This window comes from Papaver somniferum, chromosome 8, assembly GCF_003573695.1.
Source record: "Papaver somniferum cultivar HN1 chromosome 8, ASM357369v1, whole genome shotgun sequence".
Classification (NCBI taxonomy): Eukaryota; Viridiplantae; Streptophyta; class Magnoliopsida; order Ranunculales; family Papaveraceae; genus Papaver; species Papaver somniferum.
The window spans coordinates 54,484,418-54,556,506 of NC_039365.1; the positions used below are offsets into that span (position 1 = coordinate 54,484,418).

A 72,089-nucleotide genomic window follows, 5' to 3' on the forward strand; every position below is an offset into this window, starting at 1 on the left:
GCAACTAACTCCATTCCATTGGCATATGTGAGTTGTATCATTCCAATTGTTTAGATAGTTTTCAGGATCAAAAATTACACCTTTCTTAAATGCTAGCAGTCCTTGTCGGTCTGCTTCAGGTACTGGCTTTTCATGTAGAGGGAAAACAGAATTTGGGAAGCTGAGAAAGATAAGAAACAAGGTTATGACTATGTCCGAAGAATCCATTTAGAGCTCCGTCTGAGTTTTGCGAGGTTTCAAATTATACAGTGGTGTGGAATGGGATAGTAATTTAAGCTACACTGTCAGACTAAGAGTTTCCTATATATCGATAAGAAGGCTAGGAAGAAGCAAAATCTGCAAGAAGAGATATTTCTTGATTTTGATTCATCAAACATTTGCAAAGTGAGTAAGTGGAATATAAAGATGATGTGTAGGTCATGTCCCGCTGCACTGGAGTTCGGTGCAAATTCACATGTTAAAAGAACGTTCGCCTTAAACCTGCCCATCTGCTTCAACAGAAATACTATGAAATATTATCCATGCTACTGTGGAAAAGAATAAATACTATCATTGAACTTTAGACTTTTAATTTCATCAAATTATTTATTTTTTCAAGGCCTGTTAACATTTGCCTGACCCAATTTCTTCTTTTGTGTATTTTTTTCCTCTGATTTTGTGTGGTTGTGAGGATGGATTAATCTGGTTAAATCATTTATTCTAGTCATATATATTTGTCTGAGTCGACAGAATCAATAGCTTCTCCTTATTAACCAAGAAGCTAGCCCGAACAAGTCACAAGACAGGTCCTTAATTTGTTTGTTCCCCAGCTGCAAAAGATCATGGGTTCACTTCCGATTGATAGTTAGTTAGCAATAGATCTTGATTTTCTCGGTCAGGTCAGAAGAAAGCGCATTAACTACATGTACGGTATTAATGCGCCCACTCGGCTAACACCACTGCTTAGTCCATTTATCACAATGGCCAGGTAGGAATGGAAATACAGATTTTTTTTCTATTTGTCTCAACAAAAAAGCTTATTTATCTCCATCGCATCAAATCCATATATATAAGATTGTTTATTGATTGTTTCTGGTCCACAAGATCTAATTAGGTTCAAAAGCTCAATACCTGCAGCCTTTTAATGCAGGTCACTGTCATGAAGCAGAAGCACCAACGGGATGGTGTATACTTGTATTTTCCACTTACAATCTTTAACATAGAAGTGATGATTTGAACTCTTCAAAAGTCCAAGTAGTGGCAACACTGTATACTGTTAACAATCATACAAGTTTGAAAGATTGTTCGAGTCATTCTTACCTCCACAAATATCTTTGCTAAACCCTAACGGGTGTTTTAAGGTCAATATGAAAGTCCATTTATCGAGTGGCCAGGTGCAACTCCATCAAATGCTACGCTCAACAAGGTTTTTTTTTTTTTTTATAGGTAGAACAATGATCCCTAGACTACATCCAAACTCCTTATATGGGAGTTTATTTTGCAATTACAAGGATGGAGAATCAAAGAGCACCCTGACTCCTTATGTGGAAAAATCTTAAAAGCAAAATACTATCATAACTCAGATGTTATGCACTTAGACTCAAAACCAAAACAATCTGATAGCTGGATATGGAAGGGGATCAAAAGTGGAATTAGCCAAATACAAAACAACTGCTTCTGGGAGATAGGAAAAGGTGATAAAATAAATGTGTGGACTGATTTTTGGATCCCAGGAAAACCGCCACCTATACATAAACCGAGTATTGGAGTGAACCTAATAAATATTGTAAAAGATTTGATTAAACCAGACAATACGTGGAACATACAAAAATTACACATGCGTTTCGATACCACAACAGTAAGCATAATTCAATCTTTAAATATCCCTAATGATCATAGGGAAGATAAGGCAACCTGGAATCTGACCAAAGATGGTATTTTCCGCGTAAAATCCTTATACAAAAATCTAAATAACCATGAACCTGCTGATAAAAAATGAGACAACGTCTGGAATATGAGAGTTTCTCCATCAATGAAAATGTTTATGTGTAAACTAGATCATGCCATATTACCTAACAGTATGAGAATGACTTCTATTTTACCAAACATAAGAACTACTTGTCAAGTTTGTAATGAACATGATGAAACTTTAACACATATGTTTATGGAATGCAACTTTGCCTCACAAGTCTGGAATCACCTGAACTTCAGCATGAATTATGTTAGAGGAACTGCCACTGATTTCCATGAATGGATAACTAGCTGGTATATAACTACCGAGAAAAATGGTTTGGAAATGAGTTGGGCTGAATTGTGTAGTACCATAGCCTGGCATATATGGAAAGCCAGATGTAACAAAACCTTAGGCAAGAAAGACATAAATAGCTTGAATACAACCAATAAAATAGTTAAGTACATCAACTCAACTTTAAATGTTTACAAAAAAAAATTATAGCCACATACAGAACCTCTACTACAACCCGATGCATGATGATACCCTACATATCTCCAAACCTAGTTTCTGGAAACCCCCTGGGTTTATGAGTTATAGGATAAACATTGCACTATCCATGTTTTCTGATATCTCTGATTCTGCTGTTGCACTAACTTTGATGGATGATGTAGGAAACTATAATGAAGCCAGAGGAGAATCTTCAGGCTGGAACCACAGAGATTTTCTAGAATAAGATGGTGCAGAGGCGGCTTTCCAGTGGGCAACGGAACTTAATGGACACAATATTTGAATTCATGTGCGATACAAAGCCGGTCCTGCTGCTCCTAATTGGAATGTATGCCAAAGCTAAAACAGAAAGATTCAAGAATAGCACTTCCTTTGGATCTTCAAATACAAAACTTCTAAATTTCAAAGCTGTGTCTTTTACTTTAGTGAGCAGACTTCAAAATGCCACAACCGCTAATTTTTCAGTCTTCTGTAATAAATCTATAACTCTATCTAGTTAGAGAAATGAACAATTACAACAATTGATTTATCATCTCAACAGAAGTGAAGATACAATCACTGAACTGTATAAGCATCACTCCTCTGGTTAAAAAGGGCTGGTACTTCTTCTTTATTTATAAAAAAAAAAACCATATTGAGTTTACATTTGTTGGTTGGCTGCTGGATGTACCCGGGGCGAAGCTAGAAGATATCTTATGAGAATTTTTTTTAAATGCAAATAAAATGATGGAATATGACTCAGGGATAGGTAAAAACAAGCTTGGGAACCATCCTGACAATGTAGGCAACTGTCTACCGTCCCTATGGGCTGGCTCCGACCCTGGAGTGAGAAGCTATGGATCAAATGCAGACTCCATGAAAAAGACAGTGAAAGTTCCTTGGTTTGGTATATGCATTAGCTAATGTGTTAGGGCCGGATTTGTTTCGACCAAGCCAATAGGATTAATCCCACGTAGAAAAAGCGGAATTCTAGGCGAAGACTAAAAAGTTGTAGAGCCTTTTGAGATTAATTCCATAGACCAAAGGTGGTTTAAAGTGGGGACGATATCCATAATTAGGAAATACAAGAAATACTAGTAGGTCATATCCTAGTGGGCTGGATTAATGGATGGTCCTTTCCTCAAGTCTTTAACCGGAGGTCCAAAATAAGCTTTTTGGACCAATTTTTTTTCTTTAGAGTCCATACACGTGCAACCTTAATGAAACGAATTTTAATTATTTCAGAAATATCCCTCCTCCAAATCTGGTATATATATTACAGATTCAAAACATTTCTAAAATAATCTGGAGAGTAGATTTCAAACGAGAGATTTCATATCTCATCTTCCTTTTTTTTTGATTGATTCTCCAGATTCAGGACCTGTTGTTTTAGGGTTGGATTCTCAATATCGTTACGTAGGTTAGTTGATTTCATCTTTTATATTTTTTATTTTTCATCTATAATCTTTTGTTGTTGTTCGATATTTTTGATTTTTTCATCTGCTACTGTTTAGTAAGCTGATTCGTCGTGATATGTTGAAGATTTTAGGTTTAATTTTCAATAATGTTCTTCTCGTTAGTTGATTATCATTAATCTGTAATCTTGTGTTTTCTTTTCGATTATTTTGATTTTCTTCTATCTTGATACCGGTTAATCAGTTGATTCATCTTTCAAGAGTTTTTACTGATTGTACGTTTTGTTGATGATTTGGTTTTAAAATTCATCTTTTCTAATTGTTGTTTATCTGACTTTTTTTTTACATATATAATATGATTCACTGAACATAATATATTTTTTTGTTTGCAGGTTTTATTCTTTGATTTCACTTGACGAGATTATCATATTTCCAGGTTATTGTTGTTTTCATTCATTTTTGCATATGATCTGATAGTGCATCTAGCCTATATTGTTCAACATCAGTTTTAACTAGTGTATTTTTTTGTTTTGTTTTCATTATTTTGGTTATAAATTGATAGTGCATATTAGGTATACTCTTTAATTGAAGTTCGCTAGTGTTTTTTTTTTCCAGTTTCGTATATAATCTAACAGTCCATATAAGCTATACTCTTGTGAATATTTTCATTTATTTATTTTTGTTCCTTTTTTGTCTATGATCTGATGGTGCACATAAGTTATACTCTTTGATAGAAGTTCAGTTATGTAAATATATTTTCCTCATTTGTGTTGTTCATCTTTTTTTCTATGATGCTACAATGCATGTAGCCTATACTCTTGAATATAAAATGATTCCAATGATGCTACAATGCATGTACATTATAATCTTGAATATAAAATGATTCAAATGATGGTACAATGAATATACACGATACTAGACTGCACAATGCATGTAGACTCAACGGTGTATGTTCAATGTACTCTTTTATTTAGCACTGTGACTAAGTTTACGTCATTACTATATTTTGATTTATGGAGGTTATATTTTTTCACAGGTTTAATATATCTACTTCTGGTGATATTCCAAATATTATGTATTATGCATATGCCTACTACAAGCACCATCACATTCCTTATCTTGTTACATTCGCTTCTACTATTGAAGATTTGAAGTTTTGCATCTACAATGAGTGGAGGATGTTGACTCCTTCAAATATTGTTATCAATTACATTGATAATCGTGTGAAAGTCCCTGTTCTGGTTGATGTAAATCTTCGTGGGCTTGCTGCATTGCACCATTCCAAGAAATCGTCTTTCTTTGAGTTGCATGTTGATGCTCTTTCTAGCGATGCATCAAGTTCTTCCAATTTTGTTCATGTGGACAAGCAATCAAAACTGATTTTAAGTGCCAGAGACAATTATGAAACACTACACCATATTCTGTAAATAGTAACTAAAATTCGTAACCAACATGTTGCCGTTACGAATTCGTAACCGGGATTGTCAGTTACGAAGTTTTAGTAAGAGTTTTCACTCGGTTACGAAATAAGATAAGTTTAGTGATGACCCAGCCCGGGTTACGGTTAGTAACTGCTAGAAAAAAATCGTGTGAAAATAGCATGTGCAGGGTAACACTAAGTAATACACTTCTGTCTCTCGTGTGAAAAGAGCGTGTAAAAGCCTAGATATCCCAAACTCCCTTGGCGGCATTTTCCCCCCTCTTCCCACACCACAGAAACCTTATCTTCTTTTCCCTCTTCGCTCCCAAACTCCATCTCCATTTACTTCTCTCTTCTTCAGTTTCTTAACTCCATCTCAACTACTCACTGTTGTGACATTATTTGCTGTCATTAATCTCCATCTAGATCTTCCAGTAATTATTTGGTAAGATTGATAATTAGGTTATGTTTCTTTTAGGGTTTTGATAATTAGGTTTTGATTTTAATTAGGTTTTGATATCTCTGCACGATTGATAATTAGGTCATCTTTCTTTTAGGGTTTTGATACCTCTGCAAGATAATTAGGTCATCTTTCTTTTAGGGTTTTGATTATTAGGTTTTGATTTTAATGATTTTCATTTATTTAACTGCAGCTAGAAGCACTAATCTGGGATGTATTTTATTGCAGCTGTTTGCGAAACAATAACAAGGTATTATCCCTTTTCATGCCCTTGTTTTATTCGTTGGGTTTAATTTTTAGGCCAGTTGGTTGTAACTGAGATTTGGGTTTTCAATTATTTTCGATTTTGACTTGTTTTCAGTGAGTGTCAAAGTTCAATTATTTCTATGCTAGATGTATAATCTCAAGATAAGTCAGGTGTTCTATAAAATGATTTGTTGCCTTTATCCATTAAAATGATAGTTTTACCCTTAGTCGACCGTTTAAGTGTTATGTGTTGAATATATAAATGGTGCAGAGCAATTCATGTAGTCTTGAACACTCTTTGTTGATGAAATCTTTACACGAAACTAGATTTTCGTTGAATCATATGCTAAGGGAAACTTGCAAATACATATGTGCAAGTCCCCCGTGTAACCACGTCCTGATCATGGGAACTTTTTTTTGACCTGAGCTTGAACTTGAATAACATATCTTTTGTGATTGTGTTTTGGTAATAAGTCGTCCTCTCGTTAAGTTAGTAGTTATTGAGATTTTGAGGATATTGCTTTAATAGTATGGTTAAAATGGTTATTACTTTTCCTGAATGTTAACATAGATAGCATCATTTTTAGTTATTACAGTTGTAGGGTATTAAGCATGTCATTAATGGTTGATAAGGTCTGGATGAAATGTGCGCGTACTTCTGTTCAGTACATAGAAGGTGTAAGATCATTCATAGAGTTTTTTCGTAAAAATGGTGGTGGCAGAAAGATGTTCTCATGTCCTTGTAACAGTTGTAAGAATGGTAAAGGACCTCTGTCTCTAGGTGAAATCGATTATCATTTGCTCAAGAATGGTGTTCCGTTGACCTATACAACGTGGCGTTTCCATGGGGAAAATTCACATAAAGATAAACCCAGAAGTGATAATGTAGGAGTTGCAGTTGACAACGTAGGAATTGGAGTTGACAATCTAGGAAATTCAACTGACAATGTGGAAGATTTTGCTGAGAACTTTAATCCTGCTTGTAGTGTAGATGCGAATGTTGGCGTACACAGTAGGGTTCACAATGATGATGGAACTAGTAGTAGCAAGAAAAAAAGAGATTTTTATGAGCGTACTAGAGAACCTTTATATCCTTCATGTCCTAAGAAAAAGACACCATTGTATGCTGCTATTAAACTAAACAACATAAAGACCCAATATGGATTTTCTGACAATGGTGTCACTGCACTCTTAGAATTGTTTAAGGAGTTGCTTCTTGGTGGAAATACAGTGACCTGTAAGTTCCATGATATGCTTCATCCAATCAATTCTTCATCCTGGCGATGTGCGGATAACTTTTCACCGGAGTTTGCCAAGGAACCAGGGAATGTAACATTAGGGATATCAACTGATGGCTTCAACCGGAATGGGTGTTTCGATCCTAGTCACAACTATTGGCCTGTAATTATCTGTCCGTACAACCTGCCTCCTTCATTGTGCATGAAACGAGAGTTCGAATATTATGTTTGCTCATATCAGGCCCAAAAGCACCAGGAAAAGACATAGATGTATACTTGCAACCACTAATAGAGGAATTGATACAATTATGGAATGAAGGTGTAATCACGTACGATTCTTTCACTAAAACTGAGTTTCTGATGAGAGCAAGATTATTGTGGGTTATTCATGATTTCCCGGCATTAGGGACTTTAGCTGGATGTGTCACTCATGGTTACTATGCTTCTACAACTTGTGGAGAAGGAACATTTTCTGAACATCTTCCATTCACTAAGAAGACTTGTTATATGGGATACCGAAAATGGTTGTCAGCAAAACATAAGTATCGAGATGATAAAACCAATTTCCCGGGAGGGGTAGAGCACGGTTCAGCACCATGGCCACTGACAGGGTTTCAGATTCAAGAGATTGTAGCTAATATTAGAACCAAGGTTGGTAAGGGAAAACAACCATCGGTAGCAAGTAGACTGATACGTAAAATAGTGCCTGAAGGGAAAACTGATGCTGATGTAGAAGCTGAGGTTCATGATCACTCCTTATTATCTCGAAGATCTATTCTTTATGATCTGCCGAATTGGAGTTCAAATCTGGTGCGACATAATACAGATGTTATGCATACAGAGAAAAACATAACTGAGCATCTTGTTAACACGATCACGGGTGGAAACAAGTCAAAGGATGATCATAATGCGCACATAGATATGGAAGCAATGAGGTTTAAAAAGAAGCTATGGTTGAAAGTGGATGATGTGTCTGGTAAAATAACAATGGAAGATGCTCCTTTTGCAATGACGAAAAAATAGAAACTTGCATTTTGTACTACATTGAAGAACTTAAAGGTGCCATCTGGTTTTTGTTCCAATCTTCGCAATAGCGTCAGTGTTGATCCTTCTGAGCTAAAGAACTTCAGGTCTCATGATTATCATGTCTTTATGCAACATTTTTTTCCGTTACTGGTTCATGCATCCCTTTCACTACCTAAAGATCTGCGGATTTCTCTTCTTCGGATAAATTTGTTTTTCAAAATTTTGTGCGCAAAGGTTATCAACAGAGATCAACTTTTAAAAGCAAAATCTACTCTAGTGGAAGCAATCTGTGTATTGGAAAAATATTTTCCTCCTTTCTTCTTTGTTATAAGTATCCACTTGATGGTGCATTTAGCTGATGAAGCTTTGATCTGCAGTCCTGTTATATTTAGATGGATGTATCCATTTGAGAGGTAATTGTCAGAACTTACCTTGTTGTTTAATATGTAACTTGAGTGTTTTGTTGTCATTTCTGAAATTTTAACTTTTCTGAACGATATTTGTAGGTTGATTAAAGGTTACAAGGGTTTGGTGCACAATAGAAGGTACATCAATGGCTGCATTGCAAGAGGATATGTGTTGCGAGAAGCCAGCTTGTACAATATGGAGGAAATATGAAATGATGGTGGTGGAACTCATAAACATACTCGACAGGCCTTTCTAGATGATGATGATGAGTTTGCCGATGAGATGCCTTTGAGTACTGCCAAACCTATTACTTTAACTCAAGTACAGTTTCAGCAAGCTCGTAGGTGGCTTCTATCTAAGTATGTGGAAATAGATGAATGGCAGAGGTACAACTTTTTAACTTCACAGTTGTTAGATGTTTTTTGATTATTGGATTATTGATATAATTATCGCTGGACTGTTCTTTGATTGTAGGAAGTATGATTTATATGTGAACAACGACAACTTTAATAGTCAAGAATATCTTTCTTCCAAGAATGGGCCAAAAACCTTTCTCTTATGGTTACGCGAAGAGGTACTATATATATGTTATCTTCAAAGTTGTTTTATTTCCTAACATATAGTGGTTTTGGTTGTGAAAATGACACAAATATTCTCTTACAGATGATAGAAGCCAAAGATACAAAATCAATACTTTGGCGACTAGTGCAAGGACCCCTCTTCAAGGCGCAGTCGTATAAAAATTACCAAGCCAATGGCTTTGCTTTCAGCTCTCATGATTATGAGGAGGGTTTCGTAACACATAATAGTGGTGTGTCTATGAAAGCCATTACGAGAATAAAGCAAATTCCACTGACAGAAATGTGGTGGAAGCAGAAATTACCTATTATGGTGTCATTAAACAAATTATCAAGTTGAATTATATGGAATTCGAGGAAGTTGGATTTTACTGCGATTGGGTCAGAGTTGAAGATAAGAGTAATGGGTGCAAAGTTGATCCAGTCTCAAACTCAATAAAGGTCAACTTGTCTAAGATGCAAAGCACTAAGAGATTGATGGATGAGCCGTTTATTCGTGCATTTGAAGCGACTCAAGTGATTTATTCAAAGGATCTTGATGAAGTGAGATGGTTTTTGGTTTTGCATTCACAACAAAGGTTAACTTGCGCAGTAGATCGGCTAGACATCCCTACTAGTTATCAGTCAGCTCTTACTGACAATGAGAGCTTGGAAAAACTTTTATGTGTCGATGCTCTAGTTTAGAATCATGTATGTCATCGTTGCATGTTGTGTGTTGTATTTCTGATTGTGATACTTTTTTTATCAGTTGCGAAGTTTTAGTAGGTTTTTTTATTTAAGAAGTTTGACCCTCTGTTTTATCATAACACTTGCGCTATCTCACTAAGTTGCATTTCTTCTACACATGGATGTTTGTTAAATGTTACTTTACAAGTTACTATGGAAGAAGTGGTGGTAGATGAAAATGGACTTCCAGTTTCGAAAAATACAACTAAGCTCTGACACCTGAAGGGCGTTTCGATTCGCGCTCATATCTCCGTCTCCTACAAATCTTGGAATGATGTGCCGGATACCTACAAAGATGATGTCTGGACCGAATTGCAGGTAAATACTTACCTTAGAACTGCCAAACTGTTGCAGGTAAACACTAGCGCTATCTTGATTTATATCAAAATGTTGTTTAGAACTGAACCTCTATTTTTTCAGATATCATATCTATTACCGGATACTTGTAAGATGAATTTGATAAAGGGGATGGCTCCTATATGGAGGAGATTCAAGTGGGAGCTGAGGAAAGGCTACTATGATCCTTATAAGACCTATTAAGAAAAGATCGCTCATGTGCCTCCAACTGTAAGAGAAGAGACTGGATAAAATTCTGTGACAATGAAAAAGAAGAAGCCCAGCAGAAAAGTAGAGAAGAGCATAAGAAGAAAAGGAAAAGATATGATTACGCTCATACTTCTGGTCACAAACCTCATAGTATGGTAAAAGCTGAAATGGTATGTATATCACCTCATAGTACATGGAATCATAACTTGTAGTTTTTAAGATTAGTTTCAAAATATTACTTGATTTTAGTTCCACATTTTGTATATCATCTCTCTTGGTTGCAATGATTTTGAGAACAGAAATGAAAAGAAGGGAGTAGTCGCTGAACTTGTTAACTTGTAGTTTTTAAGATCACCACCTCTAATCACTTATCGTATTTGTAAATTTAGGAGAGCGAGAATCCTGGAGTTGAGATCACCACCTCTGATGTATGGATTAAAAATCATACACAAGAGGGTGGGAAAATTCTACCTAGTGCGCAACCCTACTATGTGAGTCAGGCTATGCTTTGTTTCTGTTTATATATTGTTCTAATTTATTCAATCCATCTATGATTACAAAATGTGCTTTACATTATAGGATGACCTTAAGAAGGCGCAAGAAGAGATCAAGGAAAAACTAGATGATGGTGAACCTGTAGAGGAAATGGATCCATTGATTAAAGCATTTGGAAAGGATTCTAGGGGACGAGTTCGTGTTGTCGGTCCTATTTCTCGTACACAATATGATTATTCTGCTCTTGCGCGTGCCAAAGTTGCTCAATTGAAGTGCAAGGATGGAGAACTTAAACATGAGGTGAAGCAGTTAAGTGGCAAGATGGAGTTTTTGCTTACAAGCTTTGGATCCTTATGTCACATTGTGTAGGACATCCAATCTGGACATCATATATTGCCTCGAACCACTTCGATAATGCACATGGTCCTGCGTGTTCACCTGCTCAGATTGCTTCAGCTGGCCAGAATAGTTCACCTTCTCAGTCACTTCCACATGAAGTTGAGGTATTACCATCTCGATCAACAGTAGGCTCTGATAGGGTCAAATGTTCATTGGTGAACTTGAATAATGAGACCATTGATGTTGGTCGATTTTATGACGGTGAATTTTGACGTACGGCTCACGGCTTACCTATAGCTGATGATCATGCAAAGGTGTTGGTGGACCTCATACTAATGCCAGATGTACCGACCATAAAAGTTAACAAGTTTGTGAATACCTTTCAAGAAGTTGGAATTGGAGGCTATGTGGTTCATCCAAAATTCTGCATCCGATATGATTAGAAGGGCCTATCTGTCTTTTTGGAAATAATGAAGATATCTCAGCCATCAGCCTATGCTTTTTTGCTATTATGGCAGCCATCTTTTTTACTAATGTTCACACTATTTTATGTATGTTGTACATGTTGATATGTAATCATATGTTGTTTTTCATAGGTAAACTCTGATGCAGTTGTGCTTAAGGGAGATTCTTATGCAAATGTGCATAAGAAAGTATTAATTTTAACTGAGAATGAATTTGATATATCTTTTTGTGAATTGTACTTTGTGTATGAGTATAGTTTGTGTTGCTATGTATGTGTTTTTAGTTGTGCAGGTGACTGCAGTTAAGGTTTGCTAAAGCAATATGAGCCACCAGGTGAATATCAATCCCTGGTAATTGCTTTATCTGTTTCTACTTGTATATTGAAGTTGCAATTTATGGATATAGTATTACTTGATTTGTTTAAGCTTGACTAAGTTAAGATTTTAACCTTCAGTTTTACACTTTCTTGCGAGGTATAACACTTAATGATAAAATTGTTGTTGGATTATGCTGTTGGTGACCTTCATCTGGTAAGTTTCTTTTGTGATCTTCTTGACATCGTGCACAACCATGTCTCTGGAGAATAAAGAATGTTTTTAATCTTAAATGAAGAATGTGACGTGCACAACCATTTTAACTTTCAGTTTTACTACTCACTTTGACTTGTAGAATGAAGAATGTTTTACTACTCATTTTGCTTCTTTTGAATGGAGAATAAATGTTTGAGCTGTAGAATGAATGGCAGCTGATGCTCTTTTTTTTACGAGCTAAACTTAGTAGTTTTACTACTCACTTAGTAAATAGTCAGCCTACTACATCACCAGTACCAGCAACAACCTTGATAGAATGAATGACAACTGTCAGGTTACACCAAATCTTGTAGAATGCATAATGTCTAGTTTTGCATAATCTTGTGTATTACTTGTTTCTTATCTTGTGAATCCAACATACTAAGTTCAAATGTTGTCTTGTGTCAATATGGTATGCGAGGGTTTGCGAAGCTCTATTTCTAAATGCATTTTTTACTTGCTTGCAGACGAAGTGGTTATAAAGAATATTGAGGACAAACGGATATTGAATAAAGAAACAAGTGGATTCAGGTAAAAGATTCATCTGCCTATACTTAGAAGTTATGAATCATCTGACAGTTGAACTCACCATGAACACAAGTATCATATACTTAGCAGTTATGAATCATCTGACAGTTGAACTCACCATGAACACAAGTATCATATACTTAGAAGTTATTTTTGCTTCTTTCCAATGTAGAATGAATGAATGGTTGAATGTAGAAACAATGAATGCTTGAATAAATGTTTGAATGACTTCTTTTGAATGAATGTTTGAATTGGATTGGATTGAAGGACAACATGATCCATGGAATATGGTACTTGCAAGGTAAAATAAAATGGGTGGGAATTAATTTTGACCAGGTCAACGACGACTGACTTTTTTTTTTCTGTTACCAAAAAATTAGTAACGGCAAAAAAGTGTTACTAAATTTTTACTAAATTTTGCCTGCCGTAATGCAAGTTGTGCAAGGATCGGAATGGCCAGCGTAAAACCTATGTTCGACTCTTAGGAGATATTCTCTTGTCGACCCGGTACTTGCTACTGGAAAAGACTTTGGATTTGGATTTGAATAGGAGTCAGTCAACGTTGACCTGTCAAAAAATTAGTAACCCTAGTAAAATTTTAGTAACGGCAAATATCTGGTTATTAAAATTTTACTAGAAAACTGAAATCAGTCAACGTAGACTTAGTCAATATATTTGTAACCCTATTAAAAATTTAGAAACGGTCAGGGTGTGGTTACTAATTTTCATTTCGTAATTGCAGAATTTCGGCTATCAAAGCCGTTACAACCCCAAATTAATAACGGCAACATGTAGGTTACGAAAATTTGCTACACCCCCTTTTGTAACGGCTTAGGTGTGTTACAACCCCATTTAGTGACTGAAATAGGGAGTTACTAAACGCGAAATATAGTGTAGTGAAACAAAGGGTAACTAGGTTGTAAAATCGCTTATTTCTGATGGATGGGAATGTGTGTTCGATGATCCTAATAAGTTGTTCCGTGGTGGTGTGGACTATGTAAGACTAGCATGGCAGAAATACTGCTTGAAGACTTGGTACAAGGTTAGGAAGGTGAAAAATGATTCAGCGAGGTACACAATGAAGTGTAACAAGGTTGGTTGTTCATGGATGATCCATGCAGATGCTATAGATTCTTCACTTGATGTTTTTAAGATCAAAAAGTATGTTGGAAGGCATACATGTGGTGTTGGGTTAAAGTTGAGGAGCCCTCCTGTAACAAAGAAACTTATTAACCACCTTATTCATGATAAGCGAGGCATAATCCACTTATCAAGGCCTGCGAAATTAAATAATACCTCAAAGTTGACGTTGGGGTGAATGTAAAGTACCATAAGGGATATCATGGGTTGGAATTGTTACACCAACATCTTTTTGGGTATGAAGTTAAGGCGTATCATAATCTGGTTTGGTGGGTAAATGCATTGAAGGAAATTATTCTGGGGTCTTATATTGATTTCGATTATAATGATGCGGATAATAGATTTAAGAAGCTGTTTATTTATTTCGGTGCATGTATTGAAGGATATAAATTGTGTAGGCCAATGATTTTTGTTGATGCAACTTTTTTGACTGGGACATTCAAAGAAGGTTTGATGGGTGCGACTTGTCTTAATGGAGATCAAGGCAAGTTTTCTATACTTTTTTCATTTTGTGCTTCTGACTTTTTTTTTCCAGGTTGTATTTTTCTCCAAGTTATATCTATATTTTTTTTTGTTTTGCTTTATTCCTTTACTTTTTATTTTTCTGGTTTTATATTTTTTGGGATAGTGTAACTTATATATACTGTTTGCTCATTTGTAAGTTTTTATCCTTTAGCATATGTTTTGGTTCCGACAGAGACTGTTGAATGTTGGCATTGGTTTATGAAGAATGATAGTCGTACAATCACATTTTTTTCAGATCGTGGTGAAGTCTATTACAAGTTATTCATGCGGTTTTTCCTAATTCTCATCCCAGTTACTGTTACTACCACCTCAAGAACAACATGCCCATCAAAAAAATCTGATGAGAAATATAATGAGGCTGTGGCCTGTTATAAGAAGGCTACGTATGCCCTTTCTCCAGCAAGGTACGAAGAAGCACTCAGGGAAGAAAATCATAGGAAGGGCTTGGGTTGCAACCTATTTACGTAATATTCTCCCGGAACACTGGAGTAGTGCATTTTTCACTGGTTGTAGGTTCGGCCAGACATCTTCAAGTGTAGCTGAGTCATTTAATAATTGGATTTGACATGACAGGAAGTTGCATGCCTTCCTCTTTGTTGACACAGTCAGGTTTTTGCTTCAGTCTTTTTAATATATTTGACAAGTTGTTTAATTTTTTGATTGTTTTTTGGGTAAAATAGGTTTTTTTTGGTAAAATAAGTTTTTTTTTTTGTCCAGGCGACGCATTATAGAGCTAATGTCAAAACAGCGCGAAGAAAGCCTATTAATGGACCCTGAAAAACTCACTCCTACTTATGAAGCTTTTCTTGAAAAACATATCCAAATGGGTCGAATCTGGAATGTTAGTCAGTCTGATCACAACATATATGAAGTGCATTCTCCGAGGTCGGTTTTTTGTTTCTTAACTGGTACATAATATATTCAATGTGCCGAATAAGATAAACATGGTATACATCATTAGTGTAGAAAGTTATACTATTTGAATATGATTTCAGTAATGACAGTAAGTTTTTCCTTGTCTAGTCTATTATCCTACAGTTTATACCTATAATATCCAGTACAAATGCAGATTTTTGACTATTATCCTACAGTGATATACAGTTCATTAATACCACTTAATTTTGTTATGTTTATTTTTAGATTTTTCACTGTGCTTTTTTATTTTTGCTATGTAGGTGTCACTGTGTTGATATAGATAGGATGACTTGTACCTGCCAAAGATGGCATGTGTATGGTTTTCCATGCTCACATGCCACAGATGCAATCTCTGCAAAAGACGACAGTTACATGGATTATATCCACCCATATTTCAAAATTTCTACATATCGCTAATTATACTCACTTTCCATCAGACCTATCCCCAATTATGACAGGCCCAAGGAGTATACTGAAGAAGACACAATTACCTCCTAATCCAAGAGCTCCACCTGGAATACCAAAGGGAATACGTATAAAAAGTGCACGCGAGCTTAGTAAGAAGTCGGTTACTTGCTCCAAGTGTATCAAAAAGACTCACCACAACAAAGCAACCTGCACCTTCATTCCTCCCTACCCATGATGTTTCGTTTATTCATCATGTTTATTTGAAGTTGACTTTTATATAGAGATATTTTTACAGTTTCGATATACTCTTCAGTTAGGCAATACATACTTTCAGTGAGGAGATATTATTTTTTTCTGCAAAGGGCATATTATTTCTTTTAAGTGTAGGCAATATATACTCTTTAGTGAGGCAATAAATTGATAACTTTTTTCATATTTTGTTCTTAAGTTTCTTTTCATGTAACTATTTTCTTTTCAGTGTAGAATATATACTCTTCAGCATAGGTTCAATGTTTTGGAGTTTACTTTTCATTTTCGAATAATCTAAAAGTGCATAAAACATATACTCTTGTTTTTACTCTTGTTTAAAATGAGCATAGGTAACATATACTCATTTTTTATTATCATTGCAAGACTCTTTCTACAAAGAGTATACTCAGTTATCAGGCTAATATTTACTGTATATATAAGAAAAAAAGTATATAGATGAGTTGAGTTTAAATTAATAATTCCTACCCTGAAAATAAGATAGTTTTTTACCATTGTATATTACTGGTCATTTGTATATTACTGGTCATTCGACAAAAAAGAAGATAGTTTCTTACCATTATACATTAACAAAAAATCATCTGACATGCAACTAAAAGAAAAGTATTCAAAGTGATAGTTTTTGACATGTAGTTATACTTTACTATAGTAATCAGTTTCAAAAGATGGCTTCCAACTCTCTTATGGATGCTCCGTTGTCAAACTTGCAAGCTATCTTAACCCTTTTACCTTGTATCTTATGTCTTAGTGTTTCTCCATCTTCCAAGATCAACTCATTTTGTGGTTCTAAATTATATCGAGAAAATTTCTTCATAAATTATCTTGCGTACACGGACAATCTGGTGAAGTCCCTTAGTCAGGTGTTGGGAAATCCCACAATACAACTTTTTTCACAATGGTCTTTCTCTGTTGTACCAAGACATTGTTGATAGGATCTAAGCAGCGTTAAACCATTTTTTTTGCCTTTATTTCGTATGTCTGCTTTCCACTCTTCAATGAGTTATAGTGAACGAACCTCTTTTCCTTCAAATAAAATATGAGCAGCCTCCAATGACTCCCCAATCCTGCTCCATGACACATGGGGATCATAATTCTGTCGACGCTTTTGTCCATCTCTAAGATTGGTGTATATTGGGATTAAAGTATACTTGTAACATATTCTTGTTTACTTTGCAATATTTTCTTACTTCTTTTATGATGAATGTCGACATCTTTCTTTATAATGCATGTCGACATCTTTTGTAACTCTCTGTATATAAGGGAATGCCTAATTCTCTAACAAATCAATGAAAATATTTTGAATTCCATTCACGTTTACAACATGGTATTTTAGATCCAGAATATTTTTTTTTCCAAATTTTTTTTGAGTAACAATGGGAACACCTTCTTTGAATGCAGAGATCCCACCATCACCTTCTTCACGTCCTTCCAATCCTTTGAATACCCCTAATACAGTTGCTACACCCAAAGTGAATATTGTCTTGGGTGAAATGTCTGCACCTACCAATCCTATTCGATTAACTGGTAAGGGAGTTTATACTTGGATTGTTGACACTGGTGCTTCGAATCACGTTTGCTGTGATGAAAATCTGTTTGATTACTCTCGTGTCATAACTCCTATTCACGTTGGGTTGCCTAATGGTGCTACTATAAAGTCCACAAGAATAGGGGAAGTTACTTTAACCGATTCTTTGGTCTTGAAAAATGTGTTATTCGTCCCTTCATTCACTTGTAACTTACTCTCTGTCTCTCAACTTCTATCTTCTCAAAGTTAAGAATACAATTTACATTCTCTTACTGTGTTGTACAGGACCTTGTCTTGAGGATGAAGATTGGTATGGGTGAGCTTATTGGGGGGCTTTATCATTTGCCGATGAGGGAACCAACTCGTGTTAATGTTGTTCATGGGAAAGACATGGAAGATTTATGGCATAAACGGCTCGGACATCCTTCTCGACAAGTAATGGAGCTACTACCTCAAGTTTGTCGTAGTAATAATAATAAGTTGGAGTTTAAAGCTTGTGATATTTTTTATCGAGCTAAACAAACTCGTAGTATCTTTCCGTTAAGTGAAAATAAAGCAGTCGATTTGTTTGATTTAATTCTTTGTGACGTTTGGGGTCCTTATCGTGCAAATCGTGCTTGCAATTCTTGGTATTTTTTGACTATTGTGGATGATTTTTCTAGATGTGTGTGGGTATATTTGATGAAAACAAAGGACGAGGTTCCACGTTTATTAATAAAATTTTTCGCCTTGGTTGATCGTCAATTCACCAAAAGAGTAAAAGTTTTGCGAAGTGATAATTGGACAGAATTTAAGGGTCTTGGTACTTATTTTCGTATGAATGGGATAATTCACCAGACATCCATGGTTAAAACACCTCAGCAAAATGCTAGAGTAGAACGTAAATATCGTCATATTCTTAGTGTTGCTCGTGCTTTACGTTTTCAAGCTTGTTTATCTATAGATTTTTGGGGTGAATGTGTTCTAACCGCTGAATATCTGATTAATCGCACTCCTTCTTGTCTGCTGGATTCTAAGACACCTTTTGAAATGCTTTATGGTCGTGCTCCTACTCTCGATATGCTTAGAGTTTTTGGATGTTTATGTTACGCAAAGAATATTAATCCTTGTGATAAGTTTGATAGTCGAAGTCGTCGGTGTATCTTTCTTAGATATCCTTTTGGGAAGAAAGGATGGCATCTATTTGACCTTGCGACGGGGGATTATTTTCAGTCTCGTGATGTTAGTTTTGTTGAAGATGTTTACCCTCTAGCTGATCCCGATGAAATGGATCGTCTTCACTCATTATATCCAACAGAATTTGGTGACTTACATAATTCTGCGGACTGTGGAGATCTTTTTGAGGACTGTACACAGTCATCAGTCCCTGAACAGTCGCATCAAGGGCCTCCAGACGCTCCCATACTTCCAGCTAGCACGTCAGTTTATGATGCACCTTCAGACACGTCTTTTGAGGATCTCCCGACTCTTATTCCACTTCATACACATGCACTGCCCAGTGACACCCAACCTTCATCCAGTGACAATGTTTTGTTACCAGCAACATCTGAAAATTTGTCTGTTTTGGGAGATCTTTCCAATGGAATTTGGTTGAAAATGAAAGTGTCCCGGCAGATGCTGATGGAAATATTTTGGTTGATGATACTTGTGGTGTTGAAAGCACGGATTGGTTGATACGAATCTTGGTCGTGGAAAACGTACCAAATTCGAAAATGTCCGACACAAAGATTTTGTAAAATGGCAAAATGTGGAGCCGAAGACTAACACGACTTTGGTCCCCCCCTCACACTTCACACATACCAATCCATTCCTCAGGTACTCCGTATCCTATAACATATTATGTAAATTGTAATGCTTTTTCTGTTGCGCATCAACATTTTCTTGCAGCTCTTTCGTCTGATAAGGAACCTACATCCTTTAAGGAAGCAATGAATGATCCTCGCTGGAGAAAAGCGATGGAGGAAGAAATTGCGGCTCTTGATGCCAATGGAACTTGGACAATTGAAGACTTACCTCCGGGAAAATTGGCTATTGGATGCATGTGGGTGTTTCGGATCAAGCGTCGTTCTGATGGCACTGTTGAACGATATAAGGCACGACTGGTTGTCTTCGGTAATCATCAACAAGAGGGAATAGATTTCAGTGAGACTTTTGCTCCTACTGTAAAAAATGGTTACTGTGCATACTTTTTTAACTGTTTCCGCTATTCAAAATTGGGAGTTAGTTCAAATGGACGTTCATAATGCTTTTCTTCATGGTGACTTGGATGAAGAGGTATATATGCGCCTTCCTCCCGGTTTTAGTAATGGCGTGACTTGCAAGGAATGTAGGCTACGTAAGTCTCTGTATGGTTTGCGACAGGCCCCTAGATGTTGGTATGCCAAGTTATCCACAACCTTACGTGCATATGGTTTTTCAGCAAGAAAATCTGATCATTCATTATTTGTTTATCGTAAAAGGGGCGTGATATTGAATATCCTTGTTTATGTGGATGATCTTGTTATCGCTGGGAATAATAGCGATGCTATTCGCAAACTAAAATCATATCTTGGTGATTGTTTTCATATGAAGGACTTGGGAAAATTGAAGTATTTTCTGGGCATTGAAGTAGCTAGAAGTTCGAAAGGGATTTTTCTTTGTCAACACAAATATGCTCTTGATATATTGTCTGAAACAGGTCTTATAGGTTCTAAACCGGCTAGTGTTCCAATGGAAGAAAATCATCGCCTAGCTCTTGCATCGGACACACCTATGACAGATCCTGCTCTTTATAGACGACTCGTGGGGCGTCTAATTTATCTTACCTTAACTCTCCCTGAGATCTCTTATGCGGTTCATATATTATCTCAATTTATGAAGCATACAAAGCAATCTCAATGGGATGCGACTTTGAGAGTTGTTCGTTATTTGAAATACAGTCCCGGCCAAGGTATATTACTTCGTTCTGATTCCACTCTAGTTCTTGATGTTTATTGTGATGCAAATTGGGCTAGTTGTCCAATCAGTAGACATTCTCTTACTGCTTATTTTGTATTCCTTGGGAACTCTCCTATCTCTTGGAAAACAAAGAAACAAGCAACTGTTTCCCGCTCCTCTGCGGAAGCGAAATATCGTGCCATGGCCTCAGCCACTTGTGAAATCATTTGGTTGAAGAATTTGCTTCGGAGTCTTGGTCTAGAGGAACGAGTTTATTCTGAGAATATTGTTTTAGAGTATAGCGATTTAGAAACATTAGTCTTAGACGAAGAACATGAACTCGTAGAAATGAGTGAGGATGAACCCAACTTAAAAGAATCTATTGACCATTTCCAGGAATCCGATGACCTAGAAATTAGGGAAGTTAAGACTAGTCTTTCTAGAGACACAGAAAACTCTAAGTTTGGGGGTGATTATCATTCTCCGTGTGCTTTAAATCTTAGAAAGTACCCTCCTGTAGGACTTGACATTTATGCCTCTACCATCTTACAAGATTATCTTCATACACGTTTTCCCGAACCTAATGATGTCCAGAAAGAAGCTCAGTTGTTAGAAACCCATCCTCTGGTTGATGAGGTTAGCCCAGGCAATAATACCAAGATTGACTTTGTTTTCCCACCAAAAACTTTTCTACCAATTGTGGGAACATATAAATTTCAGATGTGTCAATTATTAAGTTTTGAGACTAAACCTAATTACTTTAGGAGATTAGGGTCGACACATCTGTTTAAGGAAGACCACCACTCTCTTTGTGGTCAGCTGTGTAAGTCAAATCTAATTGACTTTAAGGATCCCCATTTATTCAGGTTGTTATTATTTTTAATTGAGTTTTTCCAGACTTTTAAACCTGAACTGTTGGATCTTAGCTATGAGGAAGTGCGTCCAATGAAAATTTTCTATCAAGATCCTTTCATAGAACCTGAACCTGAACCACAATGGGACATAGGTATCTTAATCAGGAAATTAGATAAGGGTATGCAGTACATGTTCATTTTCTTGGCTTGTTGCAGATTCCTTTTACTTGTGATAGCTCTATTTGGTTTCGATAACCCACAATTATTTCGGCTATTGCTATATGATTCGAGGTGATTAAACCTTTCTTAGTCTGGCTGAAGACTTTAAACTTAGCACTTCTTGGGAGGTAACCCAATCTCACGCAACACGGTAATATCCTTCCTTAACTATTTTACTTCAAATAGTAACCGTTTCTCCTTGTTCATGTTTTTAATTTTATCTTTAGAACATTGAGGACAATGTTAGATTTAAGTTTGGGGGTATTGGGAGAAACTTTTTAGTTGCGTAATAAATAAACACCAAAGCCTAGAAATTTACGCCTATTAAGGATAGCACTAACCAATCTAAGTGGATGGAAACATTTTTGTTTTAGGAGCTGAGGAACCAATCTGACTAGATGGAAACATCTATAGAGTCTATTCATAAAAGCACAGAGCTCAGGTGTTAGAATTAACATGATAGTTTCGCCATATCTTGTCGAGTCCTTTTCACTTTCTATTTTTAGTTTTCTTTTATTTTAAGTGATTTGGTGGGGCACACGATTCAAGTTGTTACCTTTGCTAGGGTGAAATAGAGTGACTGAGTTACCTTTTCAAAAAAAGAAAAAAAATAAATATTAGACCGGACCAGTTAGACCAATCGGAATAAGTATTAACACTTGGATAGCAATATGCGTGTGTTCTCCCTGTTTCCGTCGCCTAAGCAAGCGTGGAATGCAGGACCCGTGGGAACTATCGTGTAATCTGCTGACAAGAAGCATGCGATTGGATCCAAATGATCTATTCATGCCGTTAAGTTAAAAAAAAAATGGTTATTGTTATGTGTAGTCAACTGCTGGTTCCCTTGTATTTTCCAGTTTGTTGATCTAGATTTAAGTTATTGACCACTAGTTCCCTTGTATATGCCAGTGTGTTAATATTAGTCAGACCGGTATCTCAGTCATTTAGGTTAGGTTCATCTTGGCAGAGGACTTCAGACAGATATGGGAAACACCGTTCGCTTTTCAACCATCTACATTTTTCTTTTTCCATCTTCTTAATCTTTTCATGTGATTAGTCTGACTCCGAGTATGATGTCCATCGTGAAACTATCTTAGTAGATCTCTGTCACTTATATGAATTTTAGTATGCTTGAGTGCAAACTCGTATACAACAATTGGAATTTCGCGTCAGGGTACTTCCTCCTATAATTAATAAGTATGCCAACCAAGGAGGTTCTTTAGTGCTTTTCAAGATTTTTCGTAGATAGCTAGGGTCTGGAGTATTGGTTATTGTGGGTACACCTCTGATAAACCCACCCGAGATTAACTCGGTCACTTTTCAAGAATAAATTTTGCTCGAGGACTAGCGAATAATAAGTTTGGGGGTGTTGATAGACGCAAAAATCTTATATCATTTTTCGATTCAAGCCTCAAAACCTGTATCACATAGACAAATACCCAAAGAACGTAAAAAAGAACAAAGAAAAAAAAAATCTAAAAAAAAAATTCTACCTAAACACAATTCCGCGTCGGCGGCGCCAAAATGATATAAGATTTTTGTGGGTGTAGTAATGAGGTTCAAACTCTCGGACTTGTGAAGGATAATTTTTTTAGAAAATAAAAATATATACAATTTTTGTCACAGGATCAAGAGACACTAGGACTCAGGATTCCACCATTAATCATTCACACAATTCATATATTTATTCGAAACAATTATAGCTCAAATCATAAGGACTCTCATTCTTGCCAAGGTAGATTTTTAGAATATTTATTGTATATCACTAGCATGACGCATCAAAAGCACTACGACCAAGCATACATCATCATACGATATCACAACCAATTAAGAAAAATCATAAATCGATCAATAAAAAGTGCAAGTAGTCAAAAAAGAATTAATATAGTTATCATATGCGTAAAGAACGGCTTCCTCCATCATCCCAATGTTGGGGTTTAGCTACTCATATTAATCATGTTCTCAAAATACATTTTTATAGCTCAAAAAGTTGATTAAAAGATAAAGAAGAACTAAAACAGTGAATCTGCGACCTACAGAAGGCGTCCAGAGAACAACGATACTTTACCACTGCTGTAACAGAAACAACGATACTTAGCTTCCACTGTCGCTGTCGCTGCTGTTTTAAGACTGCTGGAAAACGACGGTTCTGGTAAGTGTGTTCTTCGTGTTCTTCAGGCGTGTTAATGGCAGCAGCAGCAGCAGCAGGTAACTTCTCTGCAACTCCTCCTGCGCCTCTCTGCTCGCCTCCAAACCTCCCAAAACTCTCGACCCCTCTTCTAGGACACCCAGAGAACCTATTTATACCCAACAGCGACAAGAAATCACGCTCATTAACTCTCCATGATCCTACATTACTCGGTGTTAAAAGAAAATATTTTCCGAATATTTTCTTCCCTGAAATGATTCTCCACGCGTAAACAGCCTCTGATACTCCCTTATTTAGCTTCTACACGCATCTTCAATGACTAAGTGTCATCCAAACACGAGCAGCACACATCAAACTTGCTGAAAATCCGTGAATATCATTTTCCAACCCGTGTTGCCCTGATTTCTTCCACGTGATTATCCAGCCAAATTCAGTCGAAACAATCACCCATACCAGCTCTGTTATGATATATTACATCTTTCCAAAAAGTTTCAGCGATTGAATCGCACAAAATCACGTCCAAATGCAATCGAGAAAATCTGCCAGTGAAGAGCAAATATTTTCCCGCCAAAATATTTTTTTGAATTTGTGAAGAAGGTCACCCCTTATCCAGTGGTCGCCCCTTATCCGTTGCTGGAGTCCGAATAACAATGTCCCTTGGGTGCCTTAAGTAATTTTTCTGGGGTGTTTCCAGCATTTTTTCTGGGTTCCTCCGGCGCATTTCTGGGGTGTTTTTAGTCTCTATCCTGGGGTGTAAAACACCACTTTTCGAGCCAATTTCGCCGAAAGAGCTTATTTCTCTAATAATTCCTACAAAGACATAAAAGAACACAATTAATACAAAATTGAGCACTAACAATACATACAATAGAGACATATTAGACACATAAATGCGTCTATCACTGCGCCCGTATTTCTTCATTGTGACAGTCAAGCTGCTCTACATATTGCAAATAATCCAGTCTTTCATGAACGTACGAAACACATTGAAATAGATTGTCATTTTGTACGTGATGAGATTCTCAAAGGTACTATTGCTCCTGTGTACGTTCATACTACTGTGCAGCTTGCTGATATTCTTACTAAAGCCTTGGGTCGTCAACATTTTCAATCTCTTCTTTCCAAGTTGGGAATTTCCAATCTTCATGCTCCAACTTGAGGGACGGTATTGGGATTAAAGTATACTTGTAACATATTCTTGTTTACTTTGCAATATTTTCTTACTTCTTTTATGCTGAATGTCGACATCTTTCTTTACAATGCATGTCGACATCTTTTGTAACTCTCTGTATATAAGGCCATGCCTAATTCTCTAACAAATCAATGAGAATATTTTGAATTCCATTCACGTTTACAACAGTGTATCAACAAAATCCTTGTCTTCGCCCGGAAAAAATTGAGGTCGGTCGACATAAAGCTGGAATATCAAAATTTTTTTGCAAGTGTTAGCATAGATATATGTACTCTAAAATAATGTTTATCAAATTATCTAATATTTTTCCCAGTATAGCCTATTTGTACTTTCAAGTGATAATGTCAAACTAGATAGTTTTTCCCAGTGTAGCCTATATGCACTCTGAAAAAGAAATAACTAGTTTTTATTGTAATGTTTGTCAAATTATCAAATATTTTTCCCAGTATAGACTATCTGTACTTTCAAGTGCTGATGTCAAACTAGCTAGTTTTTTACCCAAGTGTAGCCTATATGCACCCTCAAAAATAAATAACTAGTTTGTTTTTTATAATTCTTGTGATGAAAAGGAAAATAAAAATAAAAAAATACTAACCCAAGCAGATGGATCGAGGTACAATATTGAATGATATGCCTTTTTCAGATCAAGATTCTGTTGAGCTTTGCGACAAGCTTCTTTGATCTTGTACACAGTGTATGGAATATGCACTACCATATTTCATATAGATATTATATTAATCTGTTGATGGGTGAAAACGATTTGCAGGTTTTTTAGGAAAGTAGAAACTCGAGCGTACGGGAGGAGACTCCTCGACCGAGCAAACTACTTAAACCTTTTGCAAACAGAAGCACTGCACGGGAGTGCTATGAGTTCGAGAGATCAATCTGTATGACTCCGTCATAAACTAAGACAATGGCCATTCCAGAATCAATTCGGTCACAAAGAGGGATGAGGGTCGATCTATAGGAGGGAAGTTGAGAAGTGTGTGTGAGATCAATAATGACCAAGGATTGTTTATGTGTTGAAGGTTTCTGCAAGTTTATGAATTGTTGAGTTCGTATGAGATAAGTTCTGATTGATTGAGTGATAATTTCTTGTGGATCGAAATTGTTGTTGTTCAATTGTGGATTTAGAAACTTATTTATATTGCAAGAATAGTAGGCACATTGATCCCCAGTAACTGTGACAGTTGCTGGAGTGAGAGAGTAGAAAAGTAGGAAATCGTGGTCAAACCAGTTCCATGTACATGGGAGAATTGGTTGATTGTCCATCCACTACTTTGTTAACTCCTTCAACTACTTGACGACTTACTCACATTGCTCATCGTGGGTGTAAACACGTGTCGTAGGACGCCAGACCAAAACCTTAGTGAATATCCCCCCATGTGACATGATTGACTGACTCACGAATGTGGAGTCTGCAAGGCAGACGTGTATTTAATTAGTCAGTTGTTGACTTGACTAGATGATGAGTCTTAACCTTGATGAGTCGAGCATAATGAACGAATGTGATATGCTTTGAGACTTATGGATTGAGCTTAAGGTGTCTGCTGAGACAAAATAATAGAAAGACGTTGAGTCTTAACGAATTGTGATATATCATTGTTTGAGGATGAAAACAGTTTCTACTGGTTTTGGTAAATTCGTGTGTGTGGATGAGAAACGAGTCTAGACCCTAAACAATGTACTGCACGGGAGTACTTTTGATTCGAGAGATCAATCTGTACAACCCTGGCCTAAACCAAGAAATGGTTGTTCCAGGCTTGCTTCGGTCACAAAGTGAAGGAGAAGGGTTGGTCTTAGGGAGGGAAGCGAAGAAAGTGTTGAGACCAGAATAGTTGATTCTGAAGGTGTGATTGTTTACGACTTGTATCAGAAAGTAGAACTGGCTAGCTAAATGAAAAGATATCAGGTGATTTCTGGATACTATGTTGCTTTCCTGACCAAAACTTGTTGTTTGGTAGAAATAGGTGAAACCTATTTATACAAGTCATAGTAAAACGTACCCTGGTCTTGTAGGAAGTGGAAACGATTGAGTAGTGGAAGAGTGGAGTAACGTATAACGTCAGAATTTATGCTTCCATGATGAAGGAAACGTTTACACCATTACTTCTTGCCATTACTAACCGCCCTTCTTCATGACACTTTCTTGTAACGGGCGTATTGCACGCCGCACGCTGTAAACCGCCAGACCAATACCCTGATGAGTATCCCCCAGTTTGTGACATGTTTGAGGTCTCGAGTATTTTCATGGAAAACATGTAGCACTTTGCTACGTGTGGCAAGTTAAAATCAAGAATCTTGCCGCAGGAAAATAGCATGCGATGCTACTAGGCTTATCTTGGATGGTCGCCTGAAACTTTCCAAAAGCCTGTCGGCTCGGTGGCGAACTTTGATGGCTGAGATTGCATCTCATGATGAAGGGTAGCCGTTGATTATGGCTACCTTATGTTGGCGCCTGGTAATGGCGCAATGGCACCTTTGGTGCATGCTAGAGGCATTGCAGCACGGCTGGCATGGCTCGTGCATGTCAGTGGAACGGTGGTGCAAGTGGCGCCTGGCGTAGCCATGGCCACTAGATTTAGGCGGCGGGTCGCCTAAAATTTGCCACAAGTCTGGAAATTTGGTGGAAAATTTGGATGTCTGAGATCGCATCTCATGAGGAAGGGTAGTCGTTGATTATGTCTACCTTCTGTTGGCGCCTGGTAATGGCGCAATGGCACCTTTGGTGCGTGCCAGCGGCATTGCAGCATGGCTGGCATGGCTCGTGCATGTCAGTGGCACGGTGGTGCAAGTGGTGCCTGGCGTAGCCTGGGCCACTAGATTTAGGCGGCGGGTCGCCTAAAATTTTCCACAAGTCTGGAAATTTGGTGGCAAACTTTGATGGCTGAGATCGCATCTCATGAGGAAGGGTAGTCGTTGATTATGGCTACCTTTTATTGGCGCCTGGTAATAGCGCAATGGCACCTTTGGTGCGTGCCAGCGGCATTGCAGCATGGCTTGCATGGCCAAGGCTAGGATTTGGCGACGTGGCCAAAGTTAAGGCTTGGCGGCATGGCCAAGGCTAGGATTTGGTATCGTGGCAAAATTTAGGGATTGGCGGCATGGCCAAGGCTAAAGTGGCTTATGGCATATTATGGACTATGGCCAAAAATTAGGGTTTCGGCTAGCGCTATTGAAGCAAAAGTTTTGTTTCGATCATGAAATCCTAATTGGAGTCCGTTATGGCATTGCCCACGAACAGAAAGTGGATTAGCATGTAGTGGCGTCATTTGTGGCACATTGGCATGTTACTGCGGCAGAGTGGCATGTTGGCGTGCCGATTAATATGTTGTTATGGCAGGGCGCGTTTGGCTTGCCAGTTAGTATGGTGGCGCGCCGAGGTGCGTTTGGCCTTTAATGTATGGTGGCGAGTTTAGAGCGACTTGATTGGTCAAGAAAAGGGGCCGGCCAAACATAAGGCACGACCACACCTCTAGTACTCGTGGCACATTTTAAAGTGACCTGATTGATCGGTAGAAAGGAGAGGGGCCAGCCAAGCATGGGCGTGACTACACTTCTGGTGTGAGCGTGGCGGCTTTAGAGTAACCTTATTGGTCGAGGGAGATGGGGATGGTTTAGGATGGGGAGTGGCCAATGGCGCTGATTGGCCTTAAGCATGGTCACGCCTCCCTTTGTTGCTTCTCCTATCCTGTGGCTCCTTGTTTTCTGATTCTGGTCAAAATTCTGCTAATCCATGGCGGATTAATTACCTAGTTTTCCTAGACTTAAGGTCTGATATACTGCGCAAGGCGCAATACCCTAACTTTTGCAAATTAGTCGGGATAATTGATTGAACTATATGTATTGACACAGAGTTCTTTTAATTTCATTGCCAGAGAGCAGCATGCTTTCTGATTGAATACCTTATGCAAAAACCTTATCCTTGATACTTGGAAATTCGTGCTACTCTGCTAAGAGTGAACCCAAATTGTCATGCCATATCAACATTAAGGGTTCAGCCGGGGAACATAGCACATGAAGCATTCAAAGAAACTTATATTAATTGAATGTAGGCAAGGTGCCAAAATTTACAGAATACTTGGGATTGTTGCTACATGCACCATTCTGGGTAAATTTTATGAGAGAATACTGAGTTGCTCAATAAGTGTGCCAGTGTAGAGGTTAAACACTTATCACCTTATATTAATTGAATGTAGTCCCATGCTTAGCACGTAACAGTGGCATTGTTGCGGGGTAAGCATGAGATAGTGACAGACAAGAGTAAAATCAAAAGGGCAAGACATGAAGAGATTTCCAGGGAAATCCGACTAACCTTTGGCAGGAGGCACAAGTAGTCTATGATCCTTGCGTCGTCGGCTTGGCATATTTCCGGCTTGGCCGCAGGGTGCTGACGAGATTTTCTTCCCGGAACGTTGGTGCCAACTCGGGCCATGAGTCTGACGCTGACTCGCGGCTTACGCCGCGGAGCGGTAACGATGGCGTTGCTGGCTTGGGCCACGAATAGGTGGATGGCGCTAGCTTGCTAGGTCACCAGAACGTATGGAGATGACGCTTGGCTTTAGTCCGTGGAATGGTGGAAACTGGCTTCAGTTCGCGGAATGGTGGAAACTGGACTTGAAACTTTGGCTACCAAACAATGAGGATGGAGCCGGCTAGGTCACAAGATGGGCGGAGATAACACGACTTTGATCACGGAGTGGCAGGGATGGCGCTGGCTAGGTCATGGAATGGCAGGGATGGCTGCTAACCTGGATACCAAACCCTAATTTTCCGTACATTCAAGTATCTAATCCAGTTGGTATCCCGCATTCGGAGCCTTGATACACGACTGGTAAAAGGGTTTTGTTTCTCAGGTTTCATCAATCCGCTCAATATAAGAGGCGATCTTGAACCTTTCGTTCATATAGATCACTATAGAATTGCGTCCATCCTCTTCGCAGGTACCGTCTCATGTCTCTTCTCCTAGTTCTGTATTTTGTCTTCTTCATCATGTAGATTGCCGATGCAGATATAATGTAATTTTTTTTATTTTTTTTGTAGTGCACAATGGGATCTTCCGGTGATGATCATACCTTTGACTCCTCGGAGAATTTTTTTGAAATTGACAAACCCAGGTTTTCTTCATATGAAGAGATATTAAACCAGATCAACCCTTTGTTCCATGCAGCCGGCCGGATTATGCAAGGCATGTCTCTCACCCATCTACGCATCGTGCGGGTCATGCTCAGGATTTCATGGCTTTGATGGACATGGAGGAAAAATGGAGACATGATGAAGCGTCCCAGCAAGTCAGGAAATCTCAAAGTGATGAAGCTTCTCCACATCCCAATGCCAGGGCTAATCGATTCGCTTCTCGATTGAAATGGCGAAGGACTGAGCCCAAGAAACTTATGGGAGTTGAAGCGATCGCTGAGGATGCTGTCAAGGAAGACGGTGAGGCGGCGGAAGCATATGTTGGAGCCGTTGTCGAAACGGATCCTGGAAGGGATGTTGAAGCTGCTACTGAAACGGCTTCTAGATGGTATGTTGAAGCTGCTGCTGAAACGACTTCTAGATGGGATGTTGAAGATGCTGCTGAGACGGCTTCTGATGGAATATTGAAGCTGCTGCTGAAACAACTTCTAGATGGGATATTGAAACTGCTGCTGAGACGGCTTCTGGATGGAATATTGAAGCTGCTGCTGAAACGACTTCTAGATGGGATGTTGAAACTGCTGCTGAAATGGATTCGGGATGGAATGTTTGCTGTCGGAGAGGGTGCTGGGGAAAGTGCTTGAAAAATCTCTGATGGAGGCGTCATTGACCAATGTGTCTTGTCATTGACAACTGGTTTTCCATTTTGTGATTTCCTTCCGCAGAGAAGACAATATTTTCGTAGATTGTAGATGTTTTTTGATACTTCAGTTTTTCTTTTTGTTCGTGCGACTGAAACCATGTTTCACCAAGTAATATTCTTTCATTTATGCTGCTTTGATAATTTCACATCTTTGATTGAATGAATAAAATCTCTCGGACGAGACCTAAAACCCCTTTTGCGAAAAATAAGTTCTTCCACCTTCCAAAGCGATTCAACGGATAGGAAGCCAAATCACATAAATGACGCAGCAATAATGCTAGTAGGCGTGTCACATTCTCTCCGTTTAGCTACTTCCATGGGAACGCCTCGCATGCCGTTGGCAACAGTAACTCAAAATAGGGGAAAACCAGTAGCAATGATGTTCTCGCAGCTTGGGTATGTAGAAGTGTGAGCCGTCACAAGCTAGGAAGCACATCGTGAGAAGTAGAGAATCCTCGTCGGTCAAAAGTTGAAGCCAGATGTTCTTGAAGGAAGGTGTCCGTGCCGCCACTCGATGATCTTCTTCCTTGCACATTCCCTTCTTCAGTATTTTTTTTCTTTTTCGAATAAGATATTTCTTGTAAGGTTTGATTTTTTCTGGTTTTTAATTGATGGGTAGTGACTTTGTGGTTTGCTGGATACTTTTCCCTTGAGATGATTTGGGAAAACTTATTTTAAAATAAAGATGCTTTTAATTAAAATCGAAACCCTAATTATGAATGCAAGCAGTGCAATCATTTTGGAGGGATTACAAATATTGCAGGGAAAAGGGAAATTACTGAAGGAAATACTTAAAAGGAAAACGCTGGAAGAAAAGGTAGCACCACATTTTAGGTATTGAAGGGCTTGATCCATCGTGAATGAATTTTCACGCCTTCCAATTTGTCGGTATTGATGAGTTTGCAGTAACCACCCAAGATAACATCTGTCACCAGGTATGGCTCGTCTTCCCTTTCTTTAAGCGAATCAGGTTGAGAGGTTAGCTTCACTGTTACATCTCCAACTTGAAACGCGGTCGCCTTGATTACCATATCTCCAATTTGAAACGGGTTTGGGCGTTGTGCAATCACTTTATTTTTAAGCTCGTTATATTTGACTGAGGCAGCTTCTTAGTTTTTGACAAAGCATTTGAAAGGCCAAGCATCCCATTCACATCTCTTAATGACGCCCGGGTTGATAACTGGACCGAGTCCCCATGCTTGACCGAGAGGAGAAGTGACTGGGTGCAGAAAGGGTTGTTCAATAAGACTTACTTGTGTTCGGAATATTCGGATGAACGTCGACGGGCACTCTCCAGGTAATTGAGTTACGTTGGTAAGTTTTTTATACGACAACATGTGATCTTCAGGGTTAGATGGATTGTTGGAAATTCTTTCGGGTATCGACACCGACAAAGGGGATATTCCTAATTTCGCTTTATTTCCATGTACCCATGAGCTCCCCAGAATCATGTCGTAATTTGAGAGTTCTTTGAAAATGTGGAATTTTCCATGTGTTAGAGCATCTCCCACCTTAATTTCAAGGTTGATGTAACCATATGCGTCTATTGCTTCTCCTTCCAAGTTTTTGACCATAATTGGGGAAAGAGTAGCCTCCTGCTTCGAAATTCTCACAGTTCTCAGAGTCTTGATGGTAACGATGTTGAAGTCAGAGGCCGCGTCAATCAATGTGCTATCAAGCTCGGCGCCCCTCAGATAAACCGTGGTCAGCAGTCCCCAGTTGCATTTTCCAACACCGCTTCCTGAAAGAACTTAGGATTCTGGTGTGGTTTCTTCAATAGGAAAAAGTCGCTTGCACGACACAACGTGATTAAGGTCTGTGAATATATCTTGACGTTGCGCCTTGGAGAAATAGAGAATTTCACATACATGTTGCATCATGTGTTGCACGGTTTTGTGAACAGAGTCCCCAGAGAGCATGCAACTCCTGACTGGAATAGGATCTCTGTGAACTCCCTCATTCCCCAGTTGAAGTTCCCCTGCCTCCACCTTTTATTTGAAGATATGCTTTAATCTATTGCAGTCACTGGTCGGGTGATGGACAAACCTATGGTAGCGGCAATACTTAGGGTTTGCCATTTCCTCTTCAGTTGATGGGCGCCTGATAAGAGGCAGCTTGATGGCGCCATCTTGGATCCATGCTTCCAAGAGTTCAATTACTTCTTCGATTGGGAACGGGAAATCTAAGGCATGTTCTCCGTCTTCTTGATGCTGCGAAGGAGCCATAGCTGCGGTTTTTCACGGTGGAGCCTCCTGATGTCCTGGCATTGCGTGCTTGGATTGTTGTTCTACCGCTGGAGCCTTCTTTTTTCTTCTTTCACTTATCATGCTCACAGAGGGGCCAGTGTTATATTGCTTGTTGATGAGACGTCTATTTCCTCGAGTTTCGTGTGCGTCTTCAATCTTGGCTGGCCTAGTTCTTTCCACTAATGCTGGTGCTGTTGTGGCCGACCGTTTAGCAGCCTCATGGAGTTCAGAGAATGTATCGCAGATTATCCAGTAAGGCACTGTAGATGGGAACCATTCTATTGATGCAAGAATCCACTAATTGTTTTTCGGTCACATTTGGGTCGTGACAATCCATCACTTGAATTCTGAATCTTTTGACATAATCATTTGGATGTTTATCGTTTCGTTGAAACATCCTTCCTAAATCTGAGAAGGTAATTTGCTCAGACACAAAGAAGTACTTTTTGTAGAAAGCCTTGACCATGTCACCCCAGTTGGATATGTTATTTGGTGCAATGTTGTTGTACCACGTGTATGCTCTTCCGGTAAGTGACTTCGGAAACTCTTTCAAACGGAGAACATGATTTATTCGTGCTCGCCAAGGATCCAAAAATCGAGAGACATGTTTACGTGCATTACCGGTGTCGTCATACAGGGAGAATTGAGGAGAAGAGTATCCTCTCGGAAGAGGAATTCTTTGTACTTCAGGAGGATATGGGGGTTGATGATGATGCATGTCCGCAGAATCGATTTTGTCTCGGTTTCGAAGAAGTCGTTCCAAATCTGCTCGTGTGACAAAATTGGATGGTTGATTCCTCTCCGCTAGAGCTCCTGAACGAGTCTATTCATCTACAAAGGTGCGCCCTGCTGAGTTATCGATGCCAGGAGTATTGAAAGTGTTCCTCGTTGGCTGTGGTTGTCGTGATGGCTGTGGTAGCCGCTCCGTCAATGTCTTGAGGAAAATAAGCACTTTTTTTAGAGACGAAGCCATGTCCGTATGAGCTATAGCGAGAACCTCCTGTCTTTCCATCAAATCAACAATGGTAATATGGGATCGGTTTCCTCTGGCTCCCCCAGTTTCTCGTCCCGATGGTGGAGTAGCAGCAGCTCTGGTGACGGTTGGAGGAGTTATACTTGAAGAAACGTTGGGGGTAGCAGCAACGGCTCTGGCTCTGATGATCGGAGGCATAACGCCTGAAGGAACACTTTCCGCGCCGCTGGTGTTGGCAGGTGGCGTATTAATGCCACTGGAAGGAGCGCTAATACCGAGGATGATTTCAGCTCTAGTGCTCTCAGGGTTTGTTGCCGATACGAACTGAGTTCTACCATCTTGAGACTGGGGTTGAAAAAAATGAAATTAGAAATTGGAAATTGATATTGTAACCGAGAGATTAATCTCCCACTGTGGTCGCCAATTGTTTGAGGGTGAAAACGGTTTCTGCTGGTTTTGGTAAATTCATGTGTGTGGATGAGAAACGAGTCTAGAACCTAAACAATGTACTGCGTGGGAGTACTTTTGATTCGAGAGATCAATCTGTAAAACCCTGGACCAAGAAATGGCCGTTCCAGGCTTGCTTCGGTCGCAAAGTGAAGGAGAAGGGTTGGTCTTAGGGAGGGAAGCGAAGAAAGTATTGAGACCCGAATAGTTGATTCTGAAGGTGTGGTTGTTTACGACTTGTATCAGAAAGTAGAATTTATATAACTGGAATTAATTGCTTGTCAACTCGGGCGAGTCACGCTCTGCAACTCGGGCGACCAACTCGGTTCTCTTCCTTCGGAAAATCTTCCTTCTTAAAGTCAACAATCTATTAAAATCAGGTGTTTTCATTACAATTTCACTAATGATTGGTGTTTCAGTTTCAATTTCTTCCATTTTTAGTTAGTTATCTGGGTTTTGGTGTCGTTCTTTAATTTGTTTAGTAAAAATTTTTCTAGGTCTACAATGAATCCTTTAATTGTAGATCTTTCAAAAACTCCTGAGATTCATCCATCAGTTAATCTGGTAGCAGATATGGATGATTCAAGATATGATGCTTGGAAGTTTTCTTTAATTGGTCATCTAGATTTTGTCCATCTTAAATTTTCAGATGCTGCTACTAGTTTGAGAAATCAATGGAAGTTGAAGGATAAATACCAACTTATTCCATTGGGTAAAGGTTTTTTCACTATCAGATTATCAAATATTGAAGATAAGAACTATATTACTACTGGTACTTGGGAGGTTCATGATCAAATTCTTAGAGTAGGGAATTGGAGTCCAAACTTCAGACCTGAAAGTCAGAGGACATCAAAAGCCATGGTATGGGTTCAATTTCCTGGTCTCAGTCTGGAATACTGGGATGAAGCTACACTATTTACTATCAGTAGAGCTATTGGAACACCTATTAAGGTTGATGATGCTTCACTTCAATATCAAAGTGGTTATTATGCTAAAGTATTGATTGAGATTGATCTTTCAAAAACAATTCCTAACAAACTTTGGATCATTACTAAATTTGGTGCTTTCTCTCAAAGGGTGATACTTATAAAACTCCCAAAATTTTGTACCAAATGCAAGATAGTTGGACATTTAACATCTGAATGTAGAGCAACTCAGCAACAAGGCAGCTTTGTTCCAACGGAGAGGGAAATCTTGATTGAGCAGAATCATACTTCTCAAAAATTACAAGCTACTCAGCAAGCCAATCAAGGTACTTCTACAAGTAACTCTGGTAAGCCTCCCACTCAAAACAATGTGGAATTGGATAAGCCTTTTCAAGATAATAATGTTGAGCATATAACTGAAGTGAATACTATCAGTCCAGTTTTAGAAAGTATTAATCAGTCTCCTGGTATTAACATTACAATTAATCCTTTTGAAGTATTACAAGAAAATGAAAATGATCTGTCTGACTCTGAAGATGGTGAAATCAAAGAAGTTAGTGCTTCAAATGTTCTTGAATTTGCTACTATTCCTCAAAAGATTACTATTATTCCAAAAAGTGCTCAATCATCTGATGAAGTAAGTTCTAGTAAGAATGCAAAGAAAAAGCCACCTTTAAAACCAGCAGTTACTACTAGAAAATCTAGTAAGGAGTCTCTTAAACATATGATTGATAAGGGGAGTATCTCTCCTCCACCTCCTCCTTTTAAATGAAGACAATATTTTGGAATATTAGAGGCATTCTAAGACAGAAGGCCCAAGATAAGTTGAGAAGTCTAATTCAGTCTAATAATCCTTCTTTGGTTTGGATTGCTAAACCCAAAATTAAAACCAAAATATTTCATTTCAAGCTCCAAGGTATGCATCATCAAATTATTCACAACTCAAAGGATAATTCTAAAGGTAACATTTGGCTTTTCTGGAATTGTTCTTTAAGTACTCCTTCTATTATCAAAGTTACTAGTCAGAGTATTACAGTAGAAATTGGTGAAGTTCTGGTTACTGGTGTTCATGCAAGTTGCTCTTCAATTAACAGAAGAGAATTATGGCAAGATATGTGTGATATTAGTTTCATGAATAAACCTTGGTTAATTCTAGGGGATTTTAATACTTTACTGTATGTTGATGAAAAAAGAGGTTGTAGACAACCCAATATATCTGCAATGAATGAATTTCAAGATTGTGTGGATTTCTGTGATCTAGTTCAAGCTCCTAAAAGTGGTCTGGGATTCTCTTGGTGCAATGGTAGAGTTGGGAACAAAAGAATCATTTGTAATCTTGATAGAGCTCTTTTTAACTTAAAATGGTTAGAGAAATTTAATAGCTGGAGTTACAAGGTTGGAACAAGAGGAATCTCTGACCATGGCCCTATTATTGGTTCAGATGCTATCATCCCTAAAGCTTTAAACTCTCCTTTTAGATTTCAGAAAATGTGGCTGAATTTTCCTGATTTTATTCAAGTTATCCAAGATTCCTGGAATGAAGAAATTTATGGTAATCCCATTTATATTTTCATGAATAATTTGAAAAGACTAAAGAAGTTCTTAAAAGTGTGGAATTGGGGGGTCTTTGGGGATGTTAAAGAAACTCTCAGGAAAGCTGAAGAAAAGGTGTTAGAAGAAACTTTGAAATCAGATAATGATCCTTCTAATATTAGCCTTTTGAACAATTTGGTTACTGCTAGAGGGAAATGTGATCTTGCTGCTCAAAATTATAACACTTTCCTAAGAGAGAAAGCTATAATCAACTGGATTCAAGATGGTGATATTAATTCTAAATTCTTCCATACTAATATAAAGCTAAGACAAGCTCAAAATTCCATCTCTGAAATTGAAGACTCATCAGGTAACATTATCACTGATCATAATGGTATTTCAAATGTTCTCATTGATTACTTTAGCACTAAATTTGCTCATCAAGATATCACTGTAAGTGATTCCTTCTTTGAAGTTGTTCCAAAAGTTATTAATGATAAAGATAACACCTTCTTAGAAAATTTACCCACTGAAGATGACATAAAGAATACTACTTTTGATTTAAACCCAGATGGTGCTCCTGGTCCAGTTAGATTCACTGGCTCTTTTTACAAATTTGCTTGGGAGGTAATTAAAAATGATCCCATTGATGCAATCCAGTATTGTTGGCAACACAGTATCATACCTAGCGGTTTGAATTCTAATTTCCTGACTTTGATTCCTAAAGTGCAAGGTGCTAAGAATGCAAAGCAATTTAGACCTATTGGTCTTAGCAACTTCTGCTTTAAAATAATCACCAAAATTATTACCATGAGGATTAGTAAATTCCTTCCAAAGATTGTCTCCCCTCAACAATGTGCATTTATTAGAAATAGAAACATATATGAACAGGTGCTTCTTGCTTCTGAGCTTGTCAATGAATTGTCTGTTAAAAGAAGAGGTGGTAATTTGGGGCTAAAATTGGACATTTCTCAAGCTTATGACACTATGAGTTGGGATTTTCTTTATAAAGCTTTATCCAGTTTTGGATTCTCTGGCAAATTCTGTGATTGGATTATGGTGCTGCTCTAGACTACTAAAATTTCTATACTTCTCAATGGTGGTCCTATTGTTTTTTTTGGGAGATGGCAGGGGGCTTAAACAAGGTGATCCTCTTTCACCTATTTTTTTTATTATAGCTGAAGATATTTTAGGTAGGAATATTCAAAAAATGGTAATTGATAAGAAAATTCAGCCTATGGTAATTAGAAATGGTATACACCCTACACACTTATTCTTTGCTGATGATATATTCTTATTCTGCAGTGGAAATATGAGGAGTATAACCTAGAAATCTTTTAATGGAATATCAAGCTGCAACTGGTCAAATTATCAATACTTCTAAAAGTAGATGTTTTTTGGGGGGGACTTCTTCTGTGAGGCAAAGACAAATTGCTAATTGTTTTCATATGGATATCTCTCAGTTCCCTGATAAATATCTAGGGGTTAATTTGGTTCAAGAGAAGATTAAATCCACTCATTTATGGCACCTAGTGGAATATATGCAACATAGATTGTCTTCTTGGAGTGGTAAACTGTTAAGCTTTCAAGCTAGACTTACTCTGGTTAAGTCTGTCCTTTGTAGTATTCCAGTGTATAATATGTCTATCTACAAATGGCCTAAGAAGGTGATTAAATCTTGTGAAAGAATTATAAGGAACTATCTATGGTCAGGTAATGCTGAAGAGAAAAAATGTGTGACTTTAAAGTGGAATAAAGTATGTTCTCCTCTTGAAGAAGGTGGTGTGGGAATAAGGAGACTTGAAGATTTTAACAGAGCTTTATTAATGAAATTCCTTTGGAATATGCTTCGATCTAAGGAAGAATGGGCCCTTTTCTTCTTAGCTAAATACACTGATAAAAATGGCAGCTGGATCACTTACTATAAAAGATCTTCAATTTGGCCTGGAATTAAGTTGATAATTCCAAGTTTCAAAAGTCTTACTAGATGGGTTGTTGGAGATGGTTCTCAAATTTCTTTTTGGAATGATAAATGGATTTTTGAAGAGTCTTTAAGTATAATGTTTCAAACCATTCCCTTATGACTCAATATCCAATTTTTAAAGTTAGCAGTCTTATTATGAAAGGTCAATGGAGAATCCCTGAAGATCTTCTCTAACTTTTCCAAATTGAGCAATTACCTGTTATTGGAACTGGTGCAGATACTTTAGTCCGGAGCAGTAATCATACTGGCATTTTTCTGTTGCTGATGCAATGAAGAATATCAGGAATCCTCTGCCAAAGCTACACTGGTATAAAAAAATATGGAATCATGCAGTTTTTCCTTCTACTTCAGCTAATATATGGAAAATTACAAGGGAAGCTTGTGCAACTGATGAGAACTTGACAAAAAAAGGTTTCAATATAGCTTCAAGATGTTACATCTGTCATAATGATATTGATTCCCTAAATCATATTATGTGGAACTGCAGCTTTATTAGACAGCTTTGGAATTGGCTGGGAGGTATTTTCCATTTTCTTCATCCTTTATCCTTTGAAGAAGTTCTTAAAAGGTGTAAGTCCACCAGCCCTATGGTAAAAGAGTTATGGTACATTTGTTCTTACACTATGATGGCAGAACTTTGGTTCCTAAGGAATAAAATATGTTTTGAAGATGAGAAGCCTAATCTACACAAAATTAAAATCAGAATTTCAAAGACTGTTCAGGAGTGCACAAGAAGATTGAAAGGCTGTAGATGGGGCTCTCCATATGAAGACTAGGTTCTCAGTCACTTTCAAATACAGTACAGTAAATTCTAGAGACTGAGAGTCTTTGAAGTCTTCTTTTATTTACCTAACATGGATGAAACTCTTTTGTGCTGTGATGGTGCTTCTAGAGGTAATCCAGGGTAGGCTGGTTATGGATTTATTGTCAGAAATCATATTGGTAACTTTGTTTATGCTGAATCAGGTGGATTGGGAGTATTATCTAATTATATTGCAGAATTTATAGCTAGTATAAGAGCTCTTGAATGGGCTCTGGAAAATCAAAAGTTTAAGATCATTCTGCAAACTGATTCTAAGGCTTGTGCCACAACTTTATTGAACAAGAAGATACCATGGTTTTTGATGGCTAGATGGCAGAGAGTTATAAGTGGACTGCACAGTATTTCTGTCAGACATGCTTACAGAGAAGCAAACTTTTCAGCTGATCACTTTGCTAAAAAGGGTGTGTATCTTCCAAAGGGTATTATCCAAAACTTTAGAGAGATACCTTCTTCCCTTTCTCAAATGGAATTCCCAGATAATATTATAGATTTGAGTAATGTTGTGTCTTTGCACTCTTAGTTCTATGTGTTGAGATTTTTTTTGTTTTTCTTCTTTGATAATGGGCCTTTGGTCTTGTATTTTTGATCTATGATGTTTAATAAAGTTGTTTTTTTGAAAAAAAAAAAGTATCAGAAAGTAGAACTGGCTAGCTAAATGAAAAGCTATCAGGTGATTTTTGGATACTGTGTTGCTCTCATGACCAAAAATTGTTATTTGGTGGAAATAGGTGAAACCTCTTTATACAAGTCGTAGTAAAATGTACCCTGGTCTCGTAGGAAGTGGAAACGATTGAGTAGTGGAAGAGTGGAGTAACGTGTAACGTCAGAATTTATGCTTCCATGATGAAGGAAACGTTTACACCATTACTTCTTTCCATTACTAACCGCCCTTCTTCATGACACTTTCTTGTAACGGGCGTATTGCACGCCGCACGCTGTAAACCGCCAGACCAATACCCTGATGAGTATCCCCCAGTTTGTGACATGTTTGAGGTCTCGAGTATTTTCATGGAAAACATGTAGCACTTTGTTACGTGTGGCAAGTTAAAATCAAGAATCTTTCCGCAGGAAAATAGCATGCGATGCTACTAGGCTTATCTTGGATGGTCGCCTGAAACTTGCCAAAAGCCTGTCGGCTCGGTGGCGAACTTTGGTGGCTGAGATTGCATCTCATGATGAAGGGTAGCCGTTGATTATGGCTACCTTATGTTGGCGCCTGGTAATGGCGCAATGGAACCTTTGGTGCATGCCAGCGGCATTGCTGCATGACTGGCATGGCTCGTGCATGTCAGTGGCACGGTGGTGCAAGTGGCGCCTGGCGTAGCCATGGCCACTAGATTTAGGCGGCGGGTCGCCTAAAAATTGCCACAAGTCTGGAAATTTGGTGGCAAAATTGGATGGCTGATATCGCATCTCATGAGGAAGGGTAGTCGTTGATTATGGCTACCTTCTGTTGGCGCCTGGTAATGGCGCAATGGCACCTTTGGTGCATGCCAGCGGCATTGCATCATGGATGGCATGGATGGTGCATGTCAGTGGCACGGTGGTGCAAGTGGAGCCTGGCGTAGCCATGGCCACTATATTTAGGCGGCGGGTCGCCTAAAAGTTGCCGCAAGTCTGTCAGTTCGGTGGCAAACTTGGATAGCTGAGATTGTAATCCAGAGGAGAGAGTGGCCGCTGATTTTGGCCACATTCTGTTGGCACTTGTTAGTGGCATAATGGAATAGCCGCGGCATGCGCCTACGGCATGGTGGCATAGCCGCGTCTGTGGCGTTGTGGCATGGCAAAAGCTAGGATTTGGCTTCATGGCCAAAGTTAGGGCTTGGCGGCACGACCAAGGCTATGATTTGGATTGTGGCCAAAGTTAGGGCTTGGCGGCATGGACGAGACTAAGATTTGGCGCCGTGGCCAAAGTTAGGGCTTGGCGGCATGGCCAAGGCTAAAGTGGCTCGTGGCATATTGTGGACTATGACCAAAAATTAGGGTTTCGGCTAACGCTACTGAAGTAAAAGTTTTGTTTCGATCATGAAATCCTAATTGGAGTCCGTTATGGCATTGGCCACGAACAGAAAATGGATTAGCACGTAATGGCGTCATTTGTGGCACATTCGCATGTTACTGCGACAGAGTGGCATGTTGGCGTGCCGATTAATATGTTGTTGTGGCAGGGCGCTGTTGGCTTGCTAGTTAGTATGGTGGCGCCGCGAGGTGCGTTTGTCCTTTAATGTATGGTGGCGAGTTTAGAGCGACTTGATTGGTCAAGAAAAGGGTCCAGCCAAACATAAGGCGCGGCCACACCTCTAGTGCTCGTGGCGCATTTTAAAGTGACCTGATTGGTCTGTAGAAAGGAGAGGGGCCGTCCAAGCATGGGCGTGGCTACACTTCTGGTGTGAGTGCGATGGCTTTAGAGTAACCTGGTTGATCGATGGAGATGGGGCCGGTTTAGGATGGGGCGTGGCCAATGGCGCTGATTGGTCTAAGGCATGGCCACGCCTCCCTTTGCTGCTGCTCCTATCCTGCGGCTCATTGTTTTCTGATTCTGGGAAAAAAGTTTCCCCTGCTAATCCATGGAGGATTAATTACCTAGTTTTCGTAGGCTTAATTTCGACAAGCAAGGTCTGATATACTGCGCAAGGCGCAAAACCCTAACTTTTGCAAATTAGTCAGGATAATTGATTGAACTCTATGTGTTGACACGAAGTTCTTTTAAGTTCATTTCCAGATAGCAACATGCTTTTTGATTGAATACCTTATGCAAAGACCTTATCCTTGATACTTGGAAATTCGTGCTACTCTGCTGCGAGTGAACACAAATTGTCATTCCATATCAACATTAAGGGTTCAGCCAGGGAACATAGCACAAGAACCATTCAAAGAAACTTATATTAATTGAATGTAGGCAAGGTGCCAAAATTTACAGAATACTTGGGATTGTTGCTACATGCACCATTCTGGGTAAATTTTATGAGAGAATACTGAGTTGCTCAATAAGTGTGCCAGTGAAGATGTTAAACACTCATCACCTTCATACGGCTCTGTCTATTTACAGAGTGCCGGCCTATTAGATGCAGGGTTTTACGATTTTAGCCTTGAACGAAAAGCCACCATCAACAATCATTTTACCAGTTGAGATAATAATGATGTTTTGATAACTTGAATTGACGAGCGTCCAATGATATTGCTCGATCATGGACTTGTTAATAGGAAATGTTGTTGAGCTCGTCTGCATCATGAGTTATCGAATGATGAAGAAAGATTATGATGGTCGACTGACGAACCAAATATTGGTTGATGAACCAATAAAATATTAATAGTGGATCAGTGGAATTCTCTAATATTGATAGTTGAATCAACATAAAGAATACTGCTCAGTCGAGAAGCTAAATATTGATAGTTGAACCAATATTGTTAGAAGTCAGTTCTGAACCCAGTTGATCATGAATTTTTCTAACTTAAGCAATTTAGTGCTAATATATGAGAAAAATAAATATTGCTAGTTTAAGCAAATATTGCTCATTTGTGCAAATATTGGAATGATTGGTAGCGGGATTAAATCAAATATTAATTAAAAATACGGTAGCTGGACCGAATATTATATAATTAATTAAAATATTGATTGCTGGATCAATATTAAATTATTGATGTTTGAACCTGCTCAAAATTATGCTTTGATTCGAAACCCTAATTTTGATTGATTGTTGATCAATAGATGATTTACTGAAAATCAACTATGAGTGAGATAGGGACCGGCCACATGAGATGGTGGGACAACCATGTAGCGCCCTGATGCTCGAATGAGCATATACCAAAGTCCTTTGGAGACCAGTTGGCGAACAGATGATTAAATGCTCGATTAATCATTAAAATAATAGTGCTCGTCTAAGCATTAGGTGGTAGAACCTAGTTATGGAGAGAGAAGGGACCGACCAATGGGTATGAAACCGGCTCTTAGTGGTCGTGGGACCAACTGATGGTCGATTGATCAAATTCCAAGTTGTTTGGAAAGAATTTGAACCCAATATGAACTATAGAAGATTAATTAGGTCAAAAATCATCACATGTGTGGGACCGACTTTTTCAAGACAAAGGGGCCGACCAAGGTGGCACACCCGTGTCAAGCAATATTTTGGATTTTCAGAAGAGTTCGATGTTGACTGAAACTCTCGATTTTGCTTGACTGAGAATGTAGAACTTTGCTCGTGCGACCAATATTTTAAGAATATTAAAACAACGATATTTTAATATTTTCCGTGAGAAGCCCGGACGGTCGTTTGACCATTTGAATTTTTGGCTTTTTGGAAGTTTGAGCAATATTGGAGAAATATGGAAAAAATCAGGTTTTTGCTCAAACGAGGGAGTTTCATGAGATGAGAGAAGTAATAATAATAATAAAATAAGGAATTAGAGAGGCGTGGGACCGGCCACGACGCTCTTCCCTATTTTATATTATTATTTTTCATCTTTGTGTGAAGAAATATGGAGAAACTAAGAGTTTTTCCCAAACGAGGAAGTTTGCTCAAACAAGGGAGTTTTCATGAGATGAGAAAAATAATAAAATAAGCTAAAAATAAATAAAATTGGAGGCGTGGGACTGGCCGGCCGGTGGGACTGGTCCCGTGCGTGCCTCTATTTTATTTTTTTATTATTATTTCCTTTCCTATTTTGCATAGGTTTCCTCGTTCTTCCATATTTTTGAATGCTCGTTTATGCATTTGGGTGCTCACTTATGCATATTTGGGTGCTCGTTCGTGCATTATTGTTAAGTACACTCGCACCATTTTCTCAGGGATTACTCAGTGCTGGCCTAAATGCCTGAAAAGTGAATATCTATTATTAATCCATGAAAATCAGCTGAGAATAAGCCATAGACCGGAGTAATGAGATAAAATAGATTATTTTATAGAAATTCAATTGATGAATGTTGCATTAGAATTAGTCAATGAATGGATCGGTACTAGCATGCAGTATGTCTATGAGCGTTATGTTTATTCAAAAAGTGAGGTACGAGATGGTAGAGACATCGTACTCGTTTTGAATATTAATTTTGCATAGTCAGGGAACATTGAGACGTCCTGAAGACGTTAACGCTCTATACTAGCATGCAATATGTCTAGGAGCCGTCCAATCATTATCGATTCTATACAAAAGTGTTGATGAAATATGCGAATTATTGAAAACGCAGTTGAGAGGCTTTAGGGATCACATATTCATGCATGCTCTGCGAGGGTGTGCACCCAGTCAGAGATTGTGAAATGAACTTTCACGAATCCTAAAATATGAGTTTCACATATGTGTTTGAAGTCGTGTCAGAAATATGCAAGATCATGATTTTACGATTTTAGACTTTATCGAAAATCTATCATTAACATTAAGTCCCCTGCTTAGTGAAGGACAGTCATGTTCCACAGTAAGCACTGGATGGTGATTTTCGTGATTATAAACAAAATAAGCGATTGAACTTAGTCGTAAAAGATATTACCAGAATTATCAATTTGCTCCAATGTCGCGCGCGAGCGTCGTCTAGTGAGCATGAATAGATGAGGCACCACTGATTCGGGTGGTTGAATACCCAATTTTAGTCGGTTTAGCATTTACGGGCCCGACCCAAAAGGGAATCCTTGTTTAATTAGGTTTTTGGAAATAAAATTATTATAAAAGGGAAGAAGCATCTTTTCTTTTAATTATTTCTCTCCCTAACCGGCCCAGCACCTTCGTTCCTTCATTTCTCTCACGTTCGAGCAACAAAAAAAACAATTCTCTCGCCGGAGCCGACCACCGTCCTGCGAAATTCCGGGCGACCAGAGTAAGCATTTTTTTTTACTGTTCGTGATTTGTTCATGTTTTTTTTTAAATAGTGAGTTACTCACATTTTATTTTGAAAAATCAAATTTTGATTTTTGAATAATCGTTGAAAATCGACAATTATCTATGATGAAATAATATATGTATGTGTACTTTCACAATTTGATAATGGACGTCTGGCCAAAAAAAAATTAAAAAGTTAGTGGATGCTCACACAGTAGAAAAATACGTGAATATTTCACGTTTTTATAAAAATCAAGTTTTGATTTTTGAATAATGAACTTTGCTTATTTTTGCAGGTTTGAAGAAACGAGCAAGTCTTTGAAGCGTTACCTTTCGCGTTATAATCACTACTGTAGTAAAACTGTAAACATGTAAGAGTCAAATTGTTTCCTTTTTGTATACGCTGATGTGAGTATCCTTATTATTCTGTGATTTCATTGCTTTGTTGAAATTTGCATCTTGTATAAATGATACACTGAAATTGCAGTGTTGTATGGATGTCACAGCTACTTTGCAGAGATGTCAGTTGATGGATATGATACTGCTTTAATTGATAAAGAAGAAGAAGAATCAGTGATTAAGAATACTCCGAACACAGATGATGAATTTTTTGTAATTCAGTATAGACCCGAAAAACGTCTCCCGGGTTCTTCATTCCGCCTTTGTGAATCCTAGAGAGATTACTCAGAGAAAATTGGTGTCTCCCCAGGCGATAATTCGATTTTACTTAGTGATAGTGAAAGATATTTTGTGTTGAGTTGTACTCCTGGCCATTTAGTATCCGTAATAGGAGGAAACTTTCTTGTGGAAAAATATAATATGACAGAGAAGCACGACCGATGGGTCTTGACCAGTGTGTTCCGATGTTCAAAAGAATAAACCCTCGGTTGAGCAGCTTAGAGCTTGTTTAGATTGCCCATACGTGGATGGACGCGAATATTTGTTTCCTTGTTCTGACCGAGTCACACATGGAACTCCGAGTTATGTAGACTTCTGGAATGAGCAACTCGAACGTTTCCATGATTTTGTAATGGTTGTTCAATCTCAAGCACAAGAACCTCCTACTACTGAAATTACTTCTACTCGTCCAAGATTGAAGCCAATCCCCAATGATAAATGGAAAATACTTCATAGGTGTTCACAAGTAAGTATTTGTATTATCGTTTTTGTAGAAGTATGACAATTGCTTCTTAAATCATTCCTTTAATTTTTGTTGTAGGACGGGCGTGTAGTGAGGCCTCGAGTCGATGTAGACTTTATGGAGATTCAACCAAGTCGCCGGGGTGGTGAATCTGTAAGCAAGACTTACAGGAGGTTACCAAATGTTGTGAAGTCTCCATTTGTCCCTTCGGTTAGCCATTAACATCTCTTCTACTGTGACCCTTTCTTATTCGTGTAATTAAGATTTTAAACAAATATTTGTTACCTTGTTTCAGGGTTTTGCTCCATCAAGTATTGACAGTATTCAATTCACTTATATTGGACAAGCGATTCACGAATCGGGTGCCACTGATGGAGAAGAAGAGGTTGATGTAAGTACTTCTTTGTATAATCATTTATATTATTTCTTTGAGTGAAGTACTAATAATTGTTGTTGATATATACAGGAGGATATTATCATAGATAAGGAGGGTACGGATGATGCTCGTTCGTCTTCGGAAGATGGTGAAGAAGAAGATTTTAAAAATTCGGGGCCGAATGAAAGCAATGATGCTCTTAATGGTGACAGTGGCAATTCTGACTCCTCGAACGCTTCAGAGACCACCCAAGTAAGTACCCATTTTAAATTATCTTCATAGAAGTATAAAATTTCTGATTTGTGTATGAATAAATCAGAAACCATTTGAATGAATAAAAAGTTTTGCCGAAATACGTCACATGAAAATTCAGAATTCAGTCTTTTAGCAAAAACGCTGTAGAATCTTCATCCAACATCAGATTTTTGCGATCTACCCAGTTTTATTATGCCAAGGAAATTTCTTAGCTTTTTAAAGAAGATTTTTGGGTTTTGAGAACTTTTAGGGGTCGAAATCGATGAAACAGTAAACTTCAGGAGGTTTCCAGAAAATTTTCAAATGTCATGTAGTTCGATGTTTCGTGTCACATATTTTTACTCGTTTATCCAATTGCCATGAATTTTGGATATGTTGTATAGGACATCCATACGAAGATAATGATATATGACTCAGCTTTATATTCCTTACCAATTTCTCCAAATTCGTCAACTTGTACAGGACAGTGTACAATTACTTCAGACGAGCTTGCTGTAAAACGCCTTTTTTGTGACTTTTCACTATTTTCTTGAGCCTTGAATTTATAATGAAGGATTTTGGTGATGTTGATTCACTTGCATTCCAAGATTTGTGTTTGCCATATGGATTCCACACTTTAAGCACTCTAACTCCTATAATTGTTATATTAGGTGCAAGACAACGGAGCTGAGGATAACGGAGATAATAATGATGACATGAGAAACATCGCAAACCAAAATGGTGACACAACCATCTCTGTACTTCAGGGTCATGATGATGTCGCTACTGAAGCCGTTGAAGTCACTGAAGCTCAAGTCGTTGTTGCTCCAGAGATAGAAGAAACTGGTCCAATGATTGAGACTCGTATGGTGGTGCACGAATACCCTAACGCAGGGGTTGCTTTTGATCCCCCATTCAGCGAGCCACTCCCGTATCATGAACTAGTTGGTGGATTCATTGTTCCTACTGGATATGCTAGCATGTATCATAAAATATGGAAAATCTATAGTGATATCGTCGTTACCAAAGATCCCGAACATGTTTACTTCTTGATAATGCAAGTAGGAATTATCTTGCGTGTTATAGATGATATCTGAACCAGATCTAGAAGCAATGTTACCAAAGATGCACTCTTTGATTGGGAGTACAACTTGGACAATTCCGAGAGACTTGGTTTCAATGTGAAATGGCTGCATCAAAGAATTAACATCATCAAGGATACACGTATGAAGAATGTACCTTTTCCCAGTGATGCTGTGATGGAGAAAGAAGCCAAGATTACCAGGTTGACCAAAGAGTTGGAGTTGGAGAAAGCAGCTTCGCAAGACTTGAAAATTGTAGAGGAGCAGAAATCTTACTTTGCCGGTTTCCTTTAATTTCCCTTCCATGATTTTTTGAACTTTGGACTTCTGAGAGTTGTGAGGTTTTATTTGGTTATGATTTTTTGATTGGTTTTGGATAAGTGAATGATTGAGGATTTTCTTTTGGATTTGATAGAGATTTTCTTTAAGTAAAATGAACTTTAATTAATTGCTGAATTCAAATACAGAATGCAAATATTGCATACGTTTTTGGAGGATTGGAAAATACAGGTGAAAGACAATCCTAAATGCAAATTGTAGATTCTTTGAGCGTTTGTGCCTCGAGCGTCTATCACCTCAAATGTCGAATATCTTAGACGTCAAATGCTTTGAAGAAATTTTCTTATATTACTGGCATATTTTTCTTACCATTTATATCAGCTAACTTGTAGTATCCACCAACAACAGACTTGGTAATCATAAAAGGACCATCCCAATTGGAATTCGTTGTATAATGAAGATTGTGTTTAGTTGCTTTGAGAACCAAATCTCCTTCGTGAAATTTATTAGGCTTGATTTCTCTTGCTCTGAATATCTTATGCGGGTTCGGCATTATTTTTACAGTAGGGTTCCATGCTCGTGCAGTCATTGAAGCCTTCCGGTCTTGTGGCATATATGGCACTCATGCAAGGGAGAGGAGACTCATGATACTCTTTGTTGTGTTTGGACATCATTTCAGCAATGAATGTCCCACTGAGATGTTCGATTCGGGGAGGTTCCATATTCAACCACTTGGTAAAATATTGTTGTGGTGAGGTTACCCATTCATAGCATCTCGCTACAGCAAAGTTACTAGTAGAATTGAGTCCCCATGCTAGCAGAGCATGTGGGAGAATAGACGACATATACATAGGTGGAATGAGACTAACCTGAGTGCGGAACCTTTTGACGAATGCCAATGCGTCTTCTCCAGGATCTTGCTTCAACCCTGTTAGAGTTCGAAATTCCTCCAATTTCTCTGACGATGGCGTGTCCATCATATCTTCTGAATCAGAACTTGCCACACCAGAGAAATGTGTAACCAAAGGCACTTCATCAGTAGTCATCTTTTCAGCATGAATCCATGTCCGTCCGAGGATCATGTCATATCCCGGATCCTCCCTGATTATGTGAAACTTGGTTTCTGTTCGGGTTGAACCAATTTTCATTTTGAGAATGATGTAGCCGTACACATCTCTGGGTATTCCTTCGTGATCCCTGATTGAAATGGTAGCATGAGTAGCTTCTTGTCGAGTGATGGCTGTAGCTCTGAGAGTTTTCAAAGGGATAATATTGACAGCAGTGCCAACATCGACCAATGTTTTCTTGAATTCATTTCCCTTAAGATTGATTGTGGTGAGAAGTCCCCAGTCGTACATCTCCTTGTCTGTGGCTGGAGGTTCAAGTAGCGTTAGACAGGCGTTTCCCTGACACTATGTGATTCAGAGCCGTGAACATGTCTTACCTTTGAGTCTTTGACAGATAAAACAATTCACATATATAATCTTCAAATTTCTAAGTATAGGATTTGAAGGTTGGTTACTTTTGTTTCATGGTGTTTTGTTACAATTTAACATTCCGATTTCAATTATAAGTATTACTTTACATTAGCTTGGGATAAAACTGTAGTCCCTGTAAATTAGCCCTATATATATTTTTAATAAGACAGATCAGTGGTTCCTAGAACTACACCTAGGTAGGTTAACCTGGGATTTAGGTTACCACACGGGTTTGATCTCCAATTTCCCATATGGAAGGAAGCTTGAAAACCATCAGACCGCTTGATGATTGTCCACAAAGAGTGCACATGGAGACACAGTTCAAATGGCTTGCATGGGGCTAACGCCATTAAAAGAGTGGAGAACTAAAGATGCTTCATCACACACCTTTTGGTAGTTGGTTGGGTGCATTTATGTAGCCCTACATGTTACCGCCAGTGCCAGCAATCTAAATACAGGAAAATTAAGTTATCTACAATTGATCTCCACTAATTGCGCATTTTTGTTTGGTTTGATTTTTCTCACAAAGAAAAGGATAATAAAAAAGACCAATTGGATAAAAGAAGGGTTTTGATACATGCACCGAGCAGTAGTATCGAGATGGACACCGAGAGAAGATCGGACGGTCTTAGCATGCCTCTCAACATTGGGATGGGAGAGTGGGGCAGGAGCGGGCCCCACCCCCTCCCACACGGTACCAGCTCGGTACAAATTGCTCGGTGTAGCAATCATTTTAGATATAAGAATCAATCAACATTGACTCTTGTTTCATGAATCCTGGTAGACTTTTCTATTTCTTCCTCTTCTTCAGTAATAAGATGAGTAAGATATTCTTTCATCCAAGTCATCTCCTGTGCAATATTAGTCATGCTTGGTCTCATCGAGGGAGAATGTTGTGTGCACATTATCCCGATCTCGACCATCTCGAATATAACATCTCGTCGTACTTTTATAGAATTCTGGACGATTATTGATGGAGTCGTTAGCAACGATTGTTTAATAATGCTTTCTAAGTTATATGGGTAATGGCGTTTCACCCAGTCATGCAAGGTTGAACCTTGATGGAATAGAACGTCTGTTGGTCGTTTCCCAGTTAAGATCTCTAGCAGCAAGACTCCAAAACTGTAGACATCTCCTTTGGTTGATACGTTTCTTCCCAAACCATACTCTACAATACAAACAAATAAAATGAGATGAAACACTAGCCAAATTTATATATACTATTTAATAAAAGTGGTATTTTAACTATGCTATCTTTCAGCTATCACACATATGTGGTCCAAGATTTGCTAATGAATTAGATGCACAAGGTAGGTAAGGGTCGAAAGTACGTACCAGGAGCAATGTATCCGACAGACCCACATAACAATCCGGTAGTAGAATCAAAAGAAGGCATCGACATATCAACAAGTGCAATCTTATTTTCACTGCCATCACCACCACCATCTTTTATCAACCTTGATATACCAAAATCCGTTATCAAAGCCGTCATATCATCATCGAGAAGTATATTACTTGGTTTAAGATCGCAGTGGATAACCTGAACTGGTGAATCATGATGCAAGTAAGCAACTCCTTCAGCTACATCACTGCATATGTTCAGCAACTGCATTAAACTCAAACTGCATCTGTCGTTATGATTGCCGTCCGCGCTTTCCGGATATAAATGACATTCCAAGCTTCCTTTTGACATCAGCGGAAATACCAGTGCGTTGAAATCTGGCTTACTACAAGTTGTTATTATTCTAACCAGGTTTCGATGCCTAGTTCGTTTAAGAACTTGACACTCTCTCTTGAAACTCCTTGAAATCTCGCCACCAATCTTAGGATCTAAGACTTTCACTGCAATTTTCATATTGTCACTTTGAAGAATTCCTTTGTAAACATGTCCAAACCTTCCTGATCCAATTAGGTTTGATTGATTGAAGCCATCAGTAGCCTCTACCAGTTGAAGGTATGAAATTTTTCGGTAGTTAGGTGATTTGTTTCCTACGTCTTCGCTTAAAACACTGCCGCAACCGGAAACCACTGACGACCTTGTTCTGGCTCTTGATTTGACAAACCCAAAAAGACATATTATTGGAGCGGCAGATAGTATGATGACTAGTGGCAGAATTATTGATGACTTACGAAATGGTTTCTTTTTACATGTTGGAATACCAGATATTGACCCACAGAGTTTAGGATTTCCGAGAAGAGACTCTGAAGTTAACCAACTAAATACACCTTTGTCATGAGGAACGATCCCCGAAAAGTTGTTGAATGATAAATTCAGTTTCTTGAGAGTTGAAGATTCTTCTAGGAAATGTGGTAGCTCACCAAACAAAATGTTTGACGATACATCAAGTTGTTGAAGATAAGGCAAGTTTCCGAGTTGAATTGGAAGAGGACTTTGAAGAAAATTGGATGATACATTGAGAGATTCTAACGCAATGCAGCTTCCGAGTTGCGCTGGGATTTCACCAGTTAATTTGTTTGAAGAAAGTGTCAGATGTAAATGAATCCTTTGAATTATTCTTATTCCATAAACTCATATAAATAGTATTACAGGAAATCTGGGAGACTTCATTGCATATCGTATATTCTCCCAGATAAATAAGGTAACATAATTATATTGTCTATTACACCCCCTTAGTCGTAACGGGAGAGGAGCACACGTTAAGACTAGAACGAAAACGAACAAACAATACCCATGGAAGGCTCTTGGTGAAGATATCTGCGTATTGACTGTCAGAAAGAACGTGCAAAACATGAATCTCACCGATACGTACACGCTCTCGTACAAAATGAATATCAATCTCCACATGTTTAGTGCGTTGGTGCTGGACAGGATCCCCTGACATGTAAATTGCACTAATGTTATCGCAGTAGACAACTGTGGCACGGCGTAGAGGGATGTGAAGCTCGAGAAGTAAATTGCGTAACCAAGTGGTCTCAGCAACGACATTGGCAACTCCTCGGTATTCGGCTTCCGCACTGGAACGAGATACAGTAGCTTGTCGTTTGGATGACCAAGAAATCAGGTTGTCTCCAAGAAAAATGCAGTAGCCAGATGTCGACCGACGAGAATCCGGGCAACCCGCCCAGTCAGCATCAGAGTATGCAGTGAAGCCCGTGATAGGGGAAGCGGAGAGAAATAAGCCGTGATCAAGAGTGCCTTGAACATACCTGAGAATGCGCTTAATAGCTTGCATGTGTGCCTCCCTGGGATCATGCATAAATAAACAAACCTGCTGCACGGCATATGAAATATCAGGGCGGGTGAAGGTCAGGTATTGAAGAGCCCCGGCCAGACTTCTGTATAAAGTCGGATCCTCGAGTGGAGGGCCAGATGTAGTACTGAGCTTCGGTTGTGTATCAACAGGAGTAGTGACTGGGTTGTAGTTCGTCATCGATGCACGAGCAATAATATCTTGTGCATATGAGGACTGTGATAGAAATAATCCTGAATCTGAGCGAGTCACAGTAATACCCAGAAATTGATGTAACGCGCCAAGATCAGTCATAGCAAATTCACGTTTCATCAACCCAATGAAACGGTCTAGAAGTGCATCAGTAGAAGCGATTAAGACAATATCATCCACATATAGTAATAAGTATGTAGTGTCCGAACCAGAGTGATAGACAAAAAGTGACGGATCACAAACACTTCCAAGAAAACTGCAACCAATAATAAATTGTGCAAACCGCTGAAACCATGCTCGAGGGGCCTGTTTAAGGCCATAAAGAGACCTACGGAGGCGACAAACATAATCAGTATGAGCGGAATCAACAAAACCTGGTGGTTGATGCATATATACTGTTTCAGCCAGGTCACCGTGAAGAAAGGCATTTTTGACGTCTAGTTGACGAATGCCCCAAGAACGAGATGTTGCGATGCTGAGCACAGTGCGTATAGTCGCTGGTTTAACAACTGGACTAAACGTCTCAAAGCAATCAACTCCAACTTGTTGAGATTTGCCATTGGCCACTAGTCGAGCCTTGTAACGTTGCAAGGTGCCGTCAGCGTGAAACTTGTGACGAAAAAGCCACATTGACCGAATGATATGAGCGTTACTAGGGCGAGGAACCAGTTCCCAAGTGTTGGTCATAATCATAGCATTATATTCGTTTTTCATGGCAGCATTCCAGTTTGGGTCCCTAAGTGCATAAAGATGAGAACGGGGAAGAGGGGAAATGGGAATTGTGGATTGGACATGAAGATTGAGTTTTTGGATGGGGCGGAAGATGCCCCGGGAGGACCTGGTGGTTGGCCGAGATGTCGCTCGAAGCTGTGCGCAGGAAGGTGTGGCTGGATGAAGTAGGCTGGAAGAGGCAGGCACGGAGATGGGCTGCACGGAGGTGGGCTGAGTCTGGGAGGTTGTTGGAGTGTCGAGGGAGATGGGTTGTGAATTGGAAATGGGATGAGAAGAGATGGGCTGAGTAGAAGTGGGCAGAGGAGAAGTGGGTTGAGTAGAAATGGGCTGAGTAGAAGTGGGCAGAGTAGAAGTGGGTTGAGTAGAAATGGGCTGAGTAGAAGTGGGCAGAGTAGAAGTGGGTTGAGTAGAAATGGGCTGAGAGGGATAAGTTAGCCTGCGGTGTGGAGGAGTGTACAAGGGCGAGTGAGATGGGCCTTGTTCAGGAGGTGGAGCGGAAGTGAGCGTGGGTACAGGCTCAACAGGATTTGAAGGCACATGTGATGGATAGGTGGAGGAATCTAGAAATGAATAGAGAGGATGGATTTGTGGGTTGTGAGTAGGGGAAGAGCCTGGAAAAGAGGAAATAGAAAAGGGGAATACGTTTTCCTTAAACGTGACATGTCTTGAAATAATGATTTTGTTTGTGGAAATGTCAAGACAACGATAACCACGATGATTGGGTGGAAAACCAAGAAAAACACACCTAGTGGAGCGAGGAGCAAGTTTGTGTGGTGTGGTAGAGGAGAGATTAGGGTAGCAAAGACAACCAAAAATGCGTAGATGAGTATATGTGGGTTGGCGTCTATATAAGATGGACATTGGTGATTTGAAATTGAGAAGTCTAGTAGGAAGAATGTTGTGGAGGTAGACAGCCATAAGAAGAGAATAAACCCAATATTTGGGAGGAACGGAGGTATGAGACATTAGAGTACGAGTGATATCATTGATTCGGCGAATCATGCGTTCAGCCTTACCATTTTGAGATGATGTGTGAGGACACGAGAAGCGAAAAACTAGGCCGTTTTTACTAGCAAAGTTGTGAAAAGTGGAATTGTCAAATTCGCGACCCATGTCGCATTGGAATGATTTAATTTGGCGTTCGAATTGAGTTTGAACAAAAGATTGGAATTCCAAAAATTTGGTGAAGACTTGGGATTTCAATTTTAGTGGAAAAACCCATAAATAATTGGTGAAATCATCCAAAAATAGAAGATAATAACGAAATCCCGTATCTATATTCAACGGAGACGTCCATAAATCACTATGAATTATATCAAAAGGAGCAATACTGGTAGAATGAGAGTCATAAAAGGGAAGACGAACATGTTTGCTAATTTGACAAGAATGACAAAGATTGGGGGAATTATCCTTATTACATTGAATAAAAGATTTTGTGCGTAAAGCATCTAGGACAGCTTTGCCAGGGTGGCCGAGGCGACTATGCCAAACGGTAGGTGAACACACGGCAAGAGAATATTGGTGAGGTGGTGGCGAAAAAGAGGATTGCACGGCGGAGGTGGTGATGGGATAGAGTTCCCCAGAACTATCGCATCGGAGAATAGTCTTCCTCGAACTCAAGTCCTTCACAGAAAAATCATAAGGATCAAATTCAACAGACACATGATTATCAGTGGTAAATTTTCGAACAGAGATTAAGTTTTTGATGATGGAAGGAACGACAAGGGTGTCGTTGAGGTGAAGGGTGTGAGTTGGAAGATTTATGTACTTAGAGCCACTAGCAGTTACCGGAATGCTATTGCCATTTTCCACCAAGATAGAACGAACATTACTAGAATTAAAAACTTTTTGTAATGTACCTGGATCCGAGGTGATGTGTGAGGTTGCTCCGGTGTCCATATAGAAATCATCATCGGGTGTCCGAATGCTCATAGAGCTGTAGGCTTCGGCCATATCTGACGGTTGTAGATAGTCTGTGGTCGGAGCAATGTAGGCTTGCGGTGATCGGCCGGATGTTGGATGGCGGCCACGACCCCGTCCTCTTCCACGGTTCTGGCGGCCTCGTCCGCGGTTGGCAGGTGGAGCAGCATTCCAGGGAGAAGCCCAGTAGGGAGTTGCCGGATATGGGCCAGGTGCAGCAGCGTTCCAGGGAGAAGCCCAGTGTGGGTAAGGGTGAAATTGGCTTGCTGGGTTGGGCAGTAGTGGGCTTCTGTTCGATCAAGTAGTGGGCTGCTGGTGAGAATGCAGTGGGCCTGTTGGGTTGGGAAGCAACGGCGCTGTGCGATCCAGGGAGTGAGGTGACTGTTCTGTAGAGAAGAACGGACTTTGTTGATGACGCTGTACAGCAACAGGAAGGTGATGGGAGGCGTGCGGTGTTCCGGCAGCAAGGGCAGCGTGAGTATTTGATGTGGATTGATGTTCGTGGCGAATCTCTTCAGTGCGTAGTTGAGATCGAGCAGTGTCAAAAGATGGCATCGATTGTTGAATGAAGGAGGCAACAGTATTATATTCCTCCGGAAATCCATTGACAAGTTGGATAACCAGTCGTTTTTCATCCATTGGAAACTCGAGGTCACTCAATCGATTGGAGAGTGCCTGTAGCTTATCACAATAATCATCAACGTTGTTACAGTCAATAAATTTTAGATTTACGAACTTACTTTCAAGGCTGGCAGCGCGGTTTCCTTTGTTGTCTTGGAAGAGACGTTTGAGATGATTCCATAAATCCTTCGCAGTTTTCCCAGTTTTGAGAACAGTCAGCATCAGATCTTTGGTCATGGTGGAGAACATCCATTGACGACATAGGGCGTCAAGTTGTAGTATGGTGGCAGTGTCAAGATCTGGTGTGGGAGAAGAATTATGAATAAGAAAAAGGAGGTTGTGCGCTTGAAGATGAAGTTGAAATAGGAAAACCCATGAAGAGTATTCGTCTTGTTTGATATCTAGTGTAACAGGGATCAAAACTTTGATGTTGGAAACGGCGAAAGCCGGATGTATGGTTTTTTTATTACTTGGCATGGATTGATTATTTGCCATTGATGATTATTGGTGTTTTTGGTGTTTTTAGAGGAAGAAGAAGGAGGACCGATTTTGGCCTCGTGATACCATGTCGGATGTAAATGAATCCTTTGAATTATTCTTATTTCATAAACTCATATAAATAGTATTACAGGAAATCTGGGAGACTTCGTTGCATATCGTATATTCTCCCAGATAAATAAGGTAACAGAATTATATTGTCTATTAGAAAGATCAATTGCTAACACCATATCCATTTTACTTAGTTCCAAAGGTATAGACCCGCGTAAGAAATTGCTAGAAAAATTCAAGTACAATTTCAAACTTCTCAATCCTGCAAGCTTATTAGGGATCGAACCCGATATTTGGTTGCGAGAAAGATCTAAGATTTCTAAGTTTATACATTCACCTAAACTTGACGGTAAAGTTCCTGATAACTGATTTTCGTAAAGCAAAAGCCTTCTTAACTGAATGAGATTAGATAATGTAACAGGAATTGAACCGGAAAGCTTGTTCATTGATAAATCAAGAAGACCCAAGTGAGGAACGTCGCCGGAATCAGCTGGAATTTCTCCAGTAAGTGAGTTATTAGACAAGAAAACCTTCTCAAGCTTCTTCATTTGGCATAATTCAATAGGTATCGATCCATTCAAGAAATTACTTGACAAGTTTAAGAGGGTTAAGTTAACAAGATTTGAAATACTAGGTGGAATGGAACCAAAAATGTGGTTCTCTCCCAAGTGAAGTTGTAAGAGATTGGATGAAAGATTTCCGATAACTGTTGGTATTTCTCCACCAAGATGATTTCCAGCCAACTCGAGCTCTTGAAGATTAGAAGAATTCAGAAGAGAAAGGAAAAAGGGTTCAAGATTATGACTAATGAAGCCATTATACGACAAATATAAGAATTGTAACTCTAGCATTTTGCGTACCATTTCCAAGGGTAATTCTCCGGTTAGAGAATTGGATTCCAAATCAAGCCATTGAAGTTTAGATGACTTGGGAAGAGCTTGAGGAATCCGACCCACCAACTTGTTGGACCAAAGTAGAAGAAATTTAAGCTCATTAAGCTCACAATGATCTAACAATGGTATCTTACCACCAAGAGAATTATTTGAAAGATCGATATACTCTAGTGTAGACGATGAGCCATTGCATAAAAGTGATACTGGAATCTCCCCCACAATCCGGTTACTTCCTAGATTGAGATAAACCAACTCTGTGAGGTTTCCTAACTCCGCCGGAATTTCACCTACAAGAAGATTAGAAGCCAGACTAAGTTGCGTAAGCCTACCAAGTTGGCCTATTTGTGGTGGTATTCGACCACTAAAGTAATTGCCTGATAAATCCAAAACCGATAAGAATGAAAGATCAGAAATAACAGAAGATATCGTCCCTCGAAGTGATTTTCCGCTAAGGTCTAACTGCACCACGCGATTCAACTTGTGGCTGCACCCTATTCCGGTCCAGTTACATACTTGTTTTGATGATTTCCAACTTTCTAAAGCATTCTCAGGGTCTGAAGTTATACTAGACATGAACTTGAGCAATGAAAGTAGTTCATTTGAGAAAGAAACTTGAGTAGTATTTCTACTTGAAACAATTGTTGAATACATTGTTATACATAGACAAGTAAACAATAAAAAGCCACACAAACCCATTATCAATGAATATGAATGTATTTGTGTATGTTAGAGTATACAAATATTATATGGAAAGTTTTAGTATTTAGAGTTATATTTAGCGTTTGATATATTTAATATGAATTGATTTACAAGTATTAGTCTTGCATACCAAGTTATGGTATCACTATATATATCTTATGGGTTCTCAATGTAAATCATCTCATTCAATAATACAATTCTCTTTTATCATAATATCTAGTAGTTCTGTCTTGGTATCGGAAGGTTCGATCCGGACCTGTTGCCCACTTCGTTTTCTTTTCTAACCGGCGGCGGTAGCCTTCAATGCTACCGTCCGCCGGATCTTTTCTCCGTTGCTATATGATTAGTTTTTCTTATTAGGTTTTTTATTTTTTAGGTTTATCATCTACAAAACCTTTCTCTCCTGTTTTCTCTTGAAGTTCTCCTCACTGACACCATCTTCATCCATTCTCCCAATTCTTCTTTTACTTTACGGATGAACTTTCGAGCCGAATCAGAGCTTCGTCCATTCTCCTCTTTATCTGTTCCATCTCCACTTTTCCCAACTGTTTTCGTCCCACTTGCTTTCTTTTCCATCTGTGTTGCTTACGTCCAGTAGTATACACACATCTCCCTACGTATACAGTACCCCCCCTTCTCTTATTCATTGTTTATTTCTTTCCATATTATATTATTAATCCTAAGCCCCCGCTCAACCTATAATAATTCCATTATCACATCGGCTCCTTGTGTCTGTCCGTAGACATCATCCCTTCTCATCTCCCTACTGTTCGTCCAGGACCCTACTTCTTCGCATGGTCAAATCCTACTTCTACAATCAGTACTCCATTCCTCTTATCAATTAATTAATTGATCCCATCTATCACTTTCCTTCTTAACTTTTCTATTATTTTTCCTGTCGTAAAACAGTAAAAAGAAGCAAGCCTTCGCGCTTCTTCCGTACAGTAACCCTCTTATCTCATCACTTCTTTGTTTCTTAACCCTTACAACAGAACCAACTTAGTTCCTCGTCTTTAATCATCCTCAGGGCACCAAGAATCTTCACCATAGCCTCCTTCATCTAATCTTTCCGACCACCACATTATAGCGTCCACTCCATCTTAAACGTCAAAACTCCACTTTCCAAGCCCCGAGCCCGACATCCACTTAGGCCTAACCAACACCTATCATATCCATTTTTTGTGAAATTTCCTTCTCTTTTCTCTTATAGATGGTTCTTATATGCTCCATCAATGGTTATGTTATTTTCGCTTGGCGGTTCTCCGAATCGATATTCTTTTTAATGGTGACGCGCTTCTTCTTATACTTCTCGGGCGTTTATTGGCACCGCACTTCATCAACAACTTTCATGGCCAATCTCATGCGGTTTTTCCAATCCCCATGAGATTGAGGGAGGGTGTTAGAGTATACAAATATTATATGGAAAGTTTTAGTATTTAGAGTTATATTTAGCGTTTGATATATTTAGTATGAATTGATTTACAAGTATTAGTCTTGCATACCAAGTTATGGTATCACTATATATACCTTATGGGTTCTCAATGTAAATCATCTCATTCAATAATACAATTCTCTTTTATCATAATATCTAGTAGTTCTGTCTGTGTATGTATATTATTCTTCTAACTAAAAATTGAAGAAGAAGAACTTGAAAATAGTAAATTAAAACTTGAGATGGATATGACAAGTATACGTGAAAATGATGAACAGGAGTATACACAGCTTGGGGTTTTTATTGAACAAGATTTTGTTCAAGGAGGCTTGCGATGACTTCGTTTTACGTACATACACAAAAATAAACAAATGTTTTTCTTTTCCGTCTCTGCCTGTTAAATTTTGATATGTAGATCACAGCTAACATGGATATCATTTATTTTGACAAACAATAAAATTATTACTCAATGATAAAATAAGGAAAACATAAAGAAATTGAACTACATACCAAAATGATAATGGAGACAACGATATTACGTGGTTCGGTCATCTCGACCTACATCCACGGAGAAACCCATAAGGGTGAATTATATTGATGATCGTCAGGTTTTAAAGTTACATATGTACTCTATTTATAGAGTTGAGAAGATGAAAAATATATTCCTAATTAATATCAAAATATACTTATCTAGGAAATTAAAAGATTACACATATCTTCTAGATGTTTGATTTATTTTTCACGTGCGCACACGCTCACTGCACATGATCACTCCAATATATGTGCCATATATTCCAATACCCCCCTCAAGTTGGACACGAAAAACATTTGAAGTGTTCAACTTGACCAATCTCTTGAGAATAATCTTGTAACATAAACTTAATTTCTTACTGCAAGCACTTGAACTTCAATTACAACGACAGTTGAATAAACTCGCGAGACATAGTAAATGAAGCATCAAAATGATCTTCATAGCAGACTTCGTAGCAGCAAGATACGTACACTTGTGTAAAACGAACGATGTGGAACAAACAGTTTTCCATATAGACTTTAACTGGTTGATGTTTTCGGGGGGGGGGGGGGGGGGGGGGGGGAATGTTATCAGAAATGAAGAATTCATCTTTAATTAACATTGATAAAGATGGAAAATAGATCGATATTATGGATTCCGAAATATGGAAAATATTTGATTAGAAAGAAAATATTTTGATAGAAAATATTATTCCAATATTGGATTACGTGCTATATATTATGGAAAATATTTTCAGATCTATTTAACTGAAAATATTTTCAGATTTATGGAAAATATTTGATTACCGAAAATGGCAAGATATTTAGAATGGGAAACATCATTCTATTTGATTGAATATTCTTAATGACAAGAATGAAACATCTTTGATAAACAATAAAGATGTAGAGAATAAAATGGTGAAATCCATAAAGCTCATAAATATTGGAGCAAGATGGGAACCATATGGACTGGGACAAAAAGTCTAAGAAAATAGATTCTGATTAAACCTCATGGACACAAACGATGTAGTGATCAAGAAATTGTATTTGATTTACATCATAAATGATAACATAGAGTCAACAACTCGGATAAGAAAAAAAATGGAGGGAAACAAGGAAGTTTGTTTCATGTTTAATAGGATTAATCGGCAGAAATTCAAAATGAATTTTCGAATTGAATCAAATGAGATCAATTTGATTGATTAAGCGAAAGTGCCGAATGAACATGGCACACAGATAACAAATGCAATTTGCTGCATGGAATGAGCCTTGTCAACAAATAACAAGATATATATATATATATATATATATATATATATATATATATATATATATATATATATATATAACATGATTTTTACAGAAATCGTCTAAATTGAAAAACATATATAGACGTGAAAGATAGTTTTCTGGAATAAACTAATTTTGGAAATGAAATCCAAAAAGACGTTTATCATTTGGAAAGGAAAATATTTTCTTAAAACATATTTATTAAATGAAAATTCGATGTATTTTCGGATTGAATTGCAGTGAATGTCCTCCACAAAAGGAGGAACAGAAAATTGAGAAAATGGTAAACATTGTTGACGAGTTCACGCTGATATGATACAGTGAACAGAAAAATGCCGGATATGGCAGAAAGATCTCCGGTTAGCTCATGCGAACCGATTTTGATGCATAAATCCTTTATTTTGGATAAGATATAAGGAAATCAAATGAAAAAAATCTCTTGTGATCCAGTACAACGATAAAAACAGTTGACTTGAGATACATCTTTTGATGGAAGGACAAATTTTCATAAACCATGGAATGGTGATATGAGCCTGACGTAAGAACCAAGTCTTGTACGTGAATAAACAGACAACAATATCATTCACAAGCATAATAGGTTTAGAATGAGTCATATGATAGGAACCCAAATAAACCGAGCTAAAAGTCATCAATAGAGAAAGTGATTACTCTTGGAGACTAACAAGAGCATATTGATGAAACCAGATCAGATACAAGAAAAACAAAGATTGAAAATTTGTTAAAGACCAAAAGTTGATTTTCTTTCTATCTGAAACTAAAAAGATTTATATAAAGACCAAAAGTTTGACGATGAAACCTTGGATCGGTCTTGCAGATATCACATGGAAAACAAAAATGATAGAGATTTTCAAAATTGAAAAATTAGAAAGAAAAGGATTTATATAAAGACCAAAAGTTTGATGATGAAAACTTGGATCGGTCTTGCAGATATCAAATCGAAAACGGAAATGATAGAGATTTTCAAAATTGAAAAAATTAGAAAGCGGAAGCGATTGGATCAAGAGCATTTCTGCTCTGCTACCATGTTAAATTTTGATATGTAGATCAAAGCTAACATGGATATCATTGATTTGACAAACAATAAAATTATTACTCAATGATAAAATAAGGAAAACATAAAGAAATTGAACTACATACCAAAATGATAATGGAGACAACGATATTACGTGGTTCGGTCATCTCGACTTACATCCACGGAGAAACCCATAAGGGTGAATTATATTGATGATCGTCAGAATATTCTGAGATGGTTTTACAGTTACATATGTACTCTATTTATAGAGTTGAGAAGATGAAAAATATATTCCTAATTAATATCAAAATATACTTATCTAGGAAATTAAAAGATTACACATATCTTCTACATGTTTGATTTATTTTTCACGTGCGCATACGCTCAGTGCACATGATGACTCCAATATATGTGCCATATATTCCAATACTGCCTAACTGTAAGAGTGTTCATTTGGCGCCTTAATTGTTTGACCAAGTAAGAACTCAAAAAATCAAGAATGGTCAACGAATAACTATTTGACGCGTAAGAACGAGTTGATAACTCAGTTCATCATGCATAAAGTGTACAGTGGTGTCCATGTCATCATCATATAACCCGGCCTACCTTCTTGCCTGATCTCAATTCATCATGTACTAGTACTATACTGCAAGTGGGTTTGCCTAATTTTTTAATCAACCGATCAACTTTTTTTTTTTTTGGTATGATAGTGGTGGAGTGAAGGTGGTGTTAGTTAAGATTAAGAATCCGTATTCTAAATTGTTTGTTAAATAGCACGCTTGAATTTGGCTGGTTTTGTGTGCATATCTATCTAAAGATGGAGTACTTCAGATGATGTGGCAACTCGATTTCACGCAGACACATGGAATTTAATGGGATTTGGGGAGCAGAGTCCCAGAAACTTCACTAACCAAGAGATGTGATAGCTTTGCTTGCCTCTATTTCCAGTTATATGTCAAACGTCAGACAATTTGATTTCGGATTTTCTCGAGGTCTAATTTAGATCTGTTTGTTGGATTTGCTACTTTGCCTTAATATCCTCCAATCAAGTTGTATTTGTCATGTACAAAACACTTTCTGCAGTGAGATATCCATCCTTGTAGGAGGGTATTTTGTATTGGTTTAGCCGGCCAACATTAGAAGAATATGGCTCACGGACATGATGAGTGTGCACAGCGGGGTTTGTGATGATACTTGAGAATCTACTACTGTTGCGCTACTCACAGTTTAGTTAGCTCCGTCCATGCTTAGTTTGTAAACCAAACAAGCCTTTTTTAGAAAAACGTTACTTTGCATGGTGAGTGATGGTATTTGATTGATGTTAAGAGACAAATTTTAAGGGAGATTATTGTTGGGTATCCACCAGCAAAGAATGTGTTGATTATATCCTAAAAAAGATATTTTTGTCTTTGTCAAGGGTGGTCCTCAGTCTGTTCCACGCAAGACTCCAGCTCTTTCTAGTTCCTTTAGGAACAATGTGATGTCAGTCTTAATAAACAAATGCTACTAAAATTCAAGCTCATCATCCAAATTGTATATAAGCCAACTAGTCTTCTTCTTTTCTGCTCTATCTATATTTGATTTGCTTATACTTGTTGTGATTTGACACCTATTGCCGATGAGTAAAGGAATGGCCCATGGTAAGAAAAACACTATGGAGACAATCATTACTAGTAATTTGGATGAAACACTGCAAAATAATCTTAGTAACTATTATTGGAATATTTGCTACACTTGTAGCTTCGCACGAATCGTAATATCCGTATAAAGAAGGAAAAAGTACATCATTTTTTCTTGACTTGGCCCGTCGAGTTTTGACCCGAGTTGAGTTTTAAACAAATCTGCATATCACCTACATCATCTTGGTCTTACTCATATCAATATCCGAGAATCTTTCTTTACACTGAGTGTTAGAATCCTTCATGTCAATTGCTATGTTCGTAAGGAGGAAATCTAGGCTAGACTTACTGGGATTTTGTTGCTCTTACTAAGAAATCAAAACCCCGTTGCTATCACCCACTTCTCCTACCAGTTTTTTAATCAATTCCTGCTCAACCAATGGAACTTCAGCCACCGTGTAAACCACCCAATAGCTTCGCCCCAGCAAACCCATCTCAACCATCTTTCCCCCTGACATCCAACTCCACCACGCCTGAAAAGCTTCACAACCCCCCACAACTTTCGACTATTCCAAGACCCTGCAATCATGATGTAGCCGTAGCACCGCCCAACCCTTTTCTATCCCCCATCGGTACCATCAACAACATTACCTTCTCAGCTTCTTCATCGTCTACCTCTACCTCCTTTTTCTCACCCCCATCCTCTCTCCAAAAAGAACCAGACATCAACCACCCAACTCAAGAGAATCTTCAAAAAGAAAACCAGCAAACTTTACCAGATCAGACAAAAAACTCCTCATCACTCATACCTTTTAGCAAACCCTCATCATCAAAGAAAAAGTACAAAGATACTCACCTTTTCCAACTCACCGAAAAGGATGCAAGATCTAGTGAAATACCACCATCGTCACTGTTTAGCTGTAAAGGTCTTGTCAGGAAAGTTCTCGTATAATACCCTACAGATTGAACTGAAAAATCACTGGACCCCCATGCAAATTAAACACCTAGAAACTATTACTCATCCGGAAGCCTACAAACTGGTTATGCACCATGAAACTGATAAGAACAAGATTTTAGAACATAAACCCTGGATTATTTCTGAACAAGTGGTGTTGTTTGAGGACTATGAAAAGTTCATCGCTAACCCTGATCAGAGTTTTCTAGTTGCTGTTTTTTGGCTGCAGATTCTCCATCTCCCAAGGTACTGGATTGACAAGCTCTCCATTGAAAAACTACTACAGAACGTCGGAACAATACTGGAAGTTGATCTTAGTTCTTCTCCACCAAGAGCTAAAATAAAAATGGACCTCCAAAAACCCTTTACCCCAGGTATTCTACTAAACTGTGAAAAAGCTACTTGGATCCAGCTGGCTTATGAATATCTACCCATGATTTGTTATCGATGTGGTTTTCTCGGCCACATAACAAGAGAATGTACCAAATTCATTAGCACAGACCATGCTCTGATGGATAGTCAGTTCCCCAAATTTCCATATCACCGCCTCAACAGCAGGATGAAAACTCAAAACCCACAACCAAAAACCCAAAATCTGTTGACATCCTCTTCATCCAATATCCCCTCAAAAACATCAGCCTCTACCCACCGATTATGCTCCATCAGTCATGAACACCTCCCCAATCTCTTACACATACCAACCCAGCTACCAGAACAATTTTCAACACCACAACAACCATCCTCCACCGTTTCGAGACCGATCCCAATAAGACTAGACCCAGCCATGACTCAGCAAGGACTCAACTGGAATCCGGTTCCCCAAAAACAAGGTGCTACTGCTGCTATCCCGGCAAAATCCAAGGAACTTCAACAGTCTGACACTGTCTCTGGCGTAGAAGCTTCACCATCAACTATCCCTATCTCTGCACAAAGTACCAAGGATTCTACTAGCCGAAAGAATGTCCCCTCTGAAAGCTCAATGGATAGGGCCCACGGAAGCGGGCCGGTTTACCCGAACCCGCAAACCTGAACTGTACCTACCAGTTCCGAATAACCGGTTGAGCCAGCACCACATACAACAACCCAGGCATATATGCCGATCACAGAGCTGACCGAAACTAGTACTGGGATCAATCGAGAAACCAACAAGAGTGCTGACAAAGAGAAAGGCCCGATGAGTTCTACAAGCACTACAACTTCACCATTTCATATCCGAGAACTGCAACGAGTGACTCCACCAGCACCAGGGCCCGCTGATAAGCATGTAAATGCTACATTTTATACCCATATTTATATTAGCTAGGATACAATATTATAGTTGTTAATACTATTTTAGTGCTTTTGTAGAAAGTACAAGTGCATTCGATCATCCAGCGAATAAACAACAAAATGTGAGACTTAATGGTGTTTGCGACGAAAATTGCAAAATGTGGTTGGCCTGGTATTTCCATATATCAGCAACCACAATGATGAAATGTGGTTGGCCTGGTATTTCCATATATAAGCAATCACAATGATGAAACGTGGTTGGCCTGGTATTTCCATGTATCAGTAACCACAATGATGAAATGGGGTTGGCCTGGTATTTCCATGTATCAGCAACCACAATGATCAAATATGTTGGCCTGGTATTTCTATATATCAGCAGCACTTATTATGATGGCCTAGTATTTCTATATATCAGCAACACTTATTATGCTGGCCTGGTATTTCTATACATCAGCAACACTTATTATGTTGGCCTGGTATCTCCATATATATCTGCAGCATAGAATTATTTCACAGCTGAGGTCACAATGGGCAGACAAGTTTTAATTTTCTCTTCAATTAATGCATGGTGAAGCGAGTCGACGTCAGAACACTAATGCCACCTAAGATTGGTCAAGAGTGACTTTATTATTGTTATCATAAGAATGGAAGAATATCACCTCCATGACCACGTGCAAATGAAGTGCAAATGAAGAAAAAGGAAAGATTAACATATTGTGTCCTTACATAAGTTCTCTTGCTATGTATATATAAAGAATCTGAAGGAATGTTTGAGACCAAATGACGTCATTTATGCAAATACAATTAAGGTGGGCCCAGCACATGTAAGTACCCCCAAACTTATTATTTGCTAGTCCTCGAGCAAATTTATTCTAGAAAGGAAAAACATTTGGACCCCTAGATGGCCCTAGTGGCGGAGTGTTGTCTCCGGAGGGTTTACCAGAGGTGTACCCTCAAAACCTTTACTCCATACCCTAACTATCTACGCAAAATCTTGGAAAGCACTAAAGAACCTCCTTGGTTGGCATACTTATTAATTATAGGAGGAAATACCCTGATGCGAAATTCCAATTACTGTACACGAGTTTTCACTCAAGCATACTAAAATTCATATAAGTGACAGAGCTCTACTAAGATAGTTTCACGATGGACATCATACTCGGAGTCAGACTAATCACATGAAAAGATTAAGAAGATGGAAAAAGAAAAATGTAGATGGTTGAAAAGTGAACGGTGTTTCCCATATCTGTCTGAAGGCCTCTGCCAAGGTGATCCTAACCTAAATGACTGAGATACCGGTCTGACTAATATTAACACACTGGCATATACAAGGGAACCAGTGGTCAATAATCCTAACTATAGGTCAACACAACTGGCATATACAAGGGTACCAGTGGTCGACTTTATTAAACACACATTTATTTAACAACTAACAACATGATTGGACCTTGTGGACCCAAGCGCATGTTTCTTGTCAGCAGATTATATGGTAATTCCCGTGGATACTGCATTCCACGCTTGTTTAGGCGACGGAGACAGGGAGAACACACACATATTGCTATCCAAAGGTAACTCAGTCACTCTATTTCACCCTAGCAAAGGTAACAACTTGAATCGCGTGCCCCACCAAATCACTTGAAATAAAAGAAAACTGAAAATAGAAAGTGAAAAGGACTCGACGAGATATGGCGAAACTATCATGTTATTTCTAACACCTGAGCTATGTGCTTTTATGAATAGACTCTATAGATGTTTCTATCTAGTCAGATTGGTTCCTCAACTCCTAAAACAAAAATGTTTCCATCCACTTAGATTGGTTAGTGCTATCCTTAATAGGCGTAAATATCTAGGCTCTGGAGTTTATTTATTGCAACTTAAAACTAACAAAAAGTTTCTTCCCCACCCCCAAACTTAAATCTAACATTTTCCTCGATGTTCTAAAGATAAAATTAAAAGCATGAACAAGGAGAAACTACCACTTGAAGAAAAAGAGTTAAGGAAAGATATTACCATGTTGCATGAGATTGGGTTACCTCCCAAGAAGTGCTAAGTTTAAAGTCTTCAGCCAGACATCAAATACCTCAAAAAGGATCTTCACCTTCCAAAGTCATATACCAATAGCCGAAAAAGTTGTGGGTCCATAATGCCAAATAGAGCTAACACCAATATGAGACAACTGCACTGGTTCAGAAAAATGAACAGAAGGAGCACATCCTCATCTAAGGTTTCTTGCAAGACAACCGGATCTATCCAGAGCCTCCAGTTGGGCTTCATAAGAGTGTCTTGAAAAATAGATTCATCCGAAAAACGGGTTTCTAATATATGGATTTCCTCCTGAACAGAATCAGGCGGATCAGGTTGTGGAGTCTGAATAGACTCAAGCGATACCTCAGATGCACTAGGCTTGAGTCCCAAGTTAGGAACTTCTACTGGGGATAATTGACAATCTCCACCCCCAAATTTAGGGTAATCACTATTCTCCGTAAGACCTTTAACTATGGCTTGAATTTCCGGATCCGGAGAGTATTTAAAATACTCTAGAGCTTCTTCTAGTTCACTACCCCCAAACTTAGAGTTTTGGGTGTCTCTACATAAACTAGTCACATATTCCTAATTTCTAGACCATCCGGTTCCTGAAAAAGGTCAATTGCTTTCTCTGAATTATAATCAGGTGGTTCATCCTCTAAATTCTTTTGAGGTATACTAGCTATAGGACTTATATGTTTCATATCCTCTATGGTCATCCCTAGAGTTTCCTTACTGTGTTGAAGCACGGTTACTGGCCTAATCTCATGATCACTATCCAAATCGGAAGTTATAGGCAAAATCTCAGATGGGCCTAAAAATGCATAATTGGGGTCCAACTTAGGAGGATCTTTAGGCTCTTCGAAATAAGGGCTTAAGGTAGATTCGGTAGCTAGTAATGGTTCAAACCTAGATTTCCATCTATCGGTATCTAACATAGGAATAGAATCCAACAGAGCATTTACTTGTTCAATGTTGCTATCATCATCGAAATCCATGCTAAAACGGGCTAGACAACTCTCTAATGGATCTTCCGATTCGGTGTTTGGTACAGACTTCGGAACTAAGGTTCCTATCATGTTGACCTCTTCAATGCACGTGTCATCTAGCTCAGAATGTAGCTTATTGACATTAAAAATATTCAACTCAATATTTATATTACCAAAAGATAGATTCATAATACCATTTCGACAGTTTATGATCGCATTAGACGTGGCTAAAAACGGGCGACCTAAAATCACTGGTATTTGGTTCTCTAGGTCAGGGACAGGTTGGGTATCTAGGATAATAAAATCCACTGGATAAATAAACTTGTCAACCTCTATGAGAACATCCTCGATCACACCACGAGGAATTTTAACGGACCTATCAGCTAACTGAAGTGTAATCTGTGTAGGTTTCATCTCACCAAGTCCTAGCTTAAGGTACACATGGTATGGCACTAAGTTCACACTGGCTCCTAAGTCAAGCAACGTTTTCTCAACACGGTACTTACCTATTGTACAAGCAATGATAGGGGACCCTGGGTATTTATACTTAGGAGTAGTGGTATTCTGAATAATAGAACTCACGTGACTAGCTATGAAGGCTTTCTTCTGGACACTGAGCTTACGCTTTCGCGTACACAAGTCCTTAAGGAACTTGGCATAATAGGGAATCTGCCTAATTGCATCCAATAATGGAAGGTTGATATTAACCTGCTTAAAAACCTCCAATATATCATTAAAGTTGGACTCCCTCTTAGTCGAAATAGCGTCCTAGCAGCTGGGGAACGGGGCTCTGGGAACAAAGCGGGCTCATCAGGACCCTTATTGGTCTCTTTGGAGACTCTATCAGTCTCCTCATTTTCTGGCTCATAGGGTGAACTACAATGTTTCACTTTCAGGTATGTCGACCTTATTATCAACTTTCCTTCCACTCCTAAGGGTCGTAACAGAGTTAACATGACTGTACGATTTCTCTCCTCTAGGGTTAGGATCAGTATGACTAGGGAACCTTCCTTCCTCTCTCATTAATATACTTAGCTATTTGGCCGACTTGAAGTTCTAATTTAGCAAAAGACTGGGCACTATTCTTAAAATTCTGTTTGGTTTCCTCTTGAAAATTACCCTGGCTTTTTACTAACATTTCCTGGCTTTGTGATAGCATTTCCTGGCTCTTCCTTAATATACTAAGGGTTTCCTCTAAGCTAGTTATTCTATTCTCAGATGGGTTCTGGGTCTGTCCTGAAGGGTTCTTAGTATAACCAAAACCTGGGGGAGGCTGAGAATTACTAGACTGGCCTTGATTCTGGCCCTTAGACCAAGAGAAATTAGGATGGTTTCTCCAACCAGGGTTGTAGGTCTCTGAGTAGGGGTCAAACTTCTGACGGTTCTCAAACCTAGCATTGTTATAGACAGCATGAGCTTGCTCTTCACTAACCTGACCTTCCCAAAATGAGTTATCGGGCTCTATTCCACAACTAGATATTTGAGAGGCTCTATTAGGTTCAACAAGGGACTTATTTTTAGGTTGACCCATTTCTAACGCTTCTAACCTTCTAGACAAAGCAGCAAACTTAGCATCAGACGCAAAACTCGTATCTACCACATTGGTGATACTTCTATTGACCAAGAGTCTTTTAGGGGGTTCAACACAAGATTCCCACTGTTGGGATTTTTCAGCGATAACTTCTAAGAAGGTAAAAGCATCATCAACACTTTTACTAGTGAACTCACCAGCGCACATAGACTCAACCATGGCTTTGGTCGAATAGTCTAAACCATCATAAATAATTTGTACGAGTTTCATCTTATCAAATCCATGGTGAGGACACTGAGATAGGAGATCATTGAATCTCTCTAAAAATCTATAAAGAGACTCTCCCTCTTGTTGCACACTAGCACTAATTGTCTTCCTAACAACTGCAGTTTTATGCTTAGGGTAGAATTTAATATAGAAAGCGGCAATAAGTTCTTGCCATGTTTCAATGGATTCATATGGTA

General features: G+C 38.6%; 5 protein-coding genes across 5 annotated transcripts in view; 2 read left to right on the forward strand and 3 right to left on the reverse strand.

Annotated features, from left to right (window-relative positions):
- Positions 1-520, reverse strand: part of LOC113301182 (putative leucine-rich repeat receptor-like serine/threonine-protein kinase At2g24130) — a 3,642-nt gene extending 3,122 nt beyond the window's left edge. Inside the window, exon 1 of the mRNA XM_026549942.1 lies at positions 1-520. This exon is cut by the window's left edge and continues 2,344 nt beyond it. Coding sequence (XP_026405727.1) covers positions 1-207 — 207 coding nt within the window. The 5' untranslated portion in view covers positions 208-520.
- A 34,477-nt stretch (positions 521-34,997) lies between these two features.
- On the forward strand, positions 34,998-36,191 carry LOC113305562. Its single transcript, XM_026554583.1, has one exon. It carries the CDS (start codon positions 34,998-35,000, stop codon positions 36,189-36,191), a length of 1,194 nt encoding a protein of 397 aa, XP_026410368.1.
- A 146-nt stretch (positions 36,192-36,337) lies between these two features.
- Positions 36,338-38,023, forward strand: LOC113305563. The gene has a single exon (XM_026554584.1). The coding sequence runs from the start codon at positions 36,338-36,340 to the stop codon at positions 38,021-38,023; it is 1,686 nt and encodes a 561-aa protein (XP_026410369.1).
- Positions 38,024-50,522: 12,499 nt separating this feature from the next.
- On the reverse strand, positions 50,523-59,088 carry LOC113303324 (putative leucine-rich repeat receptor-like serine/threonine-protein kinase At2g24130). The gene is made up of 3 exons (XM_026552354.1): positions 57,542-59,088; positions 51,490-52,639; positions 50,523-51,322 (listed from the first exon to the last, which is right to left on the reverse strand). The coding sequence occupies exons 1-3, from the start codon at positions 58,967-58,969 to the stop codon at positions 50,901-50,903; spliced, it is 3,000 nt and encodes a 999-aa protein (XP_026408139.1). The 5' UTR covers positions 58,970-59,088; the 3' UTR covers positions 50,523-50,900.
- Positions 55,436-57,421, reverse strand: LOC113303323. The gene is made up of 2 exons (XM_026552353.1): positions 56,150-57,421; positions 55,436-55,913 (listed from the first exon to the last, which is right to left on the reverse strand). Exon 1 carries the CDS (start codon positions 57,324-57,326, stop codon positions 56,508-56,510), a length of 819 nt encoding a protein of 272 aa, XP_026408138.1. The 5' UTR covers positions 57,327-57,421; the 3' UTR covers positions 55,436-55,913; positions 56,150-56,507.
- Positions 59,089-72,089: the final 13,001 nt, after the last annotated feature.

Coding starts and splice junctions, on each gene's coding strand:
- LOC113305562 (XM_026554583.1), top strand. CDS start 34,998: ATGAATCCTTTAATTGTAGATCTTTCAAAAACTCCTGAGATTCATCCA.
- LOC113305563 (XM_026554584.1), top strand. CDS start 36,338: ATGCATCATCAAATTATTCACAACTCAAAGGATAATTCTAAAGGTAAC.
- LOC113303323 (XM_026552353.1), bottom strand. CDS start 57,326: ATGGCAAATAATCAATCCATGCCAAGTAATAAAAAAACCATACATCCG.
- LOC113303324 (XM_026552354.1), bottom strand. CDS start 58,969: ATGGGTTTGTGTGGCTTTTTATTGTTTACTTGTCTATGTATAACAATG. Junction 52,640..57,541: donor ATATGGTGTTAGCAATTGAT/CTTTCTAATAGA, acceptor TTACATCTGACA/CTTTCTTCAAACAAATTAAC. Junction 51,323..51,489: donor TGTCGGATACATTGCTCCTG/GTACGTACTTTC, acceptor TTTGTATTGTAG/AGTATGGTTTGGGAAGAAAC.